Here is a 72,089-nt window from a genome sequence, read left to right as displayed (position 1 = left end):
GTGGAGAATTTTGTGGGCCGAATTTGAGGAAATTTTCTTCATGAAAGTTGCTCCCAACATCTTGAAGTATAACATATTTTAAATTTGGAATTTTTGGAGGTCATTTGGGTCGCACGAAAACCCATTTTCAGACCGTCTTAAAACTGCCCGGAACACTGTTCATCCCGACCTTCTTGTCTTGCCGAATTTTTATAAAATTTTCCAGATATATTTTCAATAAACTTCCTTCACAAAAGTTGTTGGAGAATTTTATTTCTATGACATAAAAATTTCAAAGCTTTTCAAGGTGATTTGGGTGTTGAAAGAAATGTATTTTGAGGTCAAAATAGTCTGTTAGAGCAAACTAATTTTGGTCTGATTTCGAGGAACAAAAAGGCATGGTTACAGATTGAACCGGATTTCGTGTTCTTCATAAGAAATGTTTATCAAGATGTTTTTTATGATATATACAAAATTTAGAATTTTTGGAGTCCGTTTACTATTTATTTTGATTGGATTTCGGTCACTGTGTAAACTGCCCAGATTTACCCTGATTCTATGGATGTTCATTTTTATGAGTGAGAAATTGTGTGTGACCGCGTGCCAAGTATGTGTGGCCGTGTGGCGTGATTGTGTGATGGTAATGTGTGTTGGCGTAAGGCATGTGTGGCGTGGGATTGTGTGGCCGTGTGTGATGTGTGACCGTGTGGCACGTGTGGTACGATGGTATGAGATGATTGGAATGGTCGGAAAAGTGGTACCCTGAGGCGTGTTCATTTACGCGGGGTAGGATCCGTCCTGAGGCGTGTACGTTTACGCGGGACGATGCCATCCCTGACAAGGTGACGATGCCCGGCCCGACAGGGTGACGATGCCTGACGAGGTTAGAAGACCGTTGGCCTGATGCGTTTTACGCGGGCGCGGTAGTGAAGGAAAGTTAAGAATGTAGGATCTGTCCTGAGGCGTGTTCGTTTACGCGGGACGATGCCGTCCCTGACGAGGTGACGATGCCCGGCCCGACGGGGTGACGATGCCTGACGAGGTCAGAAGACCGTTGGCCTGATGCGTTTTACGCGGGCGCGGTAGTGGTGAAAAAGTTGGGAATGAGCTGGACTTGGCTTGACGTGTGAGGATTGCGAAAGTTTACGCATGGCGTGAGTTAGTGTGCGAGTGTGGTTGTATCGTGTGATGTAGTGCTCGATTATGGGGTAAAAACTACTAGGCATGGTATGGGACGTGCCCAAGTGGATTTTGCCTTATAATCGAGGCACGCACGATTGTGATGCATTGATGCATGTGAATTCATATTACATGCTTTGGTGTTGCGACATGAATGATGCATCATTGTGGCATATTGGCTGTATTATTATCTGATGTGCAGGGAGGTATATGAACAATCTCAGGTAGGTTCGCGTGTGATTGTTAGTATGATTGGTCGTTTGTGTCAGGTATGTGTTGTCTGGAGGTACGTGATAGCCTAGGTGGGGTTTAGGGGTATACTTATTGAGATGTAATCTCATGGTTGTTTCAACCAAACATTTCAGAACCTCGGTCTGAACAATGAACCTTCCGCCGCCGCCGCAGCGTTTTGCAATACCATTGCACACCGACATTAACGTGGCAGAGTACCCGACAGACAAGCAGGAGACTCAGGAGGATTTAGATTCAGAGAACGAAGAATCAGACTCGGAGTGGACGCCAAGTAGAGGGCGTAAGGGCAAGTGTAGGGGTTGTGAAATAGGCTTTTGAAGTGTACTATTTGGTGATAGGGTACCTAGGTTATCGATCCTTTTTGATATCGGTGGTAAGTAGTGTGGCGGTGCGGTGTGCTGGTATATATGTGATTTCGTAAATTGTGGATATTATATAAGTTTGAATGAGAAATGAATATGTGCATTCTCCCTGATTACCCCAGTTATTATCGTCCGGGTATTGGTGGTTTTCGCTGTTGTTATAAATCTCTGATAAGTTTAATTTGGGTCGGCGATACCCTGGGATGTCGCATCATTCGACCAGAGAAGTGTGTCGCGTGCTCGAAGGGGTTCGGGGCGTGACATTGCACGCATCACTCATTACCATGCTTGATGTTCTCATCCATGCTTGTTGATTTAGAAGAGGATAGGACATGGTGTTGCAAGTTTGGCTCGAGTAGTTACCGTGTCTGTGATGCTCGATGTTTGCATTAATGCTTCTTTTTTTGCTTCATAATCATAAATCAAGGCACGTACGAGTCACGAAACTGGGTATCGTATGGTCTCGTACTCATGTTGTGACGTCACGGGACGAGTTCGGCTTGGTACGGGTTTACATTGGGATGTGTAGATCCAGGCCAAGTTCGGCTCCGAGCCAGCGCTCGACATGGTGGACCAAACCACGTGCCCTTGACCGCAACCCGCATGCTAGGCGAACGTTCTAGAGATCATGATTACACAAGCACGACTCGTTTTTGGGCTCGATTGCATGGACTAATGAAATCAAGATAATAAATCGGCTTGTGTGACCCATGATGTGTGATCACTAAATGAAAGAAGAAGACTGTAGTCACGTAGTGTTGGCGGCGATGCCTCGGTAAACTAGCGCCGGGATGCCCTAGTTGAGTTAGGATACCTAGGTTGAGCCCGGATGCCTCGGTAAACTAGTGTCGGGATGCCCTAATTGAGCTAAGATGCCTTGGTTGAGCCCGGATGCCTCAGGTGAGCTAGTTTCGGGATGCCTCGATTGAGCCGGGCTGCCTTGGTTGAGCTAGGATGCCTAGCATGAAGCTGGATGCCCTAGTTGAGCCAGGATGATGATAAATGAATCTTATATGTATGTCGGTATGTGTGTTTATTGATAAGCCGAAGGATTCTGGAGGTTGCTTCACGTATGAATTTTCTTGTACATTTTTATGACCAGATAAAGGTGAGCTTCCATGTAAACATAGCAAGGGCAAGGAAAAAGCCTTTGTTATTGATCTACCATCGACATAAGGTAGGGAAAATATTTGTATGCATTAGTACAATGGCAAGACATCATCTTGTACGAGTATTAGTAAATTTACTCATTGAGTCTCCCTGACTCATCCCCCGTTGTTTTCTTTTTCAGGTCTGTAAGATAGAGGATGATATAGAGGAGCTAGGATTAACCTCGGCTTTCGCTTGTGATATGATTTGTACGTAGAACGCCCCGTGGAAAAAGGGCTTGTAAAATATGTTTAAGTAAAATGGCAATAATGCGTCTTGCCTGTTATGCTTTCCCTGATTTTCAGCTATTATGATGTTTGGGTTTACACGTTTCCGCATGTGTTTAATAATCAGATGAAAGAAACAGGACAACGACAAGCCTGTAATGTCGAATTAATAACCCCAAGGGTAAGATAAGGATGTTACATATTAATACAAGGTTTGCTCATGATGCATGTCATAACCCCGTTGTTTGTTCTGATTGTGATTGTCCCGAATTAATTGCTTATGCTTGTGCTTAGTCAAAGATAATAACGAATGGGACGTCGCGCTAATAACCCCGAGGTGGGGGCATTATAATCTCTAAATGCTTCCTCTACAAAAATGACAACATCTCTCTAAATGCTTCTCTAATTGCTTCCTCAAACGAGGACATCTCTCTCTAAATGCTTCCTCTCTGGAACTCGTAGACTCTATAGAAATGCAAGAATGTATCGGTGATGAGCTCTCTTGTGAGGAGGAAGACGAGGAGTGGGGTTCTTGATTTGGATACGTTCTTCTTCTCATTCTCGTTGTCGCTCTTGATCTTGTTTTGGTTTCTTTCTTCGACTTCATTCTCGCTTTCTCCTTCATTGTTGGTGTTTTTTGAGACGAAGCTATAACGGCAGCTTTGGGATTGGGATAGATTGATGACTTCGCTGAGAAAGAGAGAGTGTACAAGCTTCAAAGGAGACATATTTTGGCTTGTGCTTGTCAAAATGGAAACTGAAGCTATCTCTATGTCTCTGTTTGTAAGATTTGTTCTTAGGAAGAGCGTCTTTTTGGGTTTTTTTTTTCACTTGGACAAAGGAAATGAATGATTCAGGGCCAAAGAATTTTGACTATCCAATCTACTCTCTTTTGCAAATTTGATAAGGTGATTGGCGGCTAGGGATTCTTCATGAATGAAATTGAATTTTGCCCCAGTTTGTTTAAATTGGATTAGGGTTCTTCAATCAAACCTCTAACATGGTTTTCCTTCTCATTTGCTAACTTCATCTTAGCAGTAAACCATGTCGGATGTTGTACAATAAATTTAAGCCACTTTGGATTTTCCGATGAGACAAATCACCGATGATACTCAAGTGAACAATTTTAAAAAAATGTGGCCCTCAAGTGAGAGAAATTTTTTTTATGGGAATCAAGTGAACGCCGTACAAAAGTTATGACACTTCTAGTGTTCCTATCCCTATATATTTGTATTGCTTTGTGAACTAGTTTATGAAAGGATTTTTGAATGATATGATAAATACTTTGAGAAAGGTATTTCCAGTGGAGGAGATGTGTTACAAAAAGGTTATCTATTTCGAGTTATAAAATGTATTATGGTTTATGAGATTGATTCTGGATTGGATTTATGGTAATTGATGATAATTATTTGATGCTCACTATAACTGTGAACCTAGTTAAGGGTTTGAGGGTATGTATACCGGTTTTAGAAAATCCTATTGGGCCGAGCCACCGGCTGATAATAGGTGGAGAGCTTTCTAAGGGGGAAATCTTGGTCTCCTTGTCACCAGGTGTTGCGTCGTGACCATGGTAGAATAGACCATTGATATGGTTTTTGATAGAAATTGTTCAATGGACTTGACCATTGATGTTTGAATTATGGTGGTGGATTAAATTAGTGTTTCTGATTTGTATAAAGCTTTGTTGAAGTGAAACAAATCATATTTTATTTGATATGCATGTTATATTTTGGGATTGAAGTATGAGTTTTCGATATTGCTTTATATATTTGCATAGTGGTTACTCGATATGCGTAGAAGATATGTACTACTCATTGGGCTGTGGTTGCTCATTTCATTCATCTTTCGTGTTTTTCAGGATCATCGATTAGTGGCCGATATTACAAGAACACAATCGATGGAGACTTTTGGGAGTTGGATTTTGGGTATGATCTATCGAGTTGTGTATGTCTGTTGATAGTTGTTAGGTTGGCTGAGTTCTTAGTTGTAGATATTCTTTTTGATAGATTATAGCTAATGTTATAACCAACTTGCTGGTTTACAATACATATATATGGAGGTATATATATGTTGATAATAGGTTGTTGGTTTCTGTTTGAGGCTGCGTCATTCAGGAGGAAGGATGGTCGTGTCATCCCCCATTCTTATTGGTTTCGAGGTGTGACATCTATTGGTATCATAGCTTAGGTTATGATCTTTTATGGGGTAGATTTTGTTGGAGAAATATCTCAAGGAAATTTTGATGATCCAAAAACTATCCGTAGTATAATATTGACTATGATGTTTGTAGATATTCGTGATAATGTGTAAAGAATAAAAGTGATATCTATGAAGAGAAAATATCACAAAATCATTCTGTTCATAAACATCACGAACGGATCTAAAGATCAGCTGAGCGACAATATTTCTTTAAAGCTAAAGATATCAGGTCACTAGTGATGTTAGAGCAATGGATCTTTAAGTATGACCGTTGGCTCACTAACATATTTGTTGTTGACTAGACATGTACAACAAAAAAATCAGAAAATCAAAGAACAGGCTATCTGACAGGTGCGTCAGACTGCAGCGGTAGGATAGCAGTAGAAGCTATTTCGGCTAGCCTACAAATGCTCAGGAAAGAACTGTATGGGTAGCTTTTTCCTCAGATAGCAGTACCAACGGATTTCTACCGGCTCTCTTGCTTCTCGAAGAAATCTCCAACGGGAAGATTGAAGATGCCTATATAAGAGAAGATCATTGAAGCCAAGATGTTAGACACGCGCAATACAAAATCTAAAAATCTGCTACAAGTTGTGTTCTAGCAAAAAGCTTTCATTTGTCTATAGATCTTGCTGTCTTGTAATTGTACTAAAAGATCTAGTGTACTAAGTAATAGCAACACCTAATTCCTAATAGTGTGATATATTATCTGAAAGGATTGGCATGTGCTAAGTGTAACTTGTTTAGCAAATTACTAGTGCATTCCAGCTAGATTTGTGACTGTTAGTAGTGAGAGTGGATATAGGCTTGGGGATAAAGCCGAACCACTATATATCTTTGCGTACTACTGTTTGTCTCTCTTTTAAACACATAAGTACACAATCAGCTCACGATTGCTGAAACATCAGCTCAATCTAATATTTACGTAGAATATGTTGTTTACCGCAAAAGATTGTCAAAACGCTTAAAACAACCTATTCACCCCCTCTAAGTTGTATTGATAGCCCCAACAATTGGTATCGGATCCCTATTGTTTGTTATTTGAAGTGTATTTCTTCTGAATATAAAGATATTCTCTTATGGCTAACTTTGGTGGTTTCCTTATCAATAATGCTTTAGCTTCTAACAAGTCGCCCTAATTTTTTTTTTTGAAGCAAATGATGCAATCCTAATTTGAGGCAACATATCTCAACATGTAGGATGTGATTGAAAATGGTGTAGATGTACCTGCTCCAACTCCCGCCCCAGCTCCTGCTCGACGAGAAGGACATGAAGTTCAGGCTGAAGATGGTGCAGCTGCTGTTGCTACTAATATAGAAGAAACTTGAAGAAGAAGAGCTGCTCACAATGCCAAAGCTGTTGAAGCTAACAATACAACCTAGAAGGGGGGATGAATAGGTTGTTTAAGAACTATAAAAAATATTTGCGGGATATAACAAGTTCAGCTTCAAACATCGGCAGACAGATTGCGGAAATCAGGTACGCGTGCTGCTGTTTGACAAGTGGTGATGATAAAGATTACGTAATGCTAATAGTGAATAAATAGAAGATTTGCAAGCAAATATATAGTGGTTCAGCTTTATCCTTAAGCCTACCCTTAACATTAATAGCCACAACAAGGCTGGAATCCACTAATAATCTTCAAGACAAGTTATAATCGTCAAGACTGCCTTTTCAATAGATCACACTATTAAAACTTACGTACGGCTATTACTCTTGTACACTTGCTCTTATTACTGATTACAAACATTAACATCACACAAACATTTACATTAAGAGTATATGGCAACTAAAAACAAAAATAAAGCAAAGAAGAAGACTCAAAGCACATAACTCATCCTGTTTGTTTTTCTCCCAACCTAATTACTTCTGTTGGACTTAATATATACCCAGCAATCCTCAAATGATCGTTACCCATCGAAATCCTCATGTAGCTATTGGTTCTAGCCATTGTCAGCAGTAGACCATTACTAGAAATCGTTAGAACAGCTCTTTGACATCAGCAATGTCTCTTTGACAGTGGTTGTTTCCCAAACAATGTCAGTGTCAAAGTTTGTCCCAGCTCATTATTTTCAAAACTGCTCTTGATCAATTCCGATGATCTTTTATGGGTTCAAAACCTTTGTAATGACTATTTTCTTCTTGATCAATGTTCTAATAAGGTTATCAAGTGACCAGCACCCTCCATGATTAAATATCAGCACAATCCCTTACCCATAATCAGGATGTGCGAATCTTTACTAGTATGTTGATGCTGTCCACTAACAAATCATATAGAGTGACTTGCAATCAATCATTCAATTATCCTCTTGGATTCTTTAGCATGCAAAGACTTCCAACGATATCAGCATCCCTGCCGATCCTCGTCTTTGATGATTGACCATATTAGTTTCTAAAGATCTCCAAGGATATCATCATCCTTGCTGATTCCTCATCTTCACCTATTTGACTAAGTCAGCTTTCAAAGATCTCCAAGGACACCACTTTGGTTCCTTATCTTCACTGAACTCACAAGCACTATTGGTATTGTCACAGTCTTCCACCTCATTTGAAATTGGCAGCTAATCCTGTGCCAACAATGTGCTGCTCTCAATAACAATCCTGCTGATCTTTCTCTTGGTCCTTTCAAGCATACTAGCAATATCGATTCTACCAAGCTGTTCACCTTCATGATCCTTCCAAGTTTTATCGAATGTCTTCATTTTAGGCTTGTTCACCATCACTAGGTCTATCACACTGATCATCAGATTTTTGTACCTATAAGCCATCACGAACATGCCGTTCTTCTCGGCATGTTCACCCTCGATCAAGATCCATCCAGATGTTCACCTTATCTAAAGATCTAGCTTATAGACATCTTCAACGCCTAATATTTTGTTCACCTCAAATATCGGTAGAACACTCTAGATAGTGGCAATGCACTTCTTATATCATAATCTTCTGGTTTTGTTTGTGAAAAATATCTACATATCAACTTGTGCATATATCACCTGATACTACTCCACCAACACACACATTAGTAGCCTTTAATTGTCTTTGTCATCGTCAAAACAACATTGGGAATTTTCCAATAATCATCACATTGGTGATTTTACTAACAAAAGCTAGACATATGCTATACTACTACTCTTCGTCTCTATTTAACTTTAATAGAATTTCTTCTTGTGTCACAGCCAAAGATATTTGGGATCGACTCCAACTGATATTTGAAGGAGCTGACGGAGTAAAATAGATAAAAGACGAACATCTTTTTTGGACTGTATGAACCATTCAAAATGAAATAAGATGAAACAGTATCCCAAATGTTCACTAGATTCATAGAAATAGTGAATGGCCTGGTGAACCAAGGAAAACTATTCCTTAATGGAGAAAAGGTGAACAAACTATTGAGAGCATTACCAAAGGAATGGAACAATGTAAAGACCTTAGTGCGAGAAATAATAAGGATTCAACCAATCACAATAGATGAGCTTATCGAAACATTCATGTCTTATGAAGTAGAACAATTGAATGAAGAAGGTAACTCAAAAGGTAAAAAAAGCATTCAAAGCTAACCATGATGATACAAATGAACAAATATTGTTAGAAGGTGAAGATGAGGATGAAGATATGGCACTATTTACTCGAAGATTCAAAAGCCTCATGAGGAAAGTAGGAAACTTCAAAGACAAACGTCAAATGAAGTTTTCAGAAACCATACAAGAGCAAAGAAGAATCCAAAAGTAAGGATATTGTCTATTATGAATGCAAGAAACTCGGTCACATAAAATCAGATTGCCCACTGCTCAAGAAAAAGAAAGAGAAATATGAATAGAAGAGGAGAGCACTGAAGGTTGAATCATGGAGTGACACCGAATGCGAATCCAGTGATAAAGAGAAACCAAATCTTTGCCTAATGGCCGACTCTGACCATGAAGATGAAAATGAGGTAAACAATCTTGAACTAACTTATGAAGAGTTGCAGGAATTCTTGAAAGAAATGTTTGAAGAACATAAAAAGGCTTTTAAAAAGATTTCTATTTTAAAGAAAGAGATTTTTTATCTCATTACTGAAAACCTTGCTAGCAAAGTTGCTCTTGATGACTTGAAAAAGGATAACGACCTCCAAGTTAGTGAAGTTAAACTTTCTCAAATTGAAAATAGCACTATCATGGAAGAGATTTCAAAAACCTTGGAGCACATTCTCTCGATTCATATTCCTCACTACAACAAATGTGGCATAGGACACGAGGAAAATGATACTGAGAATAATCAATTTCCAAAAGTTAAAGAAAGATTGGCACGAAATCTCATGTACATCTTTACAAGAGTCATTATGTAAAACACTTCACAAAATCTACTAGCAAACAATTTCCTGATTGCTCAATCTGCATTGAATATGATTACTTCGAGATAGAATGTCAAAAGAGCAAATGAAGCCCAAAAAGATTCATTGGAAATTTGATATGGATTTAAAATCTAACAAGAAAGGACCCAAGTTTATGTGGATACCAAAGAAAGGTTCAGAATATCCTTTATTGCAGATAATGTTGAAAAAAAAAACAAATGGTATCTAGACAGTAACCGCTCATGACACATGACTAGAGAAAGCTCCAGGTTTGTGAATCTCACTGCTATAGAAGGAGGCACTGTCACTTTCGGAGGAAATAGTCAATGAAGGATAATTAGCAAATGAGACATCAAGTTGGGAAATCTAATCATTGGAGATGCTTCACTCGTCAAAGGTTTGAACCGCAATCTTGTAAGTATAAGTCAACTATGTGACAAGGGTTACTAGGAAAGTGTTGGTATGAGCCAAGACAAGTCACAATCGTTCTCAGACAAAAGGTATGGTAACATCTACTTGCTTAATGTAAATTTTGGTGATGCCCAATGTCTAAAGTCTATAAAAGATTAATATGATCTCTGGCACAAGAAGTTAGGCCACATCAATGCCAAGCAAATCTCTAAGATATCTTCAAAAGATGTTGTTCGCGGTCTACCAAAGATCAACTTCAATAGATGTGACTCTTACAATGCATGTACCTTGGGAAAGCAAGTCAGATCTTCATTCAAATCAATAAATACTATCACTACTAACAGATCTCTGCAACTATTGCACATGGATTTGTTTGGACCAACGAGGACCATGAGTCTAGAAGTAAGAAGATATTGTTTGGTGATTTGTTGATGACTACTCACGATTCACTTTGGTGATGTTTTTGTCTCACAAGCATGAAGCATTTCGCTCATTTGAAAAATTTGCTCAAAAGATCCAGAACGAGAAATGATACAACATCACAACAATTAGGACAGACTATGGAGGAGAGTTCGAGGATCAAAGCTTTGCTAAATATTGCGATGAAATTGGGATAGAACACAACTTCTCCACAGCCTACACCTCTCAACAATTGCTGAAAGGAGAAATCGCTCACTGTAAGAAATGACCAGAATTATGATGATTGAAAGTAGTACTCGTACTTACTTCTGGGTAGAAGCTGTTGCTACTGCTTGCTACACACTGAACATAATGCTATTAAGACCACTGATGGAAAAGACTCTTTACGAAATCTTCAAAGGAAGGAAGCCTAACATATCATATTTCTATATGTTTGGATGCAAATGTTTCATTCTCAAGAATGTAAATGACAACATTGGGAAATTTGATGCAAGGGCAAGTGAAGAGATTTTTCTTAGATACTCAACTACTAGTAAAACTTATCGTGTATTCAATAAAGATTCACTAATTGTAAAATAGTCCTTAAATGTAAGATTCAAGGTTGACCAGAAAGGAATACAAGCAAATGATTATGAGGAAATCATGTACATATCTACACCATCGGTTAACAAGTAGCAAGAATGCCAACCTTGCTAATGTTTCGGAGCATAAACAAATTCCTAAAGATTGAAGATATAAGACAGAGCATCCCAAGGAACAAATCATTGGGAATATAGATGAAGGAATCAAGACCAAATCACACTAAGAAATCTAATGAATTCATTGGCTCTCATAGCTCAACTAGAACCCAAAAGAATTGAAGAAGCTGTTTCTTATGAAAGCTGGATCGAAGCCATGCAAGAAGAATTGCACCAATTCATAATCAATAAAGTTTGGGAATTAGTATCAAGACCTACAGATCATTCAGTCATCAGTACTAAATGGATTTTTCAAAACAAACTTGATGTCAAGGGTAATGTAGTTCGCAATAAGGCAAGATTAGTTACGAAATGTTACTCACAGGAGGAATGTATTGATTTCGATGAAACTATGCTCCTGTTGCTAGACTAGAAGTTATACGACATTTACGGACTTATGCCTGTTTCTATAATTTCTAATTATATCAAATTGATGTAAAAAGTGCATTTCTAAATAGACACATCAAAGAAAAAGTCTTTGTTGAGCAACCTCCAGGTTTCGAAGACTCGAGTAAACCTCAAGATGTCTACCTATTAAAGAAAGTGCTCTATGGACTCAAACAAGCACCAAAAGCTTTGTACGAAAGGAGCACATTCCTAGTGGAACATGATTTCAAGAAAGGTAAAGTAGACACAATCATTTTTATCAAAAAGGAGGGAAGGATTTGTTTATCATTCAAATTTATGTTGATGACATAATCTTTGGATCCACTATTGAGGATTTATGCAAGGATTGTGCAAATATCATGAAAAGTGAGTTCGAAATGAGCTTAATTAGGAAACTCAACTTCTTCCTCAGCTTACAAATCAAGAGAACAAAGGATGGCACTCTCCTTCATCAAGAGAGGTATGCCAAGGAGTTGGTGAAGGAATTTGGTTTGGAAGGATGCAAAAAAATGGAAACATCAATGTCCTCCACCGTCAAGCTTGACAATGATGAAAAAAGATAAATCTGTTGACCCCAAGATGTATAGAAGCATGATTGGCTTGCTATTATACTTAACAACATCTAGACCCGATATCTTGTTTGGAACATGTCTCTGTGCATGTTTTTAGTGGGATCCAAAAGAATCTCATTTATTAGCTGTAAAGCATATCATTCAATACATTGGATCATTTCCCAAGTTAGTTATCTGTATCCCAAGAATTCAGATTTTATGTTGCTTGGATATTCAGACGCTGACTTCGCAAGCTGCAAAATCGACAGAAAGAGTACATTTGGTACTTGTCAATTATTGGGAAGCATGTTGATTTCTTGGTTCTCAAAGAAACAAAATTCAGTTACTCTTTCAACCACTGAGGCTGAGTACATTACACTCGAAAGTTGCTGTGCTCAACTCATTTGGATGAAACAACAACTAAGTGACTTTGGGGAAGAAAATTTAAACATTCCAATTTTATGTGACAATACAAGTGCTATTAATTTAACAAAGAATCCTATATTGCATTTGCAGGCTAAGCACATTGAGGTGAGACACTACTTCATTAGGGATCTTGTAAATAATGATGACATATGCATACAATTTGTTGATCCGAAACATCAGTTAGCGGACATCTTTATGAAGCTGCTGGATAAGCAAGCTTTCGAAAATATCTGAGGAGAATTGGGAATATGCAATCCATTCGAATAGCCCCATCCAGGTAATCTTTACTGTGATGGTAATATACTAGGTTGTGATCAAAGATCGGCAATTCAACGGACATCAGATAAGTATTGAAAATTGATCTTGTTATCGTTGCAATATTGATCTCTCTTCTTTTTTACCATTCTGACATAAAGATTGCCATAAATACTGATCTTGTTACAATTACTGCTGCCTTATTTACTTCTTCGTGTTTATTGAAAAATTTGTGTGGATAAACTTAAAATTGGATAAGAAAGTTATCATTATTGAGTAACGACTAGAATTCTAAACATGGTTAAAGTGCTTCTATTTATAAGGTGGTAGTGCTCACGTCTTCTCCCTCTCATGAAAATCGTTTGCAGTAACCGCTCCTAATCCTTTACATATTCAAACCGTCCTCATCTCTTTCATTTCTCACTTTCTCAAATGGCTCCTAAGTCTCGTGCAACTCAAAAGGCCACTGGAACTAGAAAATCCTCTCATACAGCAACCATGTTGGCTAGAGCTCCCAAAGGAGGATCATCACACATTGATCTCACTAAGCCACCAGAGGGCTCCACTGAAGTAACTCAAAGCCAAAGTGTCCCTGTATCTCAACAAATTGGCGAACATGGAGAATCAGCAACTGCAAGCACCGCCCTACCATCTTCAACCGAGGGAGTCACACCAATTGCAAATACTCCTGAGTCTCGACTTCGCGCTGGAAAAGAAATGGTCATCGCACTTAATGTTTCATTATTGCAACTGGATGCACCGGCCCAACCGAGTCCATCCCGACATAAAAAGAGGCACTCCTTCAACAACTGTTCAACAAATTCTTGGAGGAAAAAGGTGCATTGCACAATGCTCTTGAAATTGACACCACCGAAACCCAGACATTGGCACTGCCTGCTACATTGCCTGTTGGTGACTCCTATCGTCTAGTAGAATGGTCACCATTGTTGGGACCAACTTTGCAACCTAAAGGGAAGATGAATAGATTGCTTTAGAGGCTTTAAAAACTTTCGCGAAAAATAGCGTGTAATAAGTAAATATCGAGTTTCACCAGATATATGAGAAGCATGATTCACTTGTGTGTAGAAATGATAAACAGAAGAATAAGCAGCTGCACACAAGGATATATAGTGGTCCGGCTTTGATTCCAAGCCTATGTCCACTTGCACCACTAACAGCCACAAGTTGGGGCTGGATTGCATTACTAAAATGCTAAACAAGTTACCCTCAGCGTACACTACTTTTATCAATTGATAGATGACACTATCAGGAGTTGGGTGTAGCTATTACTTGGTACACTTGAACTTTCAATACAATTACAATGCAGCAAGTGCTATCGATAGACAAGAGCTTTTTGCTCAATACACAGCGTGTAGCAATTTTTGGAATTTTATGAGCACTCTCTCTTTTTTTGTCGAATTCAAAAGACTTTCTCTTTATAGGAATCTTCAATATGATCGTTGATGATGTCTTAGAGAGGCGAGTAGAGCCGTTGGTGCTGCTGTCCTAGGAACTAACTGCCCATACAGCCTTTTCCGAAACTTCTGCAGACTTTTCTGAAATAGCTTCTACTGTTGTTCTGTAATTGTGGCTCTGACAATCTGTCAGACAACCCGTTCTCCTCTCTACTGGATCTTCTACTGTGCAAGTCCAGTCAACAACGGCTATAATAGAAAGATAACGGTCATATTAAATGATCTGTTACCTAAACATTACCATTTACTTGACCTCACCTAAACATTACCATTTACTTGATCTCTTCAGATTTAATGAGACATCGTCATTTAGCTGATCTTTGTGATCGATGGTGCTGTTTATAAGATCTTTCAAGGACAGTCTTGTGATCTTTTTTTTGATGAATTACACCATGAGTATCACTCAGTCCTTTGAATATATCTGCACTTAAACAATGTAGCTATTACACTAAGGATAGTTTGGGTATTATCAAAATACATTTGGAGATATTTCTCCAACAACCATCTAAAAAATCCTCTACCGACAAAGACGAAGAGAATGTCACCACTGAGAAGCCAAGTGAGATCGTTCCACAACCAACTGCAATGCCATCTGCTCAAGCCATCTCTGCTTCAATCACTGATCAACCAGAACACAGTGAACCCAGAACTGAAACTGAAGAAACATCAAGAAACAAGCGTCACGATAATGACGACGACCGGATATTCCAAAACTTTGAACCCACTAAAAGTTTTTACCTTGATCCTTCTTTTGATTTTGAAATGTTTTTAAGTCAACATCACATTGCCCCACACATAAATATAATATATATAATGTGCCCCTTGTTTTGTCCTATAGTGGCAAAGAGCTATTAAACCTAATCTAAATAGAAAAGTGCACGTAGGTTCAAACTCGAAATATAATTTAACATTCATTAAAAATTACAACTTTTTGTTGATTTTTGCTACCGCAATGCATTCCGTGCTCCCAACACTCCTCAATCTTGCACATTGTCTAGCAGTTATTTAGGCTAACATTGTTTCCGGTGTATTGGCAGACACCGGCATTTCCTGGACGTACCAATTGAACTCCAGGACGCGGGAACATTAACTCCTCTCGTCCAGTCAGCGATGGCTCTACGTTTCAGTACTTCCAAGCTGCGTTCTTCGAGCATGCTTCTACTAAGTTTTCATCCGTCACGCCTGACATCAATTTGCGTTCGTCCTTCAATCTACGTAATTTACTCTTGTATTCCTCGGTCTCTTCGGAGAGCTCTCTGATCTCTTTATCCATTCTCAAAACGGAATTGTCATTGAGATTGGTGTAGCGAGCACGCATGACGACTTTCAGTCGGTCAATCGCAAACTGGATTTTGAACCCCGAGAGGTGTATGAACATCAGGTACTTCCACCAGTTGTACAACAACTCTTCGGTGACTTCGGCGACTCTCATGTTAGTCATGCTATAGATAGTACCGCACAGCATTATGAAGACCATAATCTTGGGATTCTGGGTTAGTCTGGATTCCTCGCTCACGTCTCCGTGAATTACAAACAATTCTCTTAGGACAGGCACCAATTTCTGGGTCATCTTGTACTCCGCCACGTTGAAGAGCCTTTCATCCTCAGATGCCACCGCTAGAGAATTAGTGCGCGGGATGTTGTGGGGAAGCTTATTCCTGAACTCCGAGAATGCCTCGTCCAGGAAGGGCGAATTCGGGACGCTGTTAGAGCTGCCAGCAGCGCTGTTTTGCCAGGCCAGCACCTTTATGATTTCCACCACCCGCCTCTTGTGCACGTCCTCCAGCTCCGCCTTCTCTCTGTCATTCAGAGAATCGACCATACCTCCGAAGGTCTCAACATGCTGCGTCGCTGCCTCTTTGGCTTCTAAATTTCCTTGTTTTCCGCCATCTTGCTTCGCTTCTGAACGAATCATCTCCAAATCCTCACCTCGATCCTTTGCCTTCATAAATAGGTAAAGAACATCATGATCCACTTCAAAGTATCCAAGATGGGACAGCGATCTGGAGTTGGTAGTTGCAGTTGCCGAGAATGCGCTAAATAGACCAGCTTAAATTTGTCAGATCAGAAACACAGAAAACAAGGATTGATCTGTCACGGTTCATTCTGGTATGAAAAATTTAACTGATACGATGGATTGAATCTGGATTTCTGTTCATATCTTACTCCCAATGAAAAGTTCAAATAATTTTATCAAACAAGAGAGTGATCCAATTCACAGAGATCTCAGACATGACTTACCTTTGAGAATATACACTTAACATGAGCAATCATATTGCAATCTTTACAGTAGTAAAGCGGAGTGTGGGGGCCTATCTCCTTCCGACAGTAAAGGCAGAGAAGAAGGAGATCGCGGGGGACGTCCTCCTCATTGATGGAAGCCTTGAGCTCGAGGCAAGTTTTGCTGGGGCAGCGGGACCGTGGTAGCCGCAAGCTCCCGTGCTCGTGCTCAAACAAGCACGAGGGGTGTTCGCACAGCAAATGCACTGTGAATTTGCATTCCAAACAGTACAGGACCGACGATTTGCAAGGTTTGTGACAAGTATCGCACAAAGGAAAGTTGACATCTTCCGGCAACTGATTAAGGAAAAAACAATAGAAAAGAAAAAAATGAACTTGCACTCTGAAAATTCGAATACGACAAGACATGATTGGCTTTGAATTGTTGTACCTCATCGAAGAAGTTGAGGCAATGGCGGTGATTAGGGTGGATGATGGCAGGGGGAGGGTAGGCGCACTTGACATGGATGGCGAACCTGCAGCAGGGCTCCCGACAAAGGAAGTGGAAGCCATTGCATAGGGCCCTGCGGCAGGCAGAGCAGGTGAAGTCGGCAGGGACGGGGCGGAGGTCAAGGTAGAGACGGTGGGGAGGGTGGGCAGGGTGGAAGATATCTTGAGGGAGGAGGCACCAGTAGTGGATGTACAAGCAGCATGGCTTGCACGCATACGTCATGCCGCTGCACATGTCGGCGCAGGCCACGCAGGGCACTTGCTCATAGTCGGCCTTGCTGCAGATCACCAGGTCGTGGATATTGTGGCTGAAGTGCCTGATCCCCATGACCATCCGGGACTGATGAGCAAAAGGAAGCCGAAGCTCAGGATAGTTTTATATTCTAAGATTCATCAATCAAATTACTATTAACCCAGTGGGGTTCGTACAATAATTGAAGGGAATCTGAGCGGAAGTTGATCGTTCTACAAAGATCTGGAAAGTGCGAATCGCAAAACCTCGACCCCCAATCGAACCTGTGATTGGTCACCTCGGTATAAACGTGACCTGTTGACGAACTTGTGTCAACCAATCGACGTTATAGACGCCACGAACAAGAGAATTCGCTATCCTGCTCAATTAGTCGAATTGACCGCCACAAGGAAGGCCTTGATAAGGTCAAGTCCACAGAGAACTCAAAGAAGAGAAGAACCTCTCGTTGTATTAAAATGAATCATCTGTCTCCAAAGAAACCCTAAACACCCTTTTTATATGGTGTTAACCCTAAACGAAAATTTACGAAAACGCCACTAGAATTAATAAAAGCGCTTAAATAAAGAAAAAACTTAAACTACTCCGAAACGCAAAAAAAAAAAAAAACGACATCCGCCACAGCATTAGTGGTGAGTATTAATCAGCGGCTCGTTTCCTTGCAATTGACCAAATTTGATCGTGTTGCGCCAAGAGATCCAAGATTCTTCACGTCCCAATCCAAGATCGCTTCCACTCCAAATATCTCGAACCATGATGCCAAAAGCTTGCTTGAATTGCTTCGCCCTTACTCGAGTAATAGGACCAAGAGGATAGGACAATGGGTCCCTAGCACCTCCTCCTCGATATGTCACGATGTCCACATCATTCCCTCCCCCGTGCAAAGGATTTGCCCTCAAATCATCTCCTGCATCGAAAAAAGTTAAGTCAGAAACATTGAAAATAGCACTAATACCATACTCACCTTGAAGGTCAAGCTTGTAAGCATTATCGTTAACCCTTTCCAACACCATAAACGGTCCATCCCCTCGCGGTTGTAACTTAGAAAGTCGCCGCTCGGGAAAACGCTCCTTGAGCATATGAATCCAAACCCAATCGCCGGGTTCAAACACTACTTTCTTGCGCCCTTTGTTGGCTTGCTTTGCATATTGCTTGGTCTTGTGCTCAATATTCAACCGCGTCTTCTCATGCAATGCCTTGACAAATTCGGCCTTCCTAGAACCATCTAAGTCCATACGCTCATCAACAGGTAAAGGGGTTAAATCCAATGGAATTAAAGGATTAAAGCCATAAACAACCTCAAACGGTGTAAATTTAGTAGCAGAATACATGCTCTTGTTATATGCAAACTCAACATGTGGCAAACAATATTCTCAAGACTTTATGTTCTTTTTATTATAGCACGCAACAATACCCCTAAAGTTCTATTAACTACCTTGATGAAGGGAATCTGAGCAAAAGTTGATCATTCTACAAAGATCTGGAAAGTACGAATCGCAAAACCTCGACCCCCAATCGAACTTGTGATTGGTAACCTCGGTATAAACGTGACCTGTTGACGAACTTGTGTCAACCAATCAATGTTATAGACGCCACGAACAAGAGAATTCGCTATCCTGCTCGATTAGTCGAATTGACCGCCACAAGGAAGGCCTTGATAAGGTTAAGTCCACAAAGAACTCAAAGAAGAGAAGAACCTCTCGTTGTATTAAAATGAATCATCTTCTCGATGTCTAACCCCTCGGCCTCGTCCTCCGTTCCACCTTCCAAACCGGCCATCTCGATCTTCCTCTATGTCGGCCTCAAACTCATCATCAAATTACCGCTGCCATCTAGGTCGTGTTCTAGATTCATCTCGTTGATTTCGCGGCCTCCCCCATGGTGGCTCTCGATTTCCATCAAGCCTCGTCTCACATCCCATAACTCAGGTACTAAGTACTTCAAGTTGCAATCTCAACTGTTGAATGCCTTCCAAAATTACATCATCCCTTTGTTTAGAAGCATCTTCCTTTTGATTTACGCTTTCTTGATCGTGTGACATGATTTACCTGCAAGAAAATATTAGAAATAAAAGAAATCTCACCAAACACTCCCTCACGTGTTTTGCTCAAGGTATTTGTCGATTCCCCTTGTGTTTAACTCAAACTTAATGTCGGTTTTTTTTTTAATTAAGCTCACATACTCTTGCCTTTTACCTCTCGTATTCCCTTCTCACAGTTCTTTATCAGACTAAAAACCGTTTTCTCACCCACCTCACAACAATCGACCAAACCACCAAGCAGGATCAAAATAATTCGTCAACCTTTCACTAATTGTCAAATTCAAACTCAATTTTGATACTTTTTTTTAATTCAGTTCGGTCCAACTAACAAACGAGTCGTCTTCTCGATTCTTTTTGGTTGATTTTTTTTTTCGGCTTGCCCTTTTTTTTTTTGCCGAATCTTTTTTTTTTTTACGAACTCAAATACAATCAAAACACATTAAGACCGAAAAGAAAAAAAAATGCAGCAAGAATGATTTGGATCCCTAATTCGGTTAAAATCTGCAATCCTAGTTCAATAATTCTCAATTTGCCGAATGAAAGTAACAAAATTAGGATAACTAGACCTTATAGAACCTGAGCTTTGATACCAGATGAAGGGAATCTGAGCGAAAGTTGATCGTTCTACGAAGATTTGGAAAGTGCGAATCGCAAAACCTCGACCCCCGATCGAACCTGTGATTGATAATCTCGATATAAACATAACCTGTTGACGAACTTGTGTCAACCAATCGACGTTATAGACGCCACGAACAAGAGAATTCGCTATCCTGCTCGATTAGTCGAATTGACCGCCACAAGGAAGGCCTTGATAAGGTCAAGTCCACAGAGAACTCAAAGAAGAGAAGAACCTCTCGTTGTATTAAAATGAATCATCCGTCTCCAAAGAAACCCTAAACACCCTTTTTATATGGTGTTAACCCTAAACGCAAAATTACGAAAACGCCACTAGAATTAATAAAAGCGCTTAAATAAAGAAAAAACTTAAACTACTCCGAAACACGAAAAAAAACGACATCCGTCATGACATTAGTGGTGAGTATTAATTAGCGGCTCGTTTCCTTGCAATTGACCAAATTTGATCGTGTTGCGCCAAGAGATCCAAGATTCTTCACGTCCCGATCCAAGATCGCTTCCACTCCAAATATCTCGAACCATGATGCCAACAGCTTGCTTGAATTACTTCGCCCTTGCTCAAGTAATCGGACCAAGAGGATAGGACAATGGGTCCCTAGCACCTCCTCCTCGATATGGCACGATGTCCACATCAATAATTCATTTGGGTCATTCAAAACGGAAAGGACAAAAGAAAAGGTGCATCACTCGACGTCGACAAAGAATGAGAAACACCAATCTTTTTCTTCTTCACTGTCGACTTCATTGCTGGCTATTCATGATTCACGATGACTCAAAGCAAACTCAAAAAGCCGACAAACACCTTTGAGGCATCAGGAGGTAAATTTGTTTCTTTTATTTTGATCCTCTTGATTTTGATGTTTTACAGGATTATGCTCATCTAATCTAAGTGTAATAAATGGGCCCAAAGCCCAAAGCCATGTTTCAATAGCCACAATTCAGCCTACTTACAAATTTCTTTTGACCGATTGCGTCGCGTTCGATTCCACGCGGCTACATGACAACCGAGGGTCAACCATGGATCGTTAATACTCGAACATGGATCAGTCGCAAATCGGCTATAGATCGTTGCGTTGAATTGGGTAGGCCATGGACAGGCCATGTGCCAGGCCTTGCATCAGGTCAGACCTAGTCCCGAGCTAGTCAGACCTGCCCACGGGCCGTGCATTGTGCCGTCCATGAGCCAATGCATGTGTCCGATCTATGAATCGATCCTTTGACCGTGTGTCCTGTCCATGCACACGGCACTTTGCTCGTGTGGCCCAGCCTTGTGCTAGCACACCGTCCGTGCAGCTCGATCCCGTGCCTATGCACTCGTCCCTGTGCCCGTGTGGCAGGCTCGGTGCCCGTATGGCCCGACTATGAGCTCGGCCTTATGACTGAGTGGCCCAGCTGTGTGCCAGACCCTGTGCCTGATCAGGGTTATCTAAACAAGTTCAGTACTTGGTCATTTCAGATTTTGGTTCAATGTCACTTGAACATTATTTGACCTCAAACCTTAGATTTCTAAATGGGAGGGTCGATCGTTTAAGGTACCTAAAACCTTGATTACCTTAGTTCTTTGCCAAGCCAAATTTAGTGAAATTTGGTGTCCGAAGAAGGTAGTGCCAATAGAACTAAGCAAGGACCCAATTATTTGGTGTTTCTTGATATAGTCATGTGATTCACGCCTAGCATGCTTCTTGGACAAGAAGACAAGATGACTTGACTATTTGTGCATTATTGCCGACTTCTTTGACAAGTTGGTCAATAATGAAGACCAATGCCCAATAATAATAGAGCTCTGGACTAATAATGAAGTTGTCTTGCATGAGCCAATAATTGTGACCTCTAGAAAGTGATTCACGCTCAAGGAAGAAGCTATGGATTATAGGACAAATTAGCAACTTCTTTTGGAATTGTCTAATAATTGAAATATAGCACCAATAATTAATAACTTCCTTAGAAAGTTGTCAATGATAAAGCTTGACCAAGAAGACCCCAATAATAATGATAGGAATCTGGTGGAAGATTTCAATAATTGAGTCTTGAAGGCCAAGACTACCATTCACGCCCAACTTAGAGGCTCACGGCCAAAGGGAGGAAAAGAGAGAGAGAGAGAAACCATAATGATTTACTTAGGCCTTAAATGAATTAGTAGGGCATAATGACCCTAAGGTAGAAACTTAGAGACCAAGTTGGTGATGAATGATCTTAATTAAAGGCTTGTATAAGATGCTTAATTATGGCCAAAGACTTTCAAGGTCTCATCTTAATGACGCTTAGACTTTAGGGCCCCATTCATTAATGGATTTTGGCCTTAGCTCATTAGGACTATAAGTGGACAATACTATAAATAGACTTGGGTCCCTCTTAGTCTCCTTTTTCCTCACACCATCACCATCCACGCCTACCCCACCAACCAGTTCTCTCTTGCTCACGCCACCTTCCTCTTGCTCACACCAATCACCACTTCGATCTCACGTCACCATTTGGTCCCCACAAAATCTCGCTTTGTCGAGTATAGTAAGTAGATTCTCTAATCTCGGGATAAGATGATCCAATACATTATTGGTTAAGTGTTTAAACCCGAACCATGCTTGGACTTGATTTAATATGGGTTTTGTTTGTATAAGCAAAGCATGAGTCGAGATACAGCTTGGACGAGAAAAAGGGAAAATATGCTTTGTGCGCACGCCATGGTGCATGAACCGAACGAATTCTGTGCGTTTGTTGATGCGTGCATCATGAAAACACCATGTTTCATGTTTGTTTTGCAATTGCATTACATCGTGAGTGATGTTTGGACGGTGAGCACATCTTTGCTATTGATTTGTCGTCGATACCGGAGTGGTAAGGTTGAACGCATGTCTAATTTCCTCATAATTTGAAATTAGTGAATTTACTTATTGAGTCAACGACTCATTTCCCGTTGTTTTTCCCTCATAACCATAGAATGGCAGCTCCTCCGATCCGGTTTGGAACCCCTGTGGAAATGATTGTGGATGTGATCGATGCGGCCGGAGGGAGAGCACATCGTAAGGTCATTTCCCAAGTTATGGTTAATGAAGGCCTTGAACAAACGTTCCGCATGTGTTCGAAGCCTAGTACGAGTGTATGGAGGATGGCGGACTGATCGGACCCCTTAGTGGGTTTAATGGCCCGTTCGGTGGTGCCCATGGCCCGGCATCCGGGACCGCCATGGACAGGGCCTAGTCGGCCATCCAGACTTGGGAATGACCAAGTGTTTTTGGGGAAAAGAACTTTTTGGAGGAACTTTTTCGAAGAGAAATCAGTAGCGGGTTAGGTGTAACCCAACCTTTGTTATAGCGGGTATGCATGCGTGTATCGACCTGTAAGAAAAGAAAGGGGCACGTAAATAAGCTTGACATATAAAATGTCTAAATATCATGTAAATATATAGTTTGCTCTTGATGTCTACTTTAACCCGGTTGTTTGAATGTTGTGATTGTCCCAATTCTATGCTTCCGCTTGTCCGTAATTGCAAGATGAAAATTTAATGGGACGTCAAAAGTATGCCACGGGTCACGGTCTTGGCCGGGACGTGACACCAAAAATCCCTGTCAAGTGCGCTCTCGTATTATTGGCTACTAACCAAAGAACTTGAAAAAATTGAAAAAGATGGGTGAGCAACCACAGCTCAGTGAGTAGTACATACACACATATATATATAGAGCAATACTAGAAACTCATAATCCAATTCTTAATATACATATCAAATCATATGTGAGTTGTTTCATTCAACAAGCTTTACACAATATAGGAAAAACTCATTTAAATCCACCATCTCAATTCAAATATCAATAATCAAGTCCATTGATCAATCTCATCAAAATCACCCACCAATTGTTTATTCAAACAACCAATCTCGAATCACATGCCAATGGTTCATTCATTGACCAATTTATTACTCAATATCAAATTATGATCACGACACAATGCCTTACGACAAGTCGACCAAGATTCCCCCTTGGCAAGGTCTCCACCTATTATAAGTCGGTGGCTTAGCCCACAAGGATATCCTAATCGGTATGCATACCTACAAGCCTCTCAATGGGCTCACAACGATATTGAGCACCAACACAAACTCACCACAACATCCTTCACAATCCTCAAAACCAAACCATAATCGATATTACAAATCAATTTACAAAACAAAATATAATTTTTCGCAATTCAATTCATCCACCATAATACCTTTAGCAATTCATTTCATAAACATTTCTTAACATTTCATATAACAAATAGGGTAATAAATGCTTGATCCGAAGTTTTGCATTAAATTTGCCTTGAACATTATTTTTCCTCTTTAGCCAAATTACACTTTGCACATAATTTCTTATACTTTTCATTTTCAAAATATGAGTTTACAAACTCAAAGAAGAGATAGTACCATTCCCCTGGAATGCCTAAATATCAAACAATAACGTTCCCTCAAACCGACGATCTCGTAATCCTAACAATTAAACGAGAATCGACGTCAAAACCAAATAAAATATTACGATAACTATGAAATGGCTAAACGATGCTTAAATGCTAACAAAATAACTCAAAGGCGCCCACAAATCGCTAGTCTAAAACCATCCGCAATGTGGAGCTTGAATGTGAAACTTAATCGTGTCATAACTCTCTCCACCGAGCTCTGTTCCTAGCGACCTTATATTCAAAAGAAAGCCCATTCAAAAAAATACAATACCCTCAGCTTGGCCGACATAAAATCGGGCCCAAAAGCAAAGAAAATCGGCATGGAAAGCTATTGTCGCAAATGTTCATCACTTGTGGCCAACTTCAAAATTTTGTTTCGGGTAAACCGTAAGTTCAAATCGAGATCCGTAAAATCCCACGGCCCCACAGCACCCTAAAGTACCATTTACATATATATATATATATATATATATATATGTATATATATAGTTATGTAGCTCGACAACTCAGAAATCGGACTTCGCGGCTTGAATTTCACCAAACTCCGAAATTATGCCAAAATTCCGGAAAATACTCCGATTTGACGAATGAGAGGTTCTAGCACTTACCAGGCATTGCAATACAAAATAACTCTGACTTGGCAAGACTCTCATGGGGTGAACTAGGGGTGAGCGGCTCCAGATTCCTTACAAGTTTCACATGGAACCTAGAACCTACCATCAGGTATAAGTTCCTCATTTTTTGGAATCTGGAATCTACCTGTCGGAAGCTAGAACCTTGAACCTACCCTGTCACAAGTCCAGGGTAGGTTCAAAGGTCTAACAAATTTATTTTTTATTTCATCAAAACAAAAATGAACGCCACAATACTGAACAAACTTGTCATTTATCAAAGAGAATACAAAATACTAGTTTTCTTGACATTACGGTTCAAATAAATATAACTAAAATGAGAAGTCATTGCGTGAATCGATACTAAGGGCAAGCAGTTCCATGTTTAGTATAGGTTCCACCTATGATAATAGATTACTCATTTTTTGGAACTTGAAACCTACCTTATCAAGGTTCGAGGGTCAGTTCCATAGTCTACTCAAGTTCCACTTGTATTATGAATTGAACAATTGTAATGAATTATCACCTTTAATGAACACCACTTACTGTTATGATCAACAAACCATAATTTATATTTAGACACACGAAGAATATGAAACATTAACAAGTCATAAAATGAAAGCTCAGACTAGTGATTCTAGAATATATATTCATCATCTAATGTCATGAAACACAGCAGGATCACGCGAAGATATAGATCAAGAAAAAACACAAAAAACTTATTTAGTTTTCAGGTTTCAAGTTCTAGGTTTCAGGTTTTAGATTCCACCTACTTAGAACCTGGAACCTACCTGTCGAAACAGGTTCCTTAATTTTTGGAACATGAAACCTACCCTGCATATCTTGGAACCGGAGAACCTGACAAGTGAGAACCCGGAACCTATAAAGTTTCCACTGGTCAAGTTCTCAGGTTTCAAGGTAGAATTTGGAAGCATGCTCACCCCTAGCGTGAACCATTCCTCTTTCTTTTTCTCCCTTTTCTTTCTTTCTCTTTCTCTCTTTTATCTTTCCTCTATTCTCTCCCCTGCTCTGCGCGAGCTCTCGGTTAAAAAGAAAGGAGCTGAACGTCCACTGTTGCTTCTTTTTTACTTTTCAACTTTTTCCCTTTTTTTTCCTTGAAAACCCATATATTACATATCCAACACAAAAACTTAAATTAATAAGTAGAAGGACAACACACATAAAAAATATAAAACCTCATAAACGAGCAATGTTGGATATTTTAACCACCGTCTCAGGTGCAAGCAGGATTAGAAAGGAAATGAATTAAGAATGGGCCTTTACACTTGAAAGTGGGATAGAACCTTATTTATTGTCATGTTGGAAAGTCCTACCAAAAATTTAAGTTAATAAATGAAGGGAACCCGTATGTATACAAAGAGCGAATAAGCCATAAAGTTTCTAACATAAATGGCACGTTGAGAGCTAATCCATAATTGAAATGAATTTGTAATTATCAGACCCCACTACTCTAAAAGCTTAACTACCCAAATCAAAAGATACCATCGCGTAAAACCACCTGAGGCAAAATAGGAATACGACAAGATATGATACCGAGCTCCAAACAGAAGAAACTTTTACATTTTGTTTTTGGCCAAAGGAGAAAACTACTACATTCAGTCATAGGATTACATGAAGCAGAATTCTCTACGAGATAAGCACACAAGATGAACCACATCTCACTACAAAAAAACACCGGATTAGCGACGGAATTTGCGACGGAAAACGTGGAAAAATCCGTCGCAAATCGAATTTGCGACGGATTTTGCGACGGAAAAAATTCCGTCGCTACTCGGTCGTCGCAAAATTTTGCGACGGAAAATTCACAAGTTCGTCGCACATTTGCGACGAAAAAAAATTCGTCGCAAAATTCGTCGCAAATTTGCGACGGCACATAGTCCGTCGCAAAATTCGTCGCAAATATTCCGTCGCAAAATTCGTCGCAAATATTCCGTCGCAAATATCCGTCGCAATTTCGTCGCAAATTTCGTCGCAAATTTGCGACGAACTCGATCCGTCGCAAAATTCGTCGCAAAAATCCGTCGCAAATTCATCGCAAATTTCGTCGCAAAATTTGCGACGCACGTTTGTCCGTCGCAAAATTCGTCGCAAAAATCCGTCGCAAATTCGTCACAAATTTCGTCGCAAAATTTGCGACGCACGTTTGTCCGTCGCAAAATTCGTCGCAAAAATCCGTCGCAATTTCGTCGCAAAATTTGTGACGCACGTTTGTCCGTCGCAAAATTCGTCACAAAAATCCGTCGCAAATTTCGTCGAAAATTTGCGACGACTCTGTCCGTCGCAATTTCGTCGCAATTTTTGTCGCAAAATCGTTGTAAAATTTGTCGCGAATTTCGTCAGAAAATTCGTCGCGAATTTCGTTTCAAAGTAGTGACAAACTTTAATGATAGCAAAATTCGGCTTAAAATATTCGTCGCTATTTTTATATCATTTCGGCCATAAATTCTTGTCCATATCAATCAAAGGAGACAATGATATATAATTGAAACAGAAAAACGAACAAACCATAAATTCTGACAAACCAGCCACAATGACATATAATTGAAACAAATAACAGAAGGAAAGTTGTAGAGTCTGACATGATACTATTTGATATCCAATCTTACAATACAGTCAAAACATGAACTAAGAGACGGGACAACCATAGAAGACGCAAAAAAACCATACAGAAGAAGACGCGGCTTTGGTACGATGGCAAGACACCAAAAGTAGTCACTTTTGTCGAGACCTGAGGAAATGTCAATACATAAATCAGTCCAGAATATAAAAAAAGCGTTTATGCATGGATGTGGAACTAGGTGTAAAATAACAAAAGAGTTAACAAAAATACGTTTCGGGACGAACATAAATGTTCTTACATATGAATATGAGTGAAATTATGAAAAACCAAGATTATGAAGCAAGCTTACCCCCGATTTTGAGAATTTTAACTAGAAAGACCGGAGAAAATCTTCTTCATCATCATCATCAGCAGCATTCTCGGCATCAATGTGTTGGTCATCATTGTTCCCATCACCTACTGGATTGGCTAGAGGTACAGGAGGATCGCCATAGCGATTGATGTTAAGGTGTTGCATAACGACTCTCATTTGTTCTTCCAAGTTATATATTCGTTCATCCTTCTTAACAAGTAAATTATTTAGACGATGCACTTCTTGGGTCAATTGCTCGTCTGGTCGTGACCTCCTTCGACCAGTCCCAGTGGATGATGAACTTCCAGGACTATTCGGCATGTACATCCTTGATAATGATCCCATCCCAAATATTTTCCCTTTTCTCGCCCCACCCGTTGCCTCCGTCCATAATGCCATATTATCAACTGGTGGCCGGGACTCAGGACAATCATCACTACCACTAGCACTGCTCATCATATTTTTCCTACATTAACAATGTAGATGAAAATAAAATCACTATATATATATCTACCAAAAATATTGAAAGCATTCACGGTTTTCATTATAGTTTACATATAAGCCAAAGTATAACCTTACATACCTTAACAGCTTTTGCTCGATCGCCAGTCCATGTCTTATCTTTCTTTTGAAATGTGCGTTCAAATGTAGCTGCAAATGTCGGTTCCGTCCCCAATTCATGTGCCTACAAAATGTAAACATGAGTAATTGAATTAAATTAACTTATAACTCATTTAACAGACTTACCATTCGTTTGCGATGCTCCGCAATGTTGATAGAGCCCCCAGCATATGTGGCTGACCCATCACTAGAACTAGAAGATCGATTCTTCTTATTCTGCTCACAGAGTTGCCGACTCTGTTCAGATGCCCAAAATGTGTTAATTGCCTCCCAATTGTCAGCTGTAAAGAAAGACGGCTTCGCTTGCTTGCTCTTCGCTCTATTCATGACATTTCGCATAAAATCACTTATTTTCTTATCGAAAATTCTTCTCACTTCATTGTCTTCCGTTTCCTCCCACTTGAACTTCCGCTGCAATGAATAAAAACACAAATTGAAAATTATTATGATGATTACATATCCATAACCATGCACCAGACAAATATAGACAGATTTTGTAAAGTTCATGTCGGGGAAAATATCTGGTCCTTTAGGTATCGAAAACTACAGAGTTGTTATGTTCCCTTTACATCATTCTTGATCATCAATATACTACACCACACTTAATTGGTGAGAAAATAAAATATGTAAAACTTACCTTGAACTCATTCCACCACATTTCTTTCACTTCTTGTGGAACATTTATGTAAGTAATATACTCTCACATCCAAAAGTTTCTTACTATTTTGTTCAATTCCCTCACAACAGACGAAGCATCCGTGAATCTGCATTCATATGAATATTGTGCAACATGGACAATTCAATTGACATCAATATCTAAAGCCCTAAATATTACATATACTAAAATAAAAATGAAGTACTTACGAATCTCCAAATGGGCATATGAAGAATCGGCTATCTTCTTGACCTATGTTTCCGTCAATATTCGATTGTTCCGCCGAATAATGGGGTAGAATGGAAGGAGAGGGAGCTAAAGGAGATTGAACTGGAGAACGTTCAGTTTGCATGTAGCCAAGTCCCGTAACATGTTGTTGAGCGTTGGAGGAAGGGCCAACGTGTCCATATTGTGACGGACCATACTGTGGTTGAGGGTTAGATGCCGGGACAGGGGAAGAGGAAAGGGACGGGGACGAGGACGAGGAAGAGCCTTGTCTTCTAGGCATGTGACCTCCACGTTTAAACTGACAAGTAGGAAGGTTATGCGAATATGTAAAGAACTATTGACACGTATTACGAACACATAATGATGTACATGACGAAGCTTACCATTTTGATGGAAAGACTGAGAAAATGTTTCCTTGAAATGAGCCAATGTCGAGTGTTTATGACGTGCAATTTCCTACAAACAAATATACTATGAATCCCATTCATTTTGATATGAAACATCAATGTATGAGCACGATTTGGGTGGCTACAGGTATTAAACATCACTATATGAATCGCATTTATTTTGATTAAATTTTTTTGACAACGTACAAAAATTTAAATTTCACTGAAAGTGGGTGGCCACAGGTATTCTGAGTCATTCTGTACAGTTTTGTAAGAAAAAAATTATTATTATTGGAAAAAAAAAATTTGGGCCCTAAAAAAAATTTCACTAAAAGTTAGTGGCCACAGATATTCTAAGAAATTTTGTAAAGTTTTGAAATTTTACAATTTTAAGCATTTTTAAATTATTATTTTTTAATATAAATTTTTTTCGTGAAAAAAAAAATTTGTCCATACTAAAATTGGGTGGCCACAGGTAGTCTAAGCTATTAGGTAAAGTTTCCAAAATTTTTGTCCTTATTTATTTTAATAATTTTTAGGGCACGTTAAAAAAATTAAATATAACTAAAAGTGGGTGGCCACAGATATTATAAGTTATTCCGTGAATTTTTGAAAATTTTTAAATTCTAATTGTTTTTTGGCCATCTAAAGAAATTTACATTTCACTGCAAGTTGATGGCCAAATGTTTTCTAGGCAATTCTGTGCAGTATTGAAATTTTATATTTTTTTAATTTTTTTTTCACCCAAAAAAAATAAAAATTTCCCTCACAATGGGTGACCACATTTATGTTAAGCCATTTTATAAGGTTATGGAAATTTTTAATTTTTTATTATTTTTTTCCCCGGAACGTTAAAAAATCTAAATTTCATTGAAAATGGGTGGTCACTATTAATTTTTGCCATTTTGTGATATTCTGAAATTTTTGTTTTTTAAAAAATTTAAAAAACTTTTACGGTCAAATTTCATATTTGTTGCCAACATATACCATTGTTTTAATTTTCCGTAATTTTCCTTGATTTTTTATAAAATTGTTCAATTTTCAAGCATTTTCTGTGAAAACGCTTAATCAATCAATTTATCGTCATTTAACGCTTAATCATCCACATAATAGACAAATTAACCAGTCGATCAGCGATCAAAGCCACATACAATCCTGAAATCGACCAGTAACTTAGCCAACGAAAAGTGATCCTAAATAATCCTTAAACAAGTCCGACTAATTACCTAATTATACTAACTAGGATTTAGAGAGTTGCTTACTTGGTTCAAGGACAATAAAAATCGGCCGATAGAACAGTGGCGGTCCCGGCGCAAGCGTGAGCTCAAATGGTGACTAGTCGGTCAGGTGCTCGGCCACGACCGGGAGAACGACGGCGGAGCTCGGCGGCGACGGCGTCGTCGGGCGGCGACGTGTCGGGGCGGCGGCGAAGTCGGCGATGGGCCCGACCGGCCACGGCCTCGGCCGGCGACTAGGAGGCGGGTGGCGGCGGGTCGGCGGCGGCACGGTGGCGCGCGGCCCGGCCTGGCGGTGCGGCAGTGACAACGGCGTCGGCGGCGGCGGCCAGAAGCTCCTGGCGGGCGGGCGGCAGCGGGCGACGGCGACCACGGTAGCAGAGTTTCTTGGGACACGACCGACGGGGGCGGGCGACGAGGCGGAGCTAAGGGGCGACCGGCGGGGCGGCCGACGGGCCGCCGAGGTGGCGGCGAGGCGGGGGCATGCGATGAGGCGGGGGCGAGGGCGCGACGAGGCGGGGCGGTCGAGGCGGGGGCGAGGGGGACCGCTGGAGCGGGCGACGGCGGGGGGCAGCGGGGCGACCCGTGGGCGGGCGGGGGCTCGCGGCCGACCGGCGACGGCTGGGCGGCGACGGCGACGGCTGCAACGGCTGCGACGGCGACGAGGGCTCGACCGGCGGAGGGGCGGGCGGGCGGGGCGCGGCGACCGCGACGGGGGGCTGCAGGGCCGACCGGCGACGGGCGGGAGGGCTGCAGGCCGACCGGCGACGAGCGGCGACGGCCGGGCGGCGACGGCCGGCGACGGCGACGGCCGGGCGGCGACGGCCGCGACGGCGACGGGCTAGGGGAATGCGCAGATCGGGCGGGGGGCGGCGTCGGGGAAGGGGAAGGGGTAATAACATGTAAATTTGCGACGGAACGCTGACGTCCGTCCCAAATTTTCCACCGACAAAAATTTACAACGGAAAAATTAATCCGTCGCAAATTTGCGACGACGGACGTCCGTCCCAAATTTTCCGTCGACAAAAATTTGCAACGGAAAAATTAATCCGTCGCAAATTTGAATGGCAAAATTTCCTCGCAAAATTTGCGATGGATAATTCGTCCGTCGCAAAATTTGCGACGGATAGTTCAGTCCGTCGCAAATTTTGCGACGGACCAAGCTTTCCGTCGCAAATTTAAACGGCAAAATTTTGACGCCAAATTTGCGACGGACAGATTAGTCCGTCGCAAAATTTGCGACTGAAATCATTGTCCGTCGCAAAATTTGCGATGGAAATCATATTTGCGACGGACTAAAATTTCCGTCGCAAATTTACAATGGATTTTTTTTGCGCCGAAAATTCGAGCGGCAAAAATCTTATCGCAAAATCAACTTTCCGTCGCAAATTTGCAACGGACTTTCTATATCGGTCGCAAATTTTGCGATCGACAAAAAATTTCCAGTAGAAATAAAAATTCGTCGCAAATTTTGCGACGTAAAAAAAATTCCGTTGCAAATTTGCGACAGATTAAATTATCCGTATACAATTTCGAACGATACAAATTCTCTCGCAAAATTTGCGATGGACAGCTTTAGTCCGGCGCAAATATGCACATACTACATGAACGTTGTAAATTTGTGAATTTTTTTTTTCGATCAAAAATTTAGCATCTCATTTATTTGGGTCCTAAATTTGCTACATCTTTTTTTCAATCCAAAATTTAGGCATCTCAAATGTTGCAATAGAAATTAGAATATCGGAAATGTTAGGGCACGTTAATAATATTAGACTTGTCGGCATTTAGGGACAAAATTTCGGACGATCAATTAAAATAAAAAGAATAATCGACAATAACAATAATAAAAAGCACAATAACAATAATAACAAGAACAATAATGACAACAACCAAAATAGCACCTTACTGCATTAATAATTACACATCTGTAGTGTTTTCTGACAAAAATTTTAATCTTCGTCTTCATCTTCGTCTTCGTCTTCGTCTTCGTCCTCGTCCTCGTCCTCGTCATCTGTCTGAAAATCAGATTCTGAACATTCTTGTACATTTAACTCGCAAATTTCAGTTGGCTCCACATCTATCATTGTTCCACACGGATCTCGTAAAGTTGGTATGTTATATTCCTCAATTTCAACCGTGTTAGACACTTCCTCCTATTGGTAGGCTCTATCCTTCCAGTGTTCCTCGATTTTCCTCCGTGCTTTGATTTTACGTACAGCCCACCAATCAGCTTTGTCACGTTTCAAACTAGGATATGATGCATAACATACTTGAATTGCTTGTTGTGCCAAGACAAATGGTTCATACTTCATATACCTTTTCTTGTGATTTATTTCAACCAAATTGAACTTCGTATGCACCTTCATTCCTTTGATGGGGTCAAACCACTTGCACTTAAATAACACAACCCGCATCATTAATGGTCCAGGGTACTCTATTTCTATGATTTCATCCAACAAGCCATAAAAATCATCTTTCGAACTGTCACAATTGGATGACCGAACAGACACACCACTATTCATTGTGGATTTTCCCATTCCATATTCTTGAGTATGAAAATTATATCCATTTATGAAATATGCTGGCCAACTTCGAACTCTTAACTGTGGACCCCATGACAGATAATGTAGCAATCCCTGCCCTCCAATTTCATCATAATTACTGTGAACCTAAGGTTACACATGCAAAGTTAATAATATATATTTAAATAAATGATGTATATAATTTTAATAACTTGGTTTTGATCCATAGGTAACTTACATATGTCTTGAACCATGCTGCAAATTGTTCATCGCACAAACGGTCAAACTCATTTGGTTGTAGTCCAAACATTGAAGTTTGGAAAATCCTAATATTAAAAATCATATCATTATTAGCAAATATTTGACACGCAAAACATATATTTACAAATTTACACTTACTTGAAATATGGCTCGACTTCTGGACAGTTCAGTAAAATATAAGTATGGGCTGCATGAAGTTCTTCGCCTGATAAGTAACGAAACTGACATGCGCCGCTTGGTCGACCCAGATAATTGAAAATAGAGAATGTTATGCAATTGGGATCAATGGGGCCCTCATCATTTCTGCCTGCTCTCCGCCTCTTGCATTGAACATGCGGCTCAAAATAGTATGATGCAAATGTCGTCACTTCTTCCACAATATATGCATTACAAATTGAAGCTTCAACAAGTGCCTTATTCTTCACTTTTTTCTTCAAATAATATAAGAATCTAGTTGAAATAGAAAGAAGCTTATCGGGACATATTATATGATAAACTCATTTGAACTATATTTTAAAGAAAATATTACCTCTCAAATGGATACATCCATCGAAATTGGACGGGACCTGCAACTTTGGCCTCATAAGGCAAGTGAACTAAGAGATGCTCCATCGAATCAAAAAACGCCGGAGGAAATATCCTTTCTAAGTTGCAAAGAATAATTGGAATATCTCTCTCTAGTTTTTCCATGTGCGATACTTTTAACACAGTCGAGCAAATATCATGGAGGAAATTGCTTAATTCTGTAATGGCGCCCCATACAAAGTTCGGTAAAACTTCCTTCAAAGCTATTGGAATTAGTCTTTCCATCAGGATGTGACAATCATGACTCTTCAAACCTGTCAACTTGCATTCCTTCAAATCAACACATCTCCCGATGTTCGAAGCATATCCATCAGGAAACCGCACAGATTTCAACCATTGACAAACAACTCGCCTCTGCTCCTTATCCAATGTATAAACTGCTTTCGGTTTTGGTCCCCTGCTGCTTGCATCCACAGCTAGTATTGGCCGATCGCAAATATCTCTCATATCTTTTCTTGCGTTCAAGTTGTCTTTTGTTTTTCCGGCGACATCCATCACAGTATTTATGACATTGTCGAAAACATTCTTTTCTATGTGCATGACGTCAAGATTATGATGAATAAGATGGGCCTTCCAATATGGTAGATCCCAAAATATACTGCGTTTTGTCCACTTATGTGTACTTCCGTACTCAAAAGTCGTGCCGTGAGAGTTTTCAACAACAGTTGGGAAGTCCTGCACACGCTCCCAAATTTGATCGCCAGTCAACCTCAATGGTGGACGCGTTCTTTCAGTCCTATTCTTGCTGAACTCTTTCTTATTCCTTCTGAAAGGATGACTTGGCGGTAAAAATTGTCTGTGACAGTCAAAATAGCTAGGCTTCTTTCCATGTTTTAATCTAAATGACTTTGTCCTCTCCAAACATATCGGACATCCTAAGATCCCAGCTGTACTCCATCCAGATAACATTCCGTAAGCTGGAAAGTCATTTATCGTCCAAAGAAGGGCAGCCTTCATAACAAATGTTTGATCGGTAGAAACGTCATACGTAGGGACACCTTCAACCCATAGCCGTTGTAACTCCTCAATCAATGGTTGCATATAAACATTTATCAACTTTTTCGGATTTTGCGGCCCTGTCACGATCAATGTCAAAAACATATAAGGTGTCTTCATGCACATACCAGATGGAAGATTGTACGGCGTTAAGATAACTGGCCAGCATGAATAACTTTTTCCTGTTCTCCCAAATGGAGCAAATCCATCGGTACAGAGACCTAATCTGATGTTCCGAGGCTCCATTGCAAACTCAGAGTATGTTCTATCAAAATGTTGCCATGCATCTGCATCTGAAGGATGACACATTAGACCCTCTTCTATTTCATGATTTGCATGCCAAGTCATGTGTTCAGCAGTGGCTTTATACGCATAAAGCCTTTGCAATCTGGGGATTAAGGGCAGATAAAACATTTGCTTGCATGGTTCACGCTTCTGATTACGACCCGGCCTCCTGTTAATCTTGTACCTAGGTTGGCTACAAAATTTGCAAGATTCTGCATTTTCATCATCTCTCCAATATATCATACAACCCCTACTATATACATCAATCCTTACAACCGGAAGACCTAAGTTATCCACTAGCTTTTTCATATCATAAAAATCACTTGGCATGTTGTTATCACGAGGCAATGATTCCCGCATTACTTGAACAAAAGAGTTGAAACAATCCGCAGACACATTATGCTTTGCCTTGATATTTAATAGTCGGGCTGTCACCGATAACTTAGTGTGGTCCTCACAACCTGTCCATAGAGGTTCATCTGCTGCTTTCAAGACATCCCAGAACTGATTAGATTGAAAAGTTTCATTATACACATTCTCCTCAAAACCCCTTACTCCTATATCTTCCAATTGTGAAGCATGACTAGTACCCACTTGTTCACGTGTAGGAGTAAAACTAGTACTTGCATGATTTGCTTCTGTGATAAAATTATAACTAGCTGCATCAATCACCATCCTCTCGTATGGGTTCAATTGCTCATAATAGCCACATTCTTCCCTAACTGAAAATTGGTCACTTCTTCCATATCCTTCATCAGATATAAATGGTTCACCATGGGAAGTCCAATTATAATAGTTCGGAGTAAACCCAAATCTAATAAGGTGTTCTCTAACTTGATCACACACAAGAAATTTACCATTATCGCACTTTTTACACGGACACCTTAACTTATTTCCATCCATAAACTCATATTTACTACTAGCAAAGTCTAAAAATAGTTTCAACCCAGTACGAAACTCATCTGTCAATCCTTGACGTCCAGGTAAGTTCTTATTATATATCCAAGCCCTTTCTCTTTGCATTGTGTCTGTATTAAAATAAAAAATTCTGGTAAAATATTTAAAATATCATATCTATTGTTCTTAATTAAAACCATAAAATTTTGGAAATTATAATTTTTGTTATTCACGCAACAATTAATATCAAATTGCAAAAATAAAAAAAACTACAATGTAAAGAAGACTTACCAGGTGCTATTTGACTGAAATATTTGTAGAAGAAAGTGATCAATTTGATGAGAATTGCAACGTCCACTTGGATTGCGAGACCTTCAATTAGGCACATACCCAAAAAAGAATAATCACTTAAGAATTATTTTTTAATAATTTTTAATGTGCGATGGAAACGGAATGTATCCGTCGCAAATTTGCGACGGAATTAGTTTTGCGTCGCAAATTTGCGACAGATACTCAACTCCGTCGCAAATTTTGGGACGGAATTTTCATTTATTTGTCGCAAATTTGCGACCGATCATAATATCCGTCGCAAATTTGCGACGGATACTACGTTCCGTCGCAAATTTTGCGACGGAATTTTCATATATTCGTCGCAAATTTGCGACGGAATCAGGTATCCGTCGCAAATTTGCGACGGCACATAGTATCCGTCGCAAATTTGCAACAGAATGTTTAATATTCGTCGCAAATTTGCGTCGGAAACTATTTCCGTCGCAAAACGGCGTGGCCGTTCGGCCACATCCAAAGGCCGGCGAGGTGTCGCCGGTCGCCGGTCGTTAAACCGGTGATGCAGATACAAAAAAAAACAAACATAAACATATATTAAAAAAACGGAAATTACAATGCAACGACGAATAGTCACGAAGCTAGCTATGACACTTACCGGTACAAAAGCTTCGCCGAGATTAATACGTGCGTGCGCGGATTTTGCTAATTTCAGACAAACGAAAGAGGGAGAAAAACGAGAGAGAGCGAGAGAGAGCGATAGGGTTGGAATATCACGGGCTGATAAACTACGAATTTGCGACGGACGCAGTTTTCGTCGCAAATTTGCGACGGACTTACAATGCCATCGCAAATTTGCGACGGATTTTGCGACGGTTTTATTTTCCGTCGGAAATTTGCGACGAACGTTTTTCCGTCGCAAATTCCGTCGCACGATATGCACCATTAGTGGTATTAGTTTTCTAAATTCAAGTGCGGCTTGAACGATACACGATATGCACCAGAATCCAATGTCTAGTGCTATAGTAGGCCACAGAAACAGAACCCAAGTGAAAAGGACAATGAACCCATCTGAGCCCGATTACTTGACTTTGCGGTACCTAAGTGAAAAGGATGCAGATATCTTGGAAAAACACGGTTGCTTGTTTTTCTTAATTTGGGGAAGGACTAAATGGGTGTTGACATTGATGAGTCATGTAAAGATTACACAGTTAAGTTCCTGAAGTATTTTGTGATTACCTAGTTTGATTAAAGCTGAATTTATTTTTCGAATTGTAAGTTTTGTTGAAATGAAAAATTCTTGATACGGTGAATGTGGATTTGCATTCGCACTTGTAAATTTCCTTAATGATCACATCTCGTAGGTGTCATCTAATAAATGTCATTATATTTTCTACCGAATTATTCGTCATCCTCCATTTAAAAAGAGTATAAGATGCTTCACGAGAACCTTTTAATCTTTAGCCTCTTTCAACAAGACGAAGCATTTTCTTAAAGATAAAAAGTCCAAAAGTTGAATGACTTGACAGACCGGCTAAAAATGACGAATTACATGCTTCAAGAATATTTTTAATATTTAGTCTCTTTTTCAATTAATTAAGCATTTTCTTGAAGATAAAAAATGGATAACTTGAATAACTTGACATACTAGCTAAAAATGAATTAGATGCTTCGTCTTTATTCTCATTCGATAAGATGAAGCATATTCTTGAAAATTAAAATGGAAAAGTTGAATAACTTGACAGATCGGCTAAAAATGGCTGACGCCACCATTATTCCATATTAAGAAGACAACCTGGACGCAATTATTAGCCAACGGGTATCTGTAAGCGGTCGTTGTCATCCCTTGGTTATCCACAATGTGGTGCATCATGACTGGAAGATTGATAGTGTCATGAGCTTGGGTTGTAAGCATAATCTCACTATATGTTGAGTCCAACAAGTGGCATGGGCATCTCTTCATTAGCAAGTTTTCCAGAATGAGGTCAATTCCAGGATTTCCTTTTACATTCTAGTCCCCCAGTGTCTTCTTTCCTTTTCATCAGCACAATCCACTCACTTACACAAAAGTTTGCAGCATTTAGAGCTTTCAAAAGCTTCCCACCACGAAATAGGCAGCTGACGAGTCTATCACTCATTCTGAAACACCTCTTGCATGGAACGAGTACACAATCCCGTCAATTGTAAATTTAAAGTTGCTTATACATTGTGTATGTGCTCACAGGAAATATATTATTCAGATTAACCAAAAATGATAGCATTCTTAACACAGTCATTCTATTTGGAATTAAGAAGAAATTGCTTGACCTGTTACCGAAGCCTGTGATGGAGGTTGTTGGGCTGACAACCTCCGTCCTAGTCCACTTACTTTCTTATTTGGCCCCTTCATAACTTGAGCTTGTTCTGAATCTACCATCACCATATGCACCATGAATCTCTTCAGTGAACATGTAGTGAACCCCAAAATTGTTATTGATATTGGGTTACTTATGAACAAACATATTCAAATTTATGAAGGCAAAAACTCAGCAACACATGTATGTAACATAGGAAGTGTTTCGTGTATCATGTCCATGAACAATTACCAAACCAAACAAGAGCTTATCAGCTGAAAACAATATATGCTTGGCTCATGCAAACCCAAATTCAACATCCTAATTCTTGGATTCATCGGCGAATTGCTGGCCTGCAGAAGAAAATATTAAAACATTGCATTGCCGGCCTTCGGTCCATCCATATTGGCAGAAAATTTTTAGTCAAACATTAAGAAAGCTTAGATACTTACAGAATTCATACCGGCTTCTTGTTCTTCCATTTCATATTCGCTTCCTAATCCGTATCTAGACACAAAATGAAACATGGCCTTCTCTTAAAATATTGAGCCCAAGCCCAAGCCCAAGCCCAAGCCCAAGCCCAAGTTCTTATTTAACTCCTTTCCTCGGGCTTGCTTCAGCTGAAGCTTTTTAAAGGGAACTAAAACTACAAAAAAAAAAAAAGAAGAAGAGAGAAGCTACGTTAAGAAAAAGGAAAAGAGAAAACGAAGAAAAAGAGAGAAATTTTCGCGCGTGCACATTTGGACAACGTTAGGTAAGGATTCGAGTTATTTATTCATTTAATATGAGTAATTTTCAGAATTAAGCCATAAATTCGGAGTTATGTGAATTTTGAACTACGGGTTCCAATTTAGTAGTTGCTAAGTTGGGAATTATATGGAGATGATAGTTTAGGGTATTATGGAGTTGTGAGGTTTGACAAAAATCGATTATGAACTATGGTTTGACTGAAATGGATTTTTAAATTTACACGAGTGAGTTACACATAACGGACAAAGATGAATGTTCGTTGTGAACAAGTTTCTTCGTTAGCGTGTAGGATTCAATTGATCGATGAATAAGCATAGTTTAGTCGAGTTGTTCATTAGAGTACTGTTTTAATTAGATTTTAATATCGTTTTTCGATTAATTGATAGAAATACGAGTTCGTCGGTTTGAGTAACCTTCGTAGATTAGTTTTCAACTTTCCCAAATAAGTGGTGATATCTCTTTTTCGAATTTTTAAACTCATATTTCAATAGTGATATGGATTAGATATATTATAAGTTACGAAATGGGCATTTTTTTCTTGCTTAAAAGTCTAGATCAAGCATTTACTACTTCAGTATTTGTGAATGGTTGAGAAATGTTTTATGGAAAGGTGTTGTGAAAGGTTCTATATATATACTACTTTGCGAATTTGATTTATGAAATGAATTCTCAAATGATTTGGGATATATTCATATGAAAGAAATCCTGACTAATGCACTGGGTTGAGAAAGAATAAATATATATGTATATGTATATATATATGGTTTATGAAAGGTATTCTATTTGATATATTCAATTGTGAAAAGTTATATGATTTGGTCAGTAAACCTGAATTTTGAGATGGATTCTGGATTTGATTTGTGGGTTATTGGAGAATGATGTTAATGAATTATGCTCATATCACTATGATTATATCCCATTGAGGAGTTAAGTAAAATGCTATTATCATAACGTTGTTCTAGGCCAAACCATGAGCTAATATAAGTGAAGACCTAACCAGGCAGGGAACTTGGTCGCCTTCTTCACGGGCATTAAACGTAACCATAGTTAGATATTGAGCATTAGATTGGTCGATGAAATGAACCATTGACATGTAATTTTATAAAGATTGATCAATGGGATGGTTCATTGATGTTTGATTTGATAGAGATAGATCAATGGATTTGACCATTGATGTTTAATTTATGATGGTGGATTGAAAGAGTATTGATGTTACGTATGAAGCTTTCTTGAACGATATGACTCATTTTTTTGATGTTTTACGTATATTTTATACTGGATTTGGATTAAATGAGTTATGATATTGTTTTATAAAGATGCATAGTAGATTCCCAATCTGCTTAGAAGAGACGTACTATTCATTGGATTATGGTTGCTCATTCCATTCATCTTACTTGCTTTTCAGTTTCTTTAGCAAACCACAAGCAGGACGAGAGTGTTTAAGTTATCACCAGGAAATTTTGATAGTGGGAATTTTTTAGTATGAGTCGTTTATGTCTGAGGTGAACTTCTGAGTTTAGTTGTTAGTTTGAGATGTATATATTCTTTTACTAGATTATTAAAAACTATAATCCTATAACCAGATAACTCTTTTATCAAATATATGAATGTATATATTTCATTGAGACTGTGTCTTTTGAGTGGAAGAACGTCCGTGTCATTGCCCTTGTACTTGTGGAGTTGCGGGTATGACATTTGTTGGTATTAGAGCTTAGGTTATGATATTTTCGGTGTATATTTTATGGGACATTATGAGATTGTGTTCTAGTTTATAACGCGTTAGTCCTTTGTTTGGTATTAAGGTATAAGTCTAATTTCGAGTCCTGGTATTAGTGGGTTACGACTTAGATACGTTTGTTGAATAATAATATATGTAAGCGAGTCGTTACTTGGAATATTAGATATGTGTCGCAAGGTTCTCGAGGCACCAAAGTGTATTTGATTGAGTTGTTTAGTCTTACTTATCTTGTAGTCTCAAAAGGTGATAAATGCATTGAGTTATTCAGGTCCTTCATTTAAGATTGGTTGAGGACATTTAGCACCTCATAAAGTCTCTTTAAGGATGGAATCAAAGTGCGTAGCGAAAGTAGAGATACGTTTTATAATCCGAGGGTTATCATGTACATTGGTTGAGGCTAAATATTTGAAAGTGACAAAATTCATGGTTCAAATGGGCTGGCAAATTTAGGTCGTGACAAAACTGATTTGACTAGAATTTGTGAAGCAATGGTTTCTCGATTACTGACCTTGTGTGCAAGAAATATGTGCTCTAGATTAAAAATGTAGAATTACATGTGGATCTAATAGGAGTTGAATATACAAGATTTTGATGTTATCTCAAAAAGGATTAGGTCTGATGAGCAAAGTATATAAAGAGTACCTAGATAGATCTATTTTAGTGTTCATCGATGAAATTTTGGTGTATTAGATTAGTTTGGAGTGACACAAACAACACTTGAGGATTACCTTACAGGCTTCAAATGAAAAGAAGTTGTTTGCTAAACTAGTAAATGCAACTTCTGGCTTGATTATATAGAGTTATGAGGCCATGTATTTCGATGGACCCAAAAAAAATTGAAACAGTTGTTCGGTGAAATCGAAAAATAATCAAAAGGCGGACAAACACCTTTGAGCTTAAACTAAAATTTTGCTGTGGTTAATTTGTTTGAAAATGATTAGAGTAGATTTATATTCTATGTATGCATTAAAATAATAAAATATTGGATATATATACACTTTTTTTGGAACCTCTTGATTGAGCTACAATATTTAGTTCAATATAAATTTACCATCAGGTATATAGAGACGAAACTGAGTCGAGCTATTCGCGTGAAATTCATACTCAACTTGAAAATTAGTAGTTACTTGAGATTGATTCGTGTGATTCCAAATTGAGCTTGAGCTTACCCGAGCACCATGACCAGTCAAAGCTCGAACTTGTGAATACTCATATCAACATACTCGTGAGTTTAATTGTGCTTCTATTAGTTTGTTTTAAGATATTTAATGTCTACAAAAGAAATAGACACAAACATCTTAAAAATTAGATGGAAAAACAACATGCCTAGGCTCGAGGTCTATTGGAGCTGAATTTAGCTATCTTCTATTAGATTATTAATATTAATAGTCATTAAGTTATGTGAACTGTTTATGTGATATGGTTTTTTTAATGAATGTTCTTTTTTATTATTTAATATTTCATAATCATGTAATTAATTCATGTGCATTTTTTTTTATGTAATAGTGCTAAATTTTGATTTTATGAATTTTTTGGTTATTGTTTAACTTTTTATAATTACATCATGAAATTCATTTAATTTCAGTGTTGTTCATTTTGCTTTTCTCCTATATAATATTGTCCTTTGTTTCTTCTTGTCAATCGCGCCCTAGATGAAATTGCCAATTGGCAAATTTGGTGGAAAAAAGCCTTATAAAGACCTTTCGAAAGAATATATTCTTAGAGATAGATGTATATGGGGGATCATAAGGAATCTGGGAGTTTTTGTAACCGTAGAATGTTTTACTATTGATAAAAGATGTTGAGCTGAGTATTGGCGCCACTGAAGCTATTCGAGTAGCTCCTGCTCGTCCTCCTCCTTCGTCGCCGTCGTCGGTGCTCGTTCATGGGAAAGTGACAGTGTTCATCACTTACACAAGCACATACACCAGTTGCCCGCCGTCGCCGTCGCTGTCACCGTGGACCGTCACGGGGTACGACCACTTCAGTCACCTGAAGCACTCGCTGGTGATTTGCACCAAGGCCGACTACGAGCACGCCAAGTGCACGGCCTGTGAGGCCAGGTGCACCGGCATGACCTACGGCTGCGAGGAGTGCAACTTCTTCATCGACTACGCCCGCCTCCACCTCCCTCTGGAGGTCTCGCACCCCAGCCACCCTTCCCACCCCTCGCCCTCGGGCCCCAGCCTGCCCTCTTCACCTGCGCTACCTGCCTCGCCCAGCGCAACGGCTTCCAGTTCCTCTGCCGTGAACCAGCCTGCCGCTTCGCCATCGACGTCCGCTGCACCTTCCCTCTCCCCCCGATCAACCTCTGTGGTCACCGCCACCTCCTCCATTTCTTCGACCAGGTAAAAAACAAGGCCCAAATCCACAGCTGATTTGCTTCGCCTTGCCGATTCATTTTCTATTTGCGAATGAATTCATGGTCCTGTGCAGGAGCAGGTAGGGGCGGAGGAGGTTGACCCCGTCTGTGCGGCACTTGCGGCCAGCCATGTCGATCGTCTGTTCTGTGCTGCCTGGAGGTGGACTGCCATGTTGCCATTCACTTGCTGTGCAGGTGCTCTTCGTGCCTGTTCAGGCACCGGTTTAACTGCCCCCGGGACCTGCTCAAGCTCAGGGCTTCGATGAAGCAGGAGGACGACAATGACAACTACGACGACTTCTTCGATTACTGTGATGTTTGTGATGAGAAAATCAGAGCTACAATTCCGGTTTTCTATTGTGACAAATGCGAGTACATTGCTCATGTGAAATGCTTGTTCTCACAGGTATGTAATTGTGATATTTGGAATACTAATTGGATACTCTGTTGTGTTTGATCTAGCTTTTAAAGAACTCTATATATTTCGAATGTCCTGATTCATTCATGTCTATTAGAAAGCTATCTTCTTGTTCTGTATATTTTCCGACTCATGGGATTTTCCGATTGCCTGCTTTGGTGACTCTCAAACGAAATCAACAAAGTCTTCAGCATCATCAAATTATGTCACACGTCTCATGAAAAAGAAGGGCACTTGAGTGATTCGCAGAGGGAAAAAGACGATGAAATTAGGAAGACAGCGCGGAATCAGTATTAACTATTTACTTTCTCTTCCTTGAGAATCACTGGATTTGCTCTTTTATGTTATACGTGTTGCCTGATGGACTTGTTAAACCTGTGGATTTCACTGGTTTTAGCTTTGCAAGTTTGTATGAGGCTTGAAGTCACAATAGTCATCTGAATCATACAGTTCGTTCTTCATTAAACATTGGACTAGATGGGCTTCCGAGAATTCTAAATATATATTTGTTTTTCATAAAGACTTTTTCCAAATGGAAGACAAAGTCCAGAGCGTGTGGCAAAAACGCACTCTCCAGAACATACTACGGGCCGTTTGGTTCAGCATTTGGAAGCGGCTTTCGGCCTCGAAAGCCCCTTGGCCAAATGCTGAACCGTTTGAAACAGCATTTGGATCAGCATTTGGCAAATGCTGAACCCAAATTTTTCATCCCATAACTACCCTTAGTTATTTTGGCTTATTCCGGTTTTGCCCCTCGTGTGTACTGTTGATCTTCTTCTTCGTGAGGTGACCGGCGGCCGTCGCCCGAGGTCGGGCGACCCCGAGGCCGGGCGACCCTCGGCGAGGATCATGGGACCCAGGCGGCCGACGCCCGGGTCGCGCGACCTCGGCGGCCGCTGGGTCACGCGACTCGGCGGCCGTCGCCCGGGTCGCGGGACCCGAGCGGCGGTCGCCCGAGGTCGCGCGACCCGGCGACGGCCGCCCGAGTAGCGCGACCCAGGCGGCCGCTTGGGTCCCGCAACCCTCGCCGAGGGTCACCTGGCCTCGGGCAACGGCCGCCGGCCCCAGATCTGGCCCGCCGGCGGTCGCCCAACCTCAGGCGACTGCCGCCGGCGCCAGATCTGGCTCGCCGACGCCGGCTCCGGCGAAGGGTAAGTTAGGTTTTTTATTCCCAAAGTCCATTTGCAAAAATAATTCATCAAATACTATATTTTGGCCAAAGTAACTTTACAAAATATTTTTACCAAATACCATTTGCATTTCCCCAATGGGCTTTCACCCAAAGGTATTTGCATTCCCCTAAATAACATTTTCAAAGTTGAACCAAACGGCCCTACCTCTACTGTCAATGTTTGCTAGCGAAGCTAAAGGTTACCAGTCATTGGATCAATATTTCTTTCATGAACAAGGATCCATTTCCTTTTTGTAGTTTTGGTATTTCTTTTGCATTCTCTGTCACCTCCTATTTTGGGCAATTAGTTTTGTAATGTTTTTCATTGAAGGTGAAGCGTCGAGGGGTGGAGTTGAAGATCATTCCTACACAAGCACAAGATGGTGAGAAAGAAGTAAACTTAGAAACTGAGGAGGAGAAAGAGCATGTTGAAACATTAAGAGATTTGGTTAAATCTTTCAACGACGGGGAAAAATCGGAATTGGAGGATGTCTGCAAAAAGAGAGTGGCAAAAATTATTAAAGTACTAGCCTGGCAAAAGAATGTCAGTGGTAGCTTTAGCAATCCAAATTCACCTTTTCTGGATGAGGCTTTCTTGGAGTTCAGGAATAAGCTTCAAGTTGGCATCAAACACTCTAGTTCACTTGCAGTGGCATCTGAAAACGACAAGGCTGTGGGGATGGCAGAGTACAAGGTGACCCAGAAACTGGCTGTCACACCCCAAACTCCATCGAGCACGCGACACACTTCTCTGATCGATTAACGCGATGTCCCAGGGTATCGCCGACCCAATTTACTTTATCAGAGATTTAAAAACGATCAGCGAAAGCTACTAATACCCGGACAATTAAAGACTGGGGTAATTAAGGAGAATAAACATACTCGTTCCTCATTTAACTTATATAATATTCACAATTTTCAAACCGCCATATACATATGCATACCGTACTATAAAACCAGCCGATATTCAAAACGATCGATGACCTGGGTATTCTATCACCAAAAATGAAACTACTCAAAAAGTCTATTATCAACCCCTCAACCTAGCCCCTACGCCCTCTGCTTGGCGTCCACTCTGAGTCTGATTCTTCGTCATCTGAATCTGAGCTCCCCTGAACAGTCTACTCCTCCGAGGACTCCGGCTCGGCCTCAATCTCGATCGGGTGGTTTATGTCACCCGACTCCGCTGGAACCTCGTTCTGTTCCTCTGAGTCGAACTCCTCATCAGATCCGTACTCTGGTACAAATTCGGGGTCAATCCACTGCTTATACGGGGGAATGTACATCGGTTCTTCTTCAGGCTCAGCAGGCTCATCCTCAGGTTCCGCCTCGGGTTCCTCCTCTTCTGGTTCTTCCTCTGGGATCAGCTCAAGATCCACATCCATCGGGTCGTACCCCGCTTGCGATCCTTCAAGCTCTGGTTCCTACTCGGCCCCCGAAGACTCAGGTGCTGCGGGCGCCGGCTGAAGTCCTGACTGCGCTAGACTAGTCTCCACACTAGTCAACTCGCCATCAGGAGGAGGTATAGCAGACGGGTCCCAATCCCCGACTCCATCAAAGGGAACATCAAACCCTCGGACGGGACCGAACTCATCTACCCCGTCCCTAAAGAACCATGCAGTATATGTATGGGCCTGCAAAAGGGGTAGCCCTATATCTACCCAAACTACTGAGGTATGCTTTATCTAGGTCATATTTTCTTCGATCGGAAACTCTACGACATTGTGGTCGGTGTGCACTGGTAACCCAAAACGCTCCGGCGGCAACGGCGGCGGCGGATTCATTGCTCAGGCCGGGTTCTGAAATGTTTGGTTGAAACAACCATGAGAATACATCTCAGCAAGCACACACCCTAAACCCCACCTAGGCTATCACGTACCTCCAGACAATCACGACAAACAACCACACTCAGCTATTACATCGCAGGTACACAATCAGCACTTACCTGGGTTTTTCCAGCGTGCAACCTGCACGTTAGCCATAATAATACCATTCCACTCACATGCATATTCTAATTACGTTTCATGCATTCATTCCGAGCTCATCACATCTTTTTGATGTGGACATCGAACCCTATCGAGGAGGAGGTGCTAGGGACCCGTTGTTCTATCCGCTAGGCCCGATCACTCGAGCGAGAGCGAAGGAATTCAAACAAGCTGTCGGTATCATGGTTCAAGATATTTGGAATGGAGACAATCTGGATTCGAGACTTGAAGATTCTGAAGCTCCTTGGCGCAACATGATTACTCTTGGTCCGGCGAATTCCGAAGGAGCTTAGAATTGACGAACACCGAATTGGCTCAAATTTGGATGGACTCTTGGAAACGGGCCGCTGATCAATACTCACTACTTTAGTAGTGATTGATGACGTTTTTTAGCGATTTGGAGTCGTTTAGATGAACTTTTAGGCCTTTTTCCATTTTTGGACGAATTTTAGCAATTAAGGTTATTTTTGTAATTTTAATCCTAGTAGGATTAGGATTAGGGTTAGCACCCTATATAAGGTTGCTTATAGATTTCTAAGAGGTCAGAATTTTATACAGAGAAATTTTCTTCTTGAGTTCTCTTGAGGACTAGATCTTATCAAGGCTCCCTTGTGGCGATTGAATTCAACTTATCGAGCAAGATCGCGAATTCTCTTGTTCGTGGCGTTATAGCGTGGATTGGTTGACACAGGTTCGTCAACAGGTCGCGTTCATACCGAGATTACCAATCACAGGTTCGATTGGGGGTCGAGGGCAGCAATTCGTAACTCATAGATCTTCGTAGAACGATCATCTTCCGCACAGATTCATATCATCTGGTATCAGAGCTAGTTCTACAAGGTCTAGTTATCCTACTTTTATTGCTTTTCATTCATCAATCTAGGGTTTATAGAAACTAGGGTTTATAGAATTAGGGTTTCGTTATTAATCGAATTAGGGTTCTGAATTTGTTCTTGCTGTGATTTCAATTTTGATTTAGGGTTTTCGGTCCTAGTTGTTTTTTTTTTATATTGTACGTGAGTTCGTCAAAAAAAAAAAATTCGGCCAAAAAAAAAAGCCAAAAAAAAAAATCGGCAAAAGAAAAAAGCCAAAAAAAAAAATTCGGCAAAAAAAAAAAGCCAAAAAAAAAAAAATCGGCCAAAAAAAAAAACCAAAAAAAAAAAAGTTTCGGCAAAAAAAAAAATTCAAGAGGACGACTCGTTTGTTTTTATCATTGATAGTTGGACCGAATAGAAAAAAAAAATTTCAGTAGCAGAAATTGAATCTGAATCCGAATTTAGCGAAAATTTGCTGAATTGCTGAGTTGAGCGGTATATTGCTGAATTTGATCTTGCTTGGTGGTTTATCGATTGTTGTGAGGAGCTTGTGAGACTGGATTCAAGTCTGAAAAAAAGAGCTTGCTAGAAGGAAACGAGAGGTAAAAGGCAAGAGTGTGTGAGTCTAATTGAGGAAAGAAAAAGCCGAAATTGAGTTAAACACGAGAGGAGTGACAAACATTTTGAGCGGAAAACGTGAGGGAGTGACTAGTGAGATTTCTTTTATCTCTAACATTTTCTTGCAGGTTTAAAAAAAAAAAAATGTCAGGCTCAGGCCAGGGAAGTGTGAATCAAAGGGAGGATCGCACTCATCCAAGGGATGATGCGATTCTAGCTGGCATCCAGCAATTGAGTTTACAAATTGAAGCACTTAGCAACCGAGTTGCAAGATGTGAGACAAGACTTGAAGATGACCAAGAGCCATCACGAAGGAGGCCACAAAATCAGCGAGAAGAGCCTAGGGCACAACCTAGATGGCAGCGGCAATTTGATGATGCATATGTGTCCGATACAGAAGATGATCGAGATGGCAGGTTTGAGAGGAGAAACGGACGCCGAGGATTTAGACGTCGAGAAGATGATGAGCTTGGCAACATCAAGATGAAGATTCCATCTTTTCAAGGAAAGAATAATCCTGATGCGTATCGAGAATGGGAGAAACGGATGGAGATGGTATTTGATTGCCAGCGATATTCGGAGCTTAAAAAGGTAAAAATTGCAGCTGTTGAATTCACTGATTATGCTATAATTTGGTGGGATCAACTTATGACTAGCAGGAGACGCAATGGTGAAAGACCAATAGAAACGTGGGATGAGATGAAAGCAGTGATGAGGAGGCGCTTTATACCTAGTCATTACCACAGAGACTTGTTCCATAAGCTGCAAAATCTCACACAAGGTAATAGGAGTGTGGAAGAATACCATAAAGAGATGGAGATTGCTATGATCCGTGCTAATGTGATGGAAGACCGTGAGGCCACAATGTCACGATTTTTGTGTGGTTTGAGCCGAGATATAGCAAGGGTGGTAGAGCTGCAACACTACGTTGAATTGGAGGAATTAGTGGACAAAGCCATCAAAGTTGAGAGGCAATTGAAGCTGGACCGAAATTACAAGAGTAGTGGAGGTTCAAGCTCGAATTGGAAGTCTAACTGGAAGAGAGACGAGAGGCCGAATTGGAAGGGAAATAATATCAAGATTGAAACTTTGAAGGAGAAGGAGAAGGATGGCAAAGTTGGTTCGAATCCGGCTTCAGGTAAAACTGAAAACCCTAACACTAAGACTCGTGATATTAAATGTTTCAAGTGTTTGGGCAGGGGTCATATGGCAAATCAGTGCCTTAATAGGAGGGTGATGATCATGACTGGACATAATGATGTTGAATCAGAAAGTGAGAGGGAGGAAGAGGATGATGACATGCCACCATTGGAGGATTGTAGTGATGTTGAGATGCCAGCAAATGGTGAATTGATGGTGGTTAGGCGTTCTCTTAGTGTTCAAGTCAAAGAGGAGGAGCATCACCAGCAACGCGATAACTTGTTCCATACAAGATGCTTGGTGAATGGTAAGATTTGTAGCTTGATTGTTGATGGAGGTAGTTGTACAAATGTAGCAAGTTGTACCATGGTGGAGAAGTTGGGAATGAAGACTACGAAGCATCCAAGACCATATAGATTGCAGTGGTTGAATGATAGTGGTGAAGTAAAAGTATCGAAGCAAGTCCGAGTTCCATTTGAGATAGGGCGATATAAGGATGAGGTGATGTGTGATGTTATACCTATGCAAGCAGGGCATCTTTTACTTGGTAGGCCATGGCAGTATGATCGAAAGGTACATCATGATGGGTACACTAACCGATATTCATTGGTGATGAATCAGAAGACATACACATTGGTGCCAATGACACCTACTGAGGTGTATGAAGATCAATTGAAACTACAACGTGAGGCTGAGAGAGAGAGAGAAAAAGTGATAAAACTGAGGGCCTGCGTGGAAACTCTGAGACGCAAGTAAAAGGAGAGGAAGATAAGAGTAGAGTGGTAAAAACCGAGAGAAAAGGAGAGAGAAAAGAAAAGAGAGAAAAGAATTTCTATGCAAAATCGAGTGAAGTGAGGAGAGCTTTGATTCTGGACCGACCGATACTTGTACTTTTGTACAAGGAGGCACTGTTTACTACTAACGAACTTGACCCGAATTTGCCAAGTTCTGTCGTGTCTTTGTTGCAGGAATTTGAAGATGTCTTTCCTGATGAGCTTCCTGGAGGTTTACCACCAATTCGAGGCATAGAGCATCAAATCGATTTGATTCCTGGTACACCATTGCCTAACCGACCCGCATATCGAAGCAATCCTGAAGAGACAAAGGAACTTCAGCAGCAAGTTAGCGAATTACTAAAGCAAGGATATGTGAGAGAGTCTCTTAGCCCGTGTGCTGTTCCTGTTTTGTTGGTGCCAAAGAAGGATGGGTCTTGGCGAATGTGTGTTGATTGCCGAGCAATCAATAACATAACGGTAAAGTATCGACATCCTATTCCTAGGCTAGATGACATGTTGGATGAATTGCATGGAGCTTGCATATTTACTAAAATTGATCTGAAAAGTGGTTATCATCAAATTAGGATGAAAGAGGGGGATGAATGGAAAACTGCATTTAAGACCAAGTACGGGTTGTATGAGTGGTTAGTCATGCCATTCGGATTAACTAATGCACCTAGTACTTTCATGCGACTTATGAATCATGTTCTGCGTGCTTTTATTGATCGATTTGTAGTTGTCTATTTTGATGATATCTTGATATATAGTCGAAGCCTTGATGACCATATTGAGCATGTGCGAGCTGTTTTGCAGGTTTTAAGGGCTGAGCAATTATATGCTAACCTAAAGAACTGCTGTTTTGTAACTGACAAATTAGTATTTCTAGGCTTTGTTGTTGGTACTGATGGAATACAGGTTGATGAAGAAAAGGTGAAAGCAATTCGTGAATGGCCGACACCTAAGACAGTAGGAGAGGTGCGCAGCTTTCATGGTTTAGCCAGTTTCTATCGTAGATTTGTAAAAGATTTCAGCACCATCGCCGCACCTTTAACCGAGGTTATCAAGAAGCACGTGGGTTTCACATGGGGAGAAGAGCAAGAGAGAGCATTCAATATGTTAAAGGATAAGTTGACTAATGCTCCTTTGTTATCTTTACCAAATTTCAATGCTCCTTTGTTATCTTTACCAAATTTCAGTACTACTTTTGAGATAGAATGCGATGCTTCTGGTACAGGAATTGGAGCTGTGTTAATGCAAGGAGGACGTCCTATAGCGTATTTCAGCGAGAAGTTAAGCGGAGCGACATTGAATTATCCGACTTACGATAAGGAGATGTATGCTTTGGTGCGAGCTTTGGAGACTTGGCAACATTACTTGTGGCCAAAGGAGTTTGTGATCTACACCGACCACGAGACCTTAAAGTACTTGAGGGGACAGCAAAAGTTGAACAAAAGACATGCCAAATGGATGGAGTTCATTGAGACTTTTCCATATATAATCAAGTACAAAAAAGGTAAGGAAAATGTGGTAGCCGATGCACTTTCTCGAAGGTACGCAATTCTAACTACTCTAGGAGCAAAGTGTCTAGGTTTCGAGCATATCAAAGGTTTATACGCTGACGATGATGATTTTGGAAGAGTATTTGAAGCTTGTGAGCATGCTGCGTTTGAAAAGTTTTATAGGCATGATGGATATCTCTTTCGTGAAAATAAGTTGTGTTTGCCTAGATGCTCTTTGCGCGAGTTATTAGTGCGAGAGGCACATAGTGGTGGTTTAATGGGGCATTTTGGAATCAATAAGACTTATGAAGTGCTGCATGAACATTTTTTTTTGCCACACATGAAACGAGATGTCACACGAGTTTGTGAGAGATGTATCGCATGTAAGCAGGCTAAGTCTACGATTAAACCACATGGTTTGTATACACCTTTGCCTATCCCGACGCATCCTTGGGTTGATATCTCTATGGATTTTGTGTTAGGATTGCCTAGGTCTAAGCATGGCAAGAATTCTATTTTTGTGGTTGTTGATCGATTTTCAAAGATGGCTCATTTTATACCTTGTCATAAATCTGATGATGCATCGAATGTTGCTGAATTGTTCTTTCGTGAGGTTGTGCGTTTGCATGGCATGCCTAGGTCCATTGTTTCTGATCGAGATACTAAATTTCTAAGCTACTTTTGGAAGACATTGTGGAAGAAGTTAGGTACACAACTTTTATTCTCTACTACTTGTCATCCACAAACTGATGGTCAAACTGAAGTAGTTAATAGGACTTTAGGGGCATTATTGCGTGCTATCATTAAAAAGAACATTAAGTCTTGGGAAGATTGTTTACCGCATGTTGAGTTTGCTTATAATAGGAGCGTGCATTCTGCTACTAAATTCACACCGTTTGAGGTTGTCTATGGTTTTAATCCCTTAACTCCGTTAGATTTAACCCCTTTGCCTGTTGCTGAGCGTGTGGATTTAGATGGTACTAAGAAAGCTGAATTTGTGAAGACTTTGCATGAGAAGACGCGGCTGAATATTGAGCTTAAGACAGAGCAGTATGCAAAGCAAGCCAACAAAGGGCGCAAGAAAGTAGTGTTTGAACCCGGTGATTGGGTTTGGGTTCATATGCGTACAGAGCGTTTCCCCAAACAGCGACGCTCTAAATTGCTACCGCGAGGGGATGGACCATTTATGGTGTTGGAAAGAGTCAACGATAATGCTTACAAGCTTGACCTTCCAGGTGAGTATGGTATTAGTGCTACTTTCAATGTTTCTGATTTGACTATTTTTGATGCAGACGCTGATTTGAGGGCAAATCCTTTGCACGGGGGAGGGAATAATGTGGACATCGAACCCTATCGAGGAGGAGGTGCTAGGGACCCGTTGTTCTATCCGCTAGGCCCGATCACTCGAGCGAGAGCGAAGGAATTCAAACAAGCTGTCGGTATCATGGTTCAAGATATTTGGAATGGAGACAATCTGGATTCGAGACTTGAAGATTCTGAAGCTCCTTGGCGCAACATGATTACTCTTGGTCCGGCGAATTCCGAAGGAGCTTAGAATTGACGAACACCGAATTGGCTCAAATTTGGATGGACTCTTGGAAACGGGCCGCTGATCAATACTCACTACTTTAGTAGTGATTGATGACGTTTTTTAGCGATTTGGAGTCGTTTAGATGAACTTTTAGGCCTTTTTCCATTTTTGGACGAATTTTAGCAATTAAGGTTATTTTTGTAATTTTAATCCTAGTAGGATTAGGATTAGGGTTAGCACCCTATATAAGGTTGCTTATAGATTTCTAAGAGGTCAGAATTTTATACAGAGAAATTTTCTTCTTGAGTTCTCTTGAGGACTAGATCTTATCAAGGCTCCCTTGTGGCGATCGAATTCAACTTATCGAGCAAGATCGCGAATTCTCTTGTTCGTGGCGTTATAGCGTGGATTGGTTGACACAGGTTCGTCAACAGGTCGCGTTCATACCGAGATTACCAATCACAGGTTCGATTGGGGGTCGAGGGCAGCAATTCGTAACTCATAGATCTTCGTAGAACGATCATCTTCCGCACAGATTCATATCACTTTTCCACACCACTCGCCAGTGACCCGCGTAATAGTACCGCCTCAGGTTCACTGCGACTAATTCACACTTGCCTCGCCAGTGGCCCGCATAATAGTACCGCCTCAGACTCACTGCGACTAATTCATAACAACACTTCAAGGCTCGCGTAATGGTACCGCCTCAGGCCGTGTATCTTGCCCGCGTAGTGGTACCGCCTCAGGCTCAACACCCACCACCTACAACACAACCCGCGTAATGGTACCGCCTCAGGTTGGTCATCCTCCGGTAATACCGGGCATCGTCCCGCGTAGTCGTACCGCCTCAGGACGAACAAATATCCCCGCGTAATAGTACCGCCTCAGGGATTTCCACAATCACACATACCACACCACACATCATTTCCTGCTCATACACATGCTCCACACTCACTTGCCAATAAATTGGTCAATCACACGTGGCCCGTGCACGCACCAATTCACACTCATTCTCATGCTCACTAAGCATTCAACACGGCCGATTGACAATTAATTCAATTCAGCCCGGGCGTGCACATAATCAAGCATATTTCAATCAATCAATTGCACACCAGTGCACCCAATTTCATCACCACAATTCAACCACAGTTCAAACGCACAACCAACATACAAATTGGCATTTTTTCATATCAAAACCACGGCAAATCAGTTCCGGCTCTTCACGACATTTTTCCACAATTAGTCGCCGGATCTAAATACCTAATTTACATACCGAACCGCATTTTCCAGCATTCAAACCAACAATTTCAGCATATACTCGGCCTCTAAATTTCCACCAAAATTCCCCAAATTCATTCCTTAGGCCCGCTAATCAATTCCGCCCCTAAAACCATACTAATCCGCGTCTAATTAAATCCGATTCCACCTCAAATTTATCCGTCGATACCCGAAGTTCTAAATAAAGTTTAGGGTATGACTTACCGAAACTCTAGACTGACTCGGCTAGAGCGGGAAAACGGACGGCGATCGGCGGTGGACGGCGGCAAGCGGCGGCGCGGCTCGGCGGTGGCGTGGACGGCGTGCGGCGGCGACGACGGCCTCCTTGCCGCGGATCACTCACAGCCACAAGTAGAGAGAGAGAGAGAGACGGCGGCGGCGTGAGGGCGGTGAGGCGATGCAGCAGCAACGGGCGGTGGCCGGCGGCGGCGGCGTCGCGGCGGCGAGCGACCAAGGGGGAAAGGGCGATCGAGAGGGAGAGAGGGGGAGGTTGCCGAGAGGTGAGAGAGAGAAAATGAGGAGAGAGAGAGTGGGTCTTGGTCTAAATAGTCCAATTTTGACCACTTTTGGCAATTTACCATCTTGCCCTTCTCTCACAAATCCAATCAACGGTCGAGATTCGATCTTATCTTGAAAGCAACGGCCCGGATCGAATCTTTTCCAAAATATCCAAGGGCAATTTGGGAATTTCATAAAATTCTAAGGGCAAAATTGTCCAACTCAAAAGTTAGGGCAAAATGACCAAAATGCCCTTCCCCTCTAATACTTGCCCTTTATAAACCTCCAAGGGTAAAATGGTCACTTTTCCATTTTCTTGCCGAAATTGAATTTTTCTGAAGGATTCGGGAAAATCCAAAGCTGTACGTTTCAACCACAACGTCGTCCTAACGTCCCGTCGTGACTTCCAAATTTTTCCGATGTCCAATTTGGGCTCTAATTAATAATCGAATTTTATTCAACGTAACTCGAGTGTTTCTCAAACTAACAGGCGGCTTTTGGGGAAATTCCCATTTTCGACCCATGACCGATAATATATCGAGTCACGTGCAAGTTCATTCGGTTCGTGATGACTTCGGTTGTCACTTAATTACGAGGATCGATCGCTAGATCCGACGGGCACGACCGTTTGGTATAGGTTTAGGGTCATTCGTCAATTCGTTTCGTGGTCCAGCGGAATCACCCACGATCCACAACTATGACAGTGGCGAATTGATCCCTGACTATCCTTGGATCGGCCTACAGTGGTTCAAAATGTCATCTCGACAATTTTCGTGGTCGAAAGTCGGTTCACGATCGAGTTCTTTGGTCGCACGAAATTAAATCCCTAATTAGCCTTTCCCTAATGGTTAGTATCCCAGGAATGATCAGTTCCGGGCGAGAACTAACTATGAGTACGTTCATAAAACCAAGCATTTCATAAATCCCAAATGGGCAAATTTCAGGATGTCACACTGGCTCCTATCCTAAGAGAGGTGTTTGCAAACTATGGAGATGTGAGCGCAGAAGCCACAATAAGTCCAAATGCAAAGAACATGGTCTTCATCATGTTGTGTGGCACCATATACAGCATGCCCCCTACCAAAATGACCGATGTCTCAAGAGAGTTTGCTATACAACTGGTGGAAGTACATTATATTCATACATCTGTCAAAGTTCAAGATCCAATTTATTGTAGACCCCTTGAGACCTCTGTTGTTATTAACAGACAACACCGCAGAGTTATTGTCATAATACAACCGTATGGGCCTATCTACAAAATCAAATATGGTCAACTCCCTAATGAGGTTCTAGAGCCAAATTGCTTGAGTAGTGGTTGAAAAGCATGCTACAAACTCTGCTTGCATGGTAGAGGATGTCATTGATTTCTGTTTCTCACTTTTCCATGATACTGCGCCTTCTGCTAACTTAAAAATGTAACCCGTTGTCGACTTCTTTTCATCCTGACAACCAGCAAAATCTAAATCCGAGTACTCTACCAACTGTAGGTTTTGAACATATCTGTAGATCAGCATATAGTCTTTTGTCCTCTTTAAGTGCCTCAAAACCTTCTTGATAGCAACCCATCGATCATGTCCTGGATTTGACTGATATCTGCCTAAAAGTCCTGTTGCAAAAGTAATGTCTGGTCTAGTGTAAACTTGAGCATACATGATACTTCCAAGTGCACTAATATAAGGTACATTCTTCATTTGGATTTTCTTAACATCTGTATGAGGACACTGTGACAGACTCAGTTTGTCTCCCTTTACGATAGGAGCAATTCCTGGCTTGCAGTGCTGCATACTGAATCTTTCTAAAATACAATCAACATACATCCTCTAAGACAAACCCAATACTCGACGAGAACGATCCCTATGGATCTCAATGCCGAGGACAAAAGATGCCTCATCAAGGTCCTTCATGTCAAAATTCTTCGACAACATCACTTTATCTCATGTAGTAATCCAATATCACTACTCGCAAGCAAGCTATCATTTACATAGAGTATGAGAAAAATAAATTTCCTCCCACTGACCTTGTTGTATATACACTGATCCAACTTGTTTTCAATAAAACCGAATGAAGTGACAACACTATGAAACTTCAAGTACCATTGTCTAGAAGCTTGCTTGAGGCCATAAATAGACTTTTTCAATCTACACACAAGCTTACTTGAATCATCAGCTGTAAAACCTTCGGGTTGCACCATATAAACCTCTTCATCAAGGTCTCCATTTAGAAATGCAGTCTTAACATCCATTTGGTGAAACTCCATATCAAAATGAGCTACTAATGACATGATCACTCTAAAAGAATCTTTAGAAGAGATTGGAAAAAAAGTTGTCTCATAGTCAACTCCTTTTTCTGAGTGAAACACTTGACTACCAATCTAGCTTTGAACTTCTCAATATTTCCGTTGGAGTCTCTTTTTGTCTTGTACACCCATTTGCAATCGATAAGCTTGTAACCTTTAGGCAATTCAACAAGCTCTCAAACATTATTATGTTTCATAGATTGTATCTCGTCTTTCATTGCATCCACCCATAGATCTGATTGAGGACAAGAAACAGTATCTAAATGAGTTACTGAATCAACCACGTAGCCTATATCGTAGTCATGCTCTCCCAAATAGACTATATAATCTGGTGGTATAGCCAATAGTCTCTACCTGATAGATCTCCTAAGTGGAGCTACTATAACCTCATTCTGCACCTGAAGGGCCTAAAGTACTTCATTAGGTGCTACCAAAACAGAAGGATCCTGAACCTCAACAAGTTCAATCTCTGATGTAGGACGCTCCATAATCGTCTGTACAGGTATAGAAATCGACACGGCGGCTTCCACCATACTATTATCCTCAATAGTTTGTAAGCAACTACCCTTTTCAGCCACATCAAATTTCAGAAACTTCGCTGTCTGTGATTCTACAATTCTTGTGCCTCCATGGGGACTGTAAAATCGATACCCCTTCGAATGATATGGGTATGATACAAAGTAACACCGAGTGATTCTAGATTCCAACTTACTCAATATTGGATTATATAACCTTACTTCTGCAAGACACCCCCAAACTTTAAGATGATTTAGGCTAGGTTTACGTCCAGTCTATAACTCAAAAGGAGTCAATGGAACAGCCTTGATAGGAACACGGTTTAATATGTAGAGAGCTGTCGTTAAAGCTTCACCCTACAGAAAACCAAGTAAGTTAGTCCTACTAATCATACTCCTCATCATGTCCATAAGGGTGCGATTTTGCCTTTCGGCCACATCATTTTGTTCAGGACTCTCGAGCATAGTAAACTGAGCCATTATCCCAGCATCCTCCAAGTATTTAGCAAATGGCCGTTTAAGCTATCCAACAGCGCCATGTCTGCCATAATACTCACTACCCTAGTCAAATCTGACAACCTTTATGACTTTTCCCAACTGTTTCTCGACTTCAATCCAAAAATTCTTAAACTTGTCAAGAGACTCAGACTTTTTCTTAATCAAGTACAGATAACCATATCGGGAATAGTCATCAATAAATGTGATGAAATAGAAATTTCTACACAATGTTGCCGTATAGGGTCCACTAATATCAATGTGAATGACCTCCAACAGGTCAGAACTATGGATTGTGATTTTTTTCTTTATTTTAGTCATCTTACCTCTACAACAATCTACCAAGTATCTAGATCACTTTGAAGAGTAGGCAGGATGTCGAACTTTACCAGCCTCTCCACTCTTTCTTTAGAAATGTGACCAAGTCGTTTATACCACAATGCATAAAACTGTTCTTTAGGTAGAGGTCTTTTAGAAACAACCTTTTCAGTTGTATAAGCGACGTATATATCATTGGGAGCTAAACACAATCTGTACAATCCATTTGATATATTGCAGCACCCAACCTTATTTGAATTAAAGAACATAGAAACAACATTGTTCTTTATTTCAAAAAAGTAGCCACACACATTCAAATAAGATACAGAAACTAAGTTTCGTCTAAAAGAAGGTACATAAAAGGTGTTTCTTAACATCATATTAAAATCAGAATCCAGAATTAAAATAACATCTTCCACGAACTTGACGTCGACTTTCTTGTTGTTTTCTACGGTGAGTTTTGATTCATCCTAATTTGGCTTCCTTCTATTTGTGAATCTCTATATGGTAAACGCAACATGATTAGTTGCACCGCTATCTAGCCACCAAGAACTGGATGGAGCTTTTGATAGGTTGGATTTACAAACAAGTGCCAAATAATCAATACCTGAATGTCCACACTTGGACAACCAAGTTTTATATCTATTGCAGTCATTCTTCATGTGACCCTTCTTCATACAAAAGTAGCAATGACCACCAACCATTTTCAAGGATGTTATCTTAGGACCCAGATGGTCAAAATGACTAGTGGTTTGAGGAGTTCCTTTATGAGTATGATTTTTGACCTTCATACTCTTCTTGTTGCTAAGACTAGAGGCATAAAAAGAAAATTTTCATTTATCTTTCTTTAGTTTCTTTTCCTCTGCCACCACCCTAACTATCAAGTCATTGACCGATCAAGTTTCATCTTTCAAACTCAGTAGGAAGGGTGTTCAGGGCTTGATGTACAATGTAGGCATCAGAAAGGACAATATTATGAATCTTCAGTTTTGTCTGCAGGTCTACCATCCTAAGGATGTAATCCCTAACCCCACTGGAACCATCATACCTCATATTGCTGAGTACTTGCATATCCCAATCTCGGCATTAGACGAGACACGATTCCTTGCTTGCAAGATTTCCATCATTTCTTTAGCTGTACAATTGGCTAGCAAACTACTCTTTAAGTGGTCCTGAATGGATCGCTTTATCAATAATAAGCAAATCCTATTGCTCTTTTCCCAAGCAACACTTCGTGCCTTCTCAGGATCCGTACTAGCGGCAGTCAGTTCTGCCGGCTTATCCTCAATAAGATCAATATGATTATCTGCCAGCTCCATCCCAAACAAAAAATCCTCTTTCCATTTCTTAAAGTTTGAACCAGTAAGAACCTCAATACTTATGGAGTTACCGTTTAGAGAGAAGATGACTGAAAAAACAAGCAATGTTTATAATTAGCATCATGTGAGTACTATCTTGACAGTTACATACATCATCATGTAATTACCTTTGGGCAGAATACATGACATGCAGCTATATATCATCTACATGACAACGGCTATGAGAATATATTCCAATCTTTTATGAATTCATCACCTTTAGGTGTATAAACCACTAGGATCGGTCATTCCTCAAGCATATACTATACATGTATCCCTCCATGAACCGATACATAATCACCTCCTTTATGAGTATGATAACACATTAGAACAAGAGACATCCCCAACAATATGAGACTGATATTTCTTAAACCCAATTAAGTGTGCTACTTTGGCGGTCACTACTCAATTGAATCCTTGAAACTCTCTCATACCAAGGATATTAGCTTTATGTCTCACGTATATCATATATATGTAATTCTAGACTTGAAGACATGGGCAATGTCCCTAAAATTACATATCATGCTAATTACATCGCTTTATTCATTGATATATGTTGAATCTCATATATAATATCAATGAATCATGCTCTACACATTCTTTATGTGGTAATTTACATGTAAGTTTTAATCTGTATCTACGAAACCACAGAGAAATACGGGAAAATATGCAATTATACCCTAAAAATACACATATATAGTGTTCTGTATGCATTTTCATATCCTTAAAAGCATCATACATGTAAAATAAATATACCACAGTGTAGAGAATCTCAATACGAACACGCCAGTACCGAGCACGCCGGTACCAAGCACGCTCCAAACGGAGCCAGGACGCTCCTTCACGCGCCGCCTGAATGCGCGACGCGTGCGTGTAATCCGGCCTAAAAGGTCGGTCCGACCGGTCCGAACCGATACAACTGCTGACCGGTCCGACCTCTGACTGGTTCGACAGGTTGACCGATTCTGTCAACAGTCAACTTCGGGTCGGGTCAACTTTCGGATCGGATCCTAGGTCGGGTCGAGTCACTCGATCAACGGGTCAAACCTGGGTCGGTTCCGGAGTCGGGTCGGGTCAACCGAATCGACCCGGCTCGCGGAAACCCTAGCGCACGTGTTACACACGCTGGGGAAGCCCTGCACGTGGCCGCACGTGGGCTGCCGCACGCCCTCACTACAGTAGCGCGTGGCCGCGCATGTGGGCTTTTTCGGCATCCCTCGGAGGCGAGCCACCACTCAAAATGCTCGTCTCAAGCCAATCTATCCGTTCATGTGGTCAAAAACAACTTTAATTGGACGAAATTACGAAAACCACACACAAAACAATATGTTCTATCTCTCGGCTACGACAGCTCTAATACCACATGTTAGTCGGTCGTGAGGCACGGCCGAGCGCCCTAAGAACACCATAGCAAGAAATAGAAAATACGGTAAAAGGATAGACGGGATTTTTGCACCTGTTTTGAAATCCATAGCCTTTGGATGCGGAAGTGACGACGAACCAGTGCTGGAGCTCTTCTCACCTATAACCCCGGAGTCCCTGGCACTATGAGACCGCCTCAGCCCTCACGAGTACCGTATGTGAGGTTTGAGAGTGTTTGAGAAAGAGTTAGGGCTAGGGGAGGGACCTCCAGCTCTATTTATAGAGTTTCCAGCCAGGCCCTCTCATAACGGGCCGGGCTCAACTCGGCCCACACAAGTCAGGCTCATATCTGACTGATTAAGAATTCTTATATCCAACCTTATTAGACCAAGATCGTAAACGGTTAATTACAACATCAATTAATGTAGCCCACATCAGGAAAACTCTTACAAATATACACATAAGATCCAAGTTATAAATTAGAATAGACCCGTGGGCCTGTTTGGAAGTAAACATTCTTCCTCTTCACACGATGTTCGTTTAACTTTGCTCCTTTTGTGATGCTAAAATATGCTTAACTCGTTTTGCCTTAAAATTTGTTTGCTTGTCAGGTCACACGTTTATTGGAGGGTGAGCAGAAAGATATAGAGTTAAGAACCGTCGGCACACACATTTCTGGCAAACTAATGAGTGAAGACCAGGAGCTAATCGAGTCCGATCCACATGGTTCGCGCGATGTCAGAAGGGAAATAGGCAACAAAGATCTACCCACATTAGAGAATTTACTAGATGCTTTCCTTGAAGAGGAGCAAATGGAACTCCCAGATGCTTTTCAGATCTTGATGAAGAAATGTGCGGGTTAGGACTCGAATCTTTCTGGGAGCCGCTGAAAGGTGAGGGCAGCATTGCAAAAGCTTCCCCATTTTAGCACCAAGCTTTCTCCCAGTTCAGGAACATGCTGGAACCTGAGATAGAGAGCTCACATTTCTCGATAACATTCTTTGAAAACGAGGACCTTGTTAACGTTGAGGGATTCATGGTCGTCCAGAGCCTAGCCCCTGTCCTAAAAAAATTGCTGGAGAAACGCAGAGACATAGGCACAGAGTCTCAGTTGAGTTCGAAGTCAAAGAACCTGATCTTCACCATGCTGTGTGGGCCAATAAGGAGCATGTCCAGCACAAAAGTTGACCACCCCTTCTTCGAGACCTTGTTCTATAACTGGTGGAACCATTTTACAATGGCCAAGCACGCCGGGTTCGAACCACGTTTGTCTTGGGTCATCTAGACAAAATCTTGCGAGCTCGCTTTGCTGTCCAACAGACAAAGTTCAGGAAGGAAAGCTGCAAGAGTCGGATGGTCAGATCGAAAAGTGCCAGGCATCCATGGAGGAATGGACAGTGAAAGCAGCAGAACTGGCCGATGCATGCAGGCAGTATCGCGAATCTGCAGAATCAAGCTTAATGAAGGAGCTGTCGATCGAGGCAGAGAGACTTGAGGGTGACACGGTCGGCTCTGCTCTGTTATGATGCTTGTCCTACCAAGTTGTGGCTAACTCTTGCTTCATATGATGTCGTAAGTAGCTTCGGAAGCAGTAAGGTTCTTTTTTTTTTTTTTGACTCAAGCAAGAATTTTAGCTGTCTGGATATTTGGCTGTTGGTGAGAGATGCTGCAGATATTGCTGTTTAATGATATGTTTCGCCTTCGCCTGAATTATATAATCCATCCCATTACAACCATATTTGGAGTCGGATTAGGTGGCTAGTTTATTTCACAACTTGCTCCTTAATTTGATGCTTGGAAGATTGAACATAGAACTACTAAAATTACCCGATACGTTTAGCTAGGCTCAGCAGTTACCTTGAGCCAGTGGCTGTTAAGGCTAACAATACAATCCAAAGAGGATATAGATTGATTAACAAAACTTACCAACTTTTTTTAATTTTTTTTATTTTCTCTTCTTTTCTTGCTTTCTTTTTCTTTCTTTTCTTCCAAGCCCAACGAGAGTCGCGGCCTTGCCAAATCTAGGCAGGGGCCATGAACCTCACCCAGCTTGCAAGGTTGGTGAGGGCCCCGAAGCCCTCGCCCAATGGTTGATGAGGGTCAGTTGGTGGCCCTCGCAGAACTTGATTAAAAAAAAGGAAAAGAAAATAAAAATTATATTAAAAAAAAGGAAAAACACCACAAAAAACCCCAAATTATACCACTTATGACAAGTTTACCCTGAACTTTTTTTGTGACACGAAAATCCCCAAATTATGCTACTTATGACATATTTACCCCACAATACTTTTGCCCAAGGGCATTTTCGTCTTTTTCCTTTTTACGTTTTTTTTTTCTTTTTTTTCTATCTTCTCTTTTCCCTCCGCCGGCCATGGCGAAGGGAAGCCGGCATCGAGCGAGAGTTGCCCTCGCCAGATCCGGTGAGGGCAGCCCTCGCCTGAGTTGGGCGAGGGCTGCCCTCGCCCGCCCAAGCAAGGCCGACCCTCGCCGGATCCGAAGAGGGCCTCCCTCACCCAAATCCAACGCCAGCGAGGGCCACCCTCGCCGGCTTCCCTCCGCCATGGCCAGTGGAGGGAAGAGAGAAGAAAGGAAAAAAAAAATTAAAAGGAAAAAGACGAAAATGCCCTTGGAAAAAGTATTGTGAGGTAAATATGTCACAAATTGCATAATTTGTCATGTTGCAAAAAAGGGTTTAAGATAAATTTGTCACAAGTGGTATAGTTTGGGGTTTTTTGTGTAGTTTTCCTAAAAAAAATTCAATATCTTAAGAAATTATCAAAAATTATCCACCTCAACGCCGGACGTACTACGTGGCACTACAGGCGTCCACTTCAGCAATTTCCAACTTAAATTAACCAGATGAACTCAATTGGCAAAATTAGAAGATCTAAAACTGCATTAGCAAAAGTACAGTAGGTTTATAATTTTTTGGATAATTTTCTCCGTGAGCAAAATTCTCAAAGCAACTGGACTTATATATTTTGATCACAATATTGCATTGTAACAGTTTGTTGCGAAGAAAATAGAAAAAAGATTGAGATGATAATTGATATAAAGTGCTACGTGATGCATGAATTTGAAAAATAAAAAATCCACCTAATAACTATGATATCATTGTCCGACTAAAAGAAAAATTCTGATATCACTGAACCTTAACCTTACGATACGACTTTTTTTTTTTTTGCTAAAAACCTTACGATACGACTTACCGCATCATCAGAACGTCCGCCAGCAAAACGACACGAGTCTTTCTCTCTCTCTTCGCTCTCGCTGGAGAAGTTTTTGCGGAGAGGCGAGCGATTGGTGCGTTGAAGAAGCAAAAGCAAGCTGATTGCGCTGTCTTCGGGAAGGATTCTTCCGTCGCCAATGGTCAAAGCTCCGCCTGCTTCACTGATCTTGTAGCTTCCACTTCAGAAGCTCTTGACGACGGATCGAAGGATTCAATTCATGGCTCTTGCCTCCTCCCCGCTCGCTGCCACCTTGTTGATCGCTCTCGCCTTCTCGATCTTCGCGGTTTCGCGCTCCGTGCCCTTCATCGTCTTGCATGGTAAATGGGTCTGCGGGATTGTGTCTGCTTGTGTGCTGGAGCTTGTTATGTGCTGAAATTGATGGGTGAAATGATGTTTTGGGTGTTGCCCCATATCGATTTTGGCTACTTATCGTTGCTTGCTCTTGAGGGGAAGAGCGGCTTTCGAGGATACCTTGAGCGAATTTTGCGTCTTTGACGAGCTCTAGTTCTCTTGAGATAGGAAGAAAGAAGTCGAAAGGCACAAAATTTGGTGTCCCGTTGATAAGTTTGGAAAGTTCTTTGGCTACGAGCGGGCATTTCATGTTGGTTTGTTCTGTTGGGAGCGAACCTTTTAATGAGTAAATCATTTGGGATGTTGGTTTCGACCTTTTGTATGTGTACACTGACTGTTGATTGGCGGATTGTTGTGCGGTCAGTTATCGGCCTTCTGATTCTTTGAGAGTCTAATTCGATTTTGTGTTGTCGGCGGTTGGATAGGCCGGATGGTGGCGTAATTGGAAGCAAATTCTGCTGCTTTTTAGAAGGATTTTCGAGTTTTGGTTCATTAGAATGGGTGGTTTACTCTGATCTTGTGCCTAATCCATATCTCCTCTAATGAAATGTTACACCGGTTCTGTTTTCCTTTTGAATTTTGGCAGGCATTGGAGATCAGTGCTCTAATCGAGGGATTACACAGTTCACTGAGCTTTTGAGCGAATATTCTGGCGCTGAAGGGTTTTGCATGTATGCCTGTATAATCTCTTCATATTCTTTTTTCCATGGCTGTGTTACTCAAACTGATCTTCTGTTTACTCAGAAAAGGGGCAGAAGTTAGTAATAAGACTTGCAATTGCACAGTATGATAAAGAAAGATTATGCACATTGGAATCAACATGTTTGTTATACTTGTAGGAGAGTAGGAACCTGATATTTATCGCATATAAGCTATTCAGATGCTCTTCTGAGGGACACGTCCTTGCCTGAATTTGCCAAAGAATGTCTCAGTTATAATTCTGTGGATGTTTCGCTAAGGAAATAATCATGAGAGCATTCAACTGCCTAAACAAATACAGGTCTTAACCTAAGTGTTCTCTCTCTTCATTGTCAAATCATACTTTACAATCTTTTGGTTTGCAGAAGTAGCTAATACTTGAAACTTTGGTGGAGCATATTAATTCAGTATGAGTAAGAAATATATGTCAGCAGACCTTATTCTGCTGAATTAATTGGTCATTTATCCATGACTCGATATTGACTGGATTGAAGAAATTATCGGTCATCCATACTGCATAATGATAAATGCCTATGACACCCATTAATTTCCTTAAATGTTGTTATTTGAAATGAAGTCTATATCGGTGATGATTTCCTATTATCTTCGTGTTATCTTCATCCTTCTGTAGAATCTGTTTCTTCAAGCCACATCTTTTATAGATAAATTTTGTAGGAATATGGCCTGATGTTGCTTTAGTTTTTTCCTCTTTTTCTGTGATGATAATTCCTTGAAGAAGCTTAGGATTCTGGTGTTGCATGACTTGTTTAAACTCTATTTCACATGTCTAATCTTACCGCAGAGAAATTGGGGATGGAGCATGGGATTCATGGTTTATGCCTCTTGACGACCAGGTAGGATACTGTACAGTCTGCTTTAATGTCTGCTTTTTATGGTCCAAAATTGCAACTTGTTACCATGTAATATGATTGTTGTTCTGTGATTGCAGGCTAGAGCTGTTTGTGACCAGGTATTTTACCACTGTGAGATGGTTGTGGCAGCTTCTGATTATCACTGCTGTTAGACCTTCTGTAATTTGCCAGAGTCTTTGCAGGTGAAAGAAATGAAAGAACTAAGCCAGGGTTACAACATAGTTGGTCTCTCTCAGGTGGTTTTATGAAAACTTAGCTACTTTTAATTTGGTTTTCAACAAACATTAGTTAGGTATCTATCTACTTGTCCGTGCATGATCTGTCTATTACAGATCATTAAACTATTTGGGTGAGAACCTCTTCAAAAATATGACTGGGTCATCCATTAATATAAGGTCATGTTACTGAAAAGGTATATGATCATTTGTTAAAATGGCTAACTGAATATACCCGACTTTTTTAGCTACTTCATCAAGTTGCTGATAATAGCATGATTCATGAATTTGATATGATAGATAGATCATGTACGTTGAAGCCATCTATCGTTATCTAAGAATTTGCTATCAGAGTTTTGACCATTTATTAAAGGAAGGCTACTCTTGTGGAACCAAAGAGATAGATTACAATTTGGTAGTCACGTTAGAATTTATTCCCTTTTTCCTTCGATTCTTTCAAGCAGACAGTTATTAAGATTGGGTTGAATACTGATGGTCAGTAACTATATTCCATGTTAATAATGGTTGTAATCTAATCCTCAAAACTTTTCTTTCTTTTCTTTCTTTTTACAGGGAAACTTGATAGGACGGGGTGTTATTGAGTTCTGCGATGGAGGACCCCCTGTAAGAAATAGCTTAAAAGACAATTGCTTTTGGAATCTTTGATATTACTCCTCTATGACTCAGTCGTCTGATATTTTTCCACTTGGGCTGGCACTTTTTTCCCCTCTTAAGATCATAGATTTTTCCGTCTGATTATTCGTAGTGAAGGTTGAGTGTTTGTAATACTCAGTTGAAGTTAAGACCTATGTCCATTAGTATTTGTCGTCCTTTAATAAATGAGCTTGCTTCCATGTGCAGATGCTCATCTCTATAACTGTTCGCAATTCCATGCTTCTATTTTTTTGAAAGAAAAAGAAGAGATGAGATCATTAATTCTTGTCCCTTTTGATTAAGCAGGTCAAGAATTTTATCTCTTTAGGAGGACCGCATGCTGGTACTGCTTCTGTTCCTCTATGTGGTGTAAGTATTTTCATGGTATCACTATCATGGTCATAGCAATTGTAAAAAACCTGAACCATAAGTTTTTGTCTAAAACATAAATATCTTAACATCCTTCAGCAATCAAGATGATGAATGATTGCTTCGTTTCTTAGATTAATTTGTCCACTTTGTTGAATAATTTTCTCTTGCTTCTTCAGACCGGACCACTATGCATTATTGCTGACCGCCTTATCAAGTCACACATTTACAGTGATTATATTCAGGTAATCCTTTGAATTTCTTCAGACCTTTTACTTTGTTTTTGATGTTCAGAACTTTGACAGTCCTTAATTGAGTCTAAAAGATTCTCATTCGACTCACTTGACTTACTTTATTTGATTGTGGAGGCCCGTGATAAATATTCAAATTGATTGATTTGTGAATCGCAGGCTCATCTGGCTCCGAGTGGTTATCTCAAACTACCAAATGTGAGTGCTGTCTTCTCATTGAGCATCACTGCCCTGCAGTTGCTATTATGTAATCATCCTTAATTTTTTACCAGATTCTTGGTTGTGAACTCGCGTTGCTAGTAGCCTTTTTCTTATTTTGACTGCAATTGTTCTGGATATGCATTCAGATTTGGCATGGATTGGATTTAATCTGATTGGTTGTTCTATCCCTAACATTCCAATGGCACAACTCATAAACCGCAACATTGATTTGAAATCCAGGCTATTTCAGACTATTTGGCCAAATGTAGGTTTCTTCCAAGGCTTAACAACGAACTCCCTGATGAGAGAAATTCCACTTACAAGGAACGGTTTAGTAGCTTGGAGAACTTGGTGCTTATAATGGTTAGTTGGAATTGTTCGATCTGTTTCATCTTTTATACCATTATTTCGTCTTTTATACCATTTATTCACGTTTTGAAAAAATGCTTATGTAATCTCATCATCGATGTTGCATGATCAACAGTTTGAACATGACACAGTTTTGATCCCCAAGGAAACCTCCTGGTTCGGATATTATCCAGATGGTGCATTCAATCCGATAATGTTTCCAAATGAGGTGACTTAGTTCACTTGTAAATTTTGTCTGTCAATTACTGTCTCTATTCAAGCTGAAATAATTGAACTCGTGACATTTTCTTCTTCTTTTCCTACTCCAGAGCAACTCAACATATATTTCCTGTGATTCAAATGCAGACGCAGCTTTACACAGAGGACTGGATTGGTTTGAGAAGTTTGGACGAAGCCGGGAGGGTTCAGTACGTTAGCGTCCCAGGAAACCATCTCGGCCTATCCAGAGACAATATGAAAAAGTATGTTGTTCCTTACTTGGAAGAACAGAAAACAGGAACCCGCGATCGGGTCAGGGATGGAGAATCAGCTGAAGTGCCGCTTCGTCAGAGATTGTCATCATCCCTCAAGAGTTTCATTAGTGATTTGCTTGAGCTCACTGAGGAGAAGCCATTAGCAGCCTATTGATTCAGATGAATACATGATATGGTACTCGACCACCTTACGATAGTGTTACAAAAGAAAACTGTCGGATTGCTTGTTCCATTGTACTATAAGCGTAATTGCACTCGAAACCTTTCTTACGGTCAATTGGTCGTGTGGTATATACGGTCTTGTAATTGGAGATGATACTCAGGTTGTCGTGAGACGATGCTTTACTTGTATACTCGTCTGATCTATCAGGTGATCAGTCTTTTTATTATTTGTACATGGAGCAATTGTCTTTCTCGCATCTTCATGTTTCCATTACCGCATTGGAAAACAGAGCTACAAGTCTTCACCATGCAGGAGCGCTCGAACAGCTCGATTGGTAAACAGTTAGACTACCTCTTCATGAGGGCAGTGCGCAACTATGCAGTAGTGTTTGGTAAAGTGTATTTTAAAATCAAATTTGAAAACAATTTTAACCTAAATACCGTTTGGTAAAAATTATATTTTGTAAAGGACTATTGCTAATATTTTCTTTTACAAAAAAATTTTGAGGTGAATCTCAGCCACCGGCGGGCCAAAACAGCCGTCGGCCAACTGCTGCCGGCCAACCTCCCTTGAGGTTAGGCGAGGCGGCCTGAGGTTGCGGGACGTTAAGCGTCACCTGGGTCTTGAGGTTAGGCGAGGCGGCCTGAGGTTGCGGGACGTCAAGCGTCACCTGGGCCATGCAACTCAGGAGGTGACCGCCGCTTGGGGTTGCACGATCCCCAGGCGACCACCGCCTGGGGGTCGCGCGACCCCGGCAACCGCCACCTAGGGTCGTCGGACCTCAGGCATCGCCTGGGTTGCATGACCCAGGTAACGCTTGCCTGCGTGGCCTGGGTTGCATGACCCAGGTAACGCTTGCCTGCGTGGCCTGGGTTGCGCGACCCAAGCAACGCTTAAGGTCTGGCGACCCCCAGGCGGCGTTCGCCAACCACCGGATCTGCTGCTTGGGAAAGATGAATAGTATTATGAATAGTACGATAAACAGTAAACTTGCATTCCGAAAATGCAACTTGCCAAAGTACCTCCGAATCTGCATTGGGCTAAAAGCCTTTAGAATCCTTTGGAAATGCAATTGCATTTCCCCAAAGTGCTCCAAAAAAATTACCAAATACCATTTGCATTTAACCAAAGGACTTTGGGAAAAGTGCCAAAAAAGTCCTAAATCTTTTTTTGGTGCCAATTCAGTCCTAAACCTTTTGCATTGGTGCCAATTTAGTCCTAAACCTTTTTTTGGTGCCAATTAAGTCCTAAACCTTTTAAATTGGTGCCAATTCAGTCCTAAACCTTTTATTTTTGTGCCAATTTAGTCCTTCCGGTCAATTTTGACCGGAATTTGCACGTGGGCGCTTGCGGCGGCGGCATCCACCGCGCGACATGGCGCCGACGTGGACAAATTAAATAATATTTTTTGAATTTTTATTTTTTTCCTTTTTTTCTTTTTTTTCCACTTTTTTTTTTGGTTTCTTCTTCATCGGCCGGTCGCCGGTCCGGCGACTCGCCAGAGGCTGCTGGCCGGGAGCTCGACCTCGCCGGCCACCGGGGAGGGCGGCCTCGCCGGCGAGGCCGAGCCTCGCCATGGTCCGGCGAGCTCGACCTCGCCGCACCGGCCGGCTGCTGGGAGGCGGCCTCGCCATGGTCGGGCGAGGCTCGACCTCGCCGGATCCGGCAAGGTCGAGCCTCGCCCGCGGATCCGGCGAGGTCGGGCCTCGCCCACCATGGCGAGGCTCGAGCCCTCGCCGGAGGCTGCGGCGAGGGCGAGCCTCGCCCGACCATGGCGAGGCCCGACCTCGCCGGAGGCCGCGGCGAGGCGAGCCTCGCCCGACCAAGGCAAGGCTCGAGCCCTCGCCGGAGGCCGCGGCGAGGGCGAGCCTCGCCATGGTCGGGCGAGGCCCGACCTCGCCGGATCCGGCGAGGTCGAGCGTTCGCCGATCCGGCGAGGTCGAGCGTTCGCCGGATCCGGCGAGGTCGGGCCTCGCCGACCATGGCGAGGCTCGCCCTCGCCGCGGCCTCCGGCGAGGGCTCGAGCCTCGCCCGACCAAGGCGAGGCTCGCCCTCGCCGGCCTCGGCC

At 41.0% G+C, this 72,089-nt stretch overlaps 3 protein-coding genes and 1 pseudogene across 3 annotated transcripts; 3 read left to right on the top strand and 1 right to left on the bottom strand.

Moving 5' to 3' along the window:
• Positions 1–15,219: 15,219 nt before the first annotated feature.
• On the bottom strand, positions 15,220–17,397 carry LOC115686457 (uncharacterized). The gene is made up of 3 exons (XM_030611759.2): positions 17,008–17,397; positions 16,578–16,913; positions 15,220–16,278 (listed from the first exon to the last, which is right to left on the bottom strand). The coding sequence occupies exons 1-3, from the start codon at positions 17,392–17,394 to the stop codon at positions 15,460–15,462; spliced, it is 1,542 nt and encodes a 513-aa protein (XP_030467619.2). The 5' UTR covers positions 17,395–17,397; the 3' UTR covers positions 15,220–15,459.
• A 26,365-nt stretch (positions 17,398–43,762) lies between these two features.
• Positions 43,763–44,606, top strand: LOC115664411 (myosin tail region-interacting protein MTI1-like). The gene is made up of 2 exons (XM_056304448.1): positions 43,763–44,087; positions 44,182–44,606. Exons 1-2 carry the CDS (start codon positions 43,813–43,815, stop codon positions 44,183–44,185), a joined length of 279 nt encoding a protein of 92 aa, XP_056160423.1. The 5' UTR covers positions 43,763–43,812; the 3' UTR covers positions 44,186–44,606.
• Positions 44,607–57,686: 13,080 nt separating this feature from the next.
• Positions 57,687–63,820, top strand: LOC130135370 (uncharacterized; annotated as a pseudogene).
• A 1,565-nt stretch (positions 63,821–65,385) lies between these two features.
• On the top strand, positions 65,386–70,277 carry LOC115686480 (uncharacterized). The gene is made up of 12 exons (XM_030611793.2): positions 65,386–65,721; positions 66,342–66,426; positions 67,257–67,308; positions 67,404–67,424; positions 67,509–67,562; positions 68,115–68,165; positions 68,502–68,564; positions 68,744–68,809; positions 68,975–69,013; positions 69,257–69,379; positions 69,501–69,593; positions 69,731–70,277. Exons 1-12 carry the CDS (start codon positions 65,622–65,624, stop codon positions 70,010–70,012), a joined length of 1,029 nt encoding a protein of 342 aa, XP_030467653.2. The 5' UTR covers positions 65,386–65,621; the 3' UTR covers positions 70,013–70,277.
• The last annotated feature ends 1,812 nt before the right edge of the window (positions 70,278–72,089 follow it).

The sequence above is a fragment of the Syzygium oleosum genome, unplaced genomic scaffold, assembly GCF_021117445.2.
Source record: "Syzygium oleosum isolate NSW1041296 unplaced genomic scaffold, Sole_v2.1 Sole_v2.32, whole genome shotgun sequence".
NCBI classification, from domain to species: Eukaryota; Viridiplantae; Streptophyta; class Magnoliopsida; order Myrtales; family Myrtaceae; genus Syzygium; species Syzygium oleosum.
This window is presented reverse-complemented; position numbering and strand designations above follow the sequence as displayed.

What these genes read in the sequence shown, in the direction of transcription:
- LOC115686457 (XM_030611759.2), bottom strand. Translation starts at nt 17,394, where the DNA reads ATGGGGATCAGGCACTTCAGCCACAATATCCACGACCTGGTGATCTGC. An exon ending in GCCTCAACTTCTTCGATGAG is followed by an intron (nt 16,914 to 17,007) that starts GTACAACAATTC and finishes TTCCTTAATCAG; the next exon opens with TTGCCGGAAGATGTCAACTT. An exon ending in TTAAGTGTATATTCTCAAAG is followed by an intron (nt 16,279 to 16,577) that starts GTAAGTCATGTC and finishes CTATTTATGAAG; the next exon opens with GCAAAGGATCGAGGTGAGGA.
- LOC115664411 (XM_056304448.1), top strand. Translation starts at nt 43,813, where the DNA reads ATGACCTACGGCTGCGAGGAGTGCAACTTCTTCATCGACTACGCCCGC.
- LOC115686480 (XM_030611793.2), top strand. Translation starts at nt 65,622, where the DNA reads ATGGCTCTTGCCTCCTCCCCGCTCGCTGCCACCTTGTTGATCGCTCTC. An exon ending in CTTCTGTTCCTCTATGTGGT is followed by an intron (nt 68,565 to 68,743) that starts GTAAGTATTTTC and finishes TTGCTTCTTCAG; the next exon opens with ACCGGACCACTATGCATTAT. An exon ending in CGATAATGTTTCCAAATGAG is followed by an intron (nt 69,594 to 69,730) that starts GTGACTTAGTTC and finishes ATTCAAATGCAG; the next exon opens with ACGCAGCTTTACACAGAGGA.